We start from the raw sequence: 72,089 nt of genomic DNA, 5'->3' as shown, positions 1-72,089 counted from the left end.
TAATAGACAGAAATAAAAAACAGCCTAGATGCCGGGTGGTGGCACACGCCTTTAATCCCAGCACTCGGGAGGCAGGTGGATCTCTGTGAGTTCCAGGCCAGCCTTGTCTCCAAAGCCAGTTCCAGGAAAGGCAAAGGCGTAAAGCTACACAGAGAAATTCCATCTCGAAAAACAAAAAACAAACAAACAAACAAAAAACCAGCCTAGATGTTCATCAATGGATGAACAAATAATGAAAATGTGGTACATTGGGAAGATAAAATTATCATGTTTCCTCCTTGGCTTCATCTTGAAACATTCTTTGATCACCTGAGTCTGTAAGAAGAATTGGTTCCCATAGTTTGAAGTCCAGAAAGAAGGAATTCCTCCAGTGAGCTGCTCTAGAAAGCAGAGATGTGCCCACTACTGAATCTGTTGCACTGAATTTTCTGAACTTACAGTAGCTCTCTGTGATCAGGTCATTCCCAGTCCCATCTATTTTCACTGAGCCAAAGATGCAGCAATTTATCCATGATTCCCATTTACTTTTTAAAAAAGTTGCTAAGATGCCTGTTTTTGAAATGAAGGAATTTGAATGGAAGTACAAAACATCAAGCAAAGGATAACCAGACTGCAACCCACAGCTCCAGGGAGGCAAGTTAGTAAGGAGGACCCTAGGAAGGGAGCATGGATCGCCCAATGATGGAGAAATGGATGAGCAAACTGGGGTTGGGGTGGGAGTAATGGAGGGCAAGGGACAGGGGATGGAAGTTAAGAGGAGTGGGAGGTGTGAGCTGGAATGGGAACAGAGTTGGAGAGCAAGGAAAGAGATGCCATAATAAATGAAGAGACCATGGGAATAGAGAGAAGCAGAGTGCTAGGGAGGTCCCCAGAAATCCATAAAGATGACTCCATGATAGACTACTGGCAATAGTTGAGAGGGTACCTGAGCTGGCCTACTTTGACCAGATGGCTTAATACCCTAACTGTCATTATAGAACCCTCATCCAGTGACTAAAGGAAGCAGATGCAGAAATCCACAGCCATGTCCCAGGCAGAGCTAGTTCCAGGAGTCCGATCAATGAGAGAGAGGAGGGTTTCTATGAGCAAGAGATATCGAGAGATCATGATTGGAAAAAGTACAGAGACAACTAGCCAAACTAGTGGAAACACATGAACTGTGGACCAATAGCTGAGGAGCTCCCATGATATTGGACTAGACCCTCTGGATAAGTGAGGCCGTTGTTTAGCTTGAACTGTTTAGGGGTTCCCCAGGCAGTGGGACCGGGGCCTGTTCCAAGTGCATGACCTGGCTTTTTGGAACCTAGTGCCTATGGTGAGACACTTTGCACAGCCTTGGTGCAGGGAGGAGGGGCTTGGACCTGCCTCAGCTGAATGTACTAGGATCTGCTGACTCCCCATGGGAGACCTTGCCTTGGAGGAGGTGGGAAAGTGGCGTGGATTGGGAGGGAATGCTGGGGAGTGGGAGGAAGAAGGACAGGGGAATCTGTAGTTTGTATGTAAAATGAATAGAAAATCTCAGTTCATGAACTGGCAGTTTGGAACCTGGGGCTTATACAGGGACACTTGGCTCAGCCTGGGAAGAGGGGACTGGACCTGCCTGGACAGAATCTACCAGGTTGAACTCAGTCCTCCGGGAGTGTTTGCCCTGGAGGAGATGGGAATGAGGAGTGGGCTGGGGGGAAGGCGGGGGTGGGGGTGGGAGGGGGGAGAACAAGGGGATCTGTGGCTGATTTGTAAAATTAAATTCAATAAATAAATTTAAAAAATGAAAAAAAATTATTCTGGATATGAGGAGATAAATCTAAAAGATATAGGGACATAGTTTATGCACTTGGGTAAGTCCAGATAGACACTGAAGATGTGGCCCTAATCTGCATGATTTCCTAGATAAAGAGAAGACTGCCTGACTCATGTTCATTCTTAAAACAGTATGCTTGAGTAAACAGATCCCTACATTCTCTGCAGTCTAACAAATAATTAGAGAACACTCCATACTATTTCATTGAATTCTTATAGTATGTCATTTTGCTGGTGGGTTATCTGAAGTGGGAATAACTTTATGTTGGGGACTTTGCTTGAATATTCTCTGACTCAGGTTTAATTTATGACATTGTGATATATATATATATATATATACATATATATATATATATATATATATATATATATATATACACACTCTTAAAATTTCCACTATACACTCCCACTTGCAAATTTAAAAAATAATTCTTTGTCACTTTGAAATGTAGATCATGCTTTCTGCACAAGGTATATATTTTTATACTATTAAGCAACTTGAGGTGTCAAATGCCTTCACAGAATATTGAAATTGTGAGCTATGGGGGACAAATTGCAATCATTTCTGATGGTCAATAGGTGATTTATCAAGAGAATACAAACACCGTGACAGTATAAATGACTTCATTTCTGTATTAACTTGAATTTCCAGCTCAAAATTCCATCTCAGTTCTGACCCCCTCCTCTTTCTGTGCATATAAAAATAAAAAAGTATTCCAAGATCAAAAAAATATAGTTCTCAAAAAAAGAGGAAGTACAAAACAATCTAATTGGAATACTGGAAATACACTACGCCAAAAGTAGTTTATTTTACAGTTCTTTAAACACATCTGCAATGTGATTATCATAAAAACTGGAATAGAGATCTCTAAGAAAATAACCCTTAATACAGTAAAGTTTTATATTCTCTGGTTTTTAAAGATATTTCAGATTATGAGAAATGAAATGAGAATAACATGGCCTGCTTTTTAAATATATGCTGACTAGATATATATCTTAAAATTGTATTCAGGCCAAAAACTGGTTAGAACACAAGAGATAATGGAATCTGAAAGAAAAAACATTGCTAGTTAATAAAGTGTAACTCATTAAATATAAAATCAAATGAATCTAAAATTTTGCATTACTATAAAAAGGAGATATTTGAAAATGTTAGTTTTTCAAAAGTGTAATTTAAAATACTATAAAAGTTGATATAACTTTTCTTTCATAATTTTTTATATAAACTATAGAGAGGTGATTGTTATATACTCTGCTTTTCAGAATGGAACATGGGATGAAAGAGTTCGGAAGTATCTACGTTACAGCATGAGCAAATATAACAGCAAAGGACAAATATTGCAAACTTTGTATCTTCCTTTCAAGGGCAAGTGAAATATAGACCAATTGTGCTGATTTTCTATGAATCTGGAAAAATGAAAGGCACTCGTATTAACAAGTATAATATTTCATTTGGTTTAAAAAATTAATTTCTATACTTACATAGAATAGTATAAACTTCTGATACAATTATATCCTGTGTAGTTATCTCATTGACTTAATGAACATCTCTTTAATAATATTCTTATTTCTTGGTGATAAAAAATTTAACTTCCATTTTCATCACAGATTTAAAATACAGACATAACAACTGCAGTTATGACAAAGACAATAAACTACTAAAGTTATTCTATCTTTTAAACCCACACATTCCATCAAATGAGACTATATGGAACAGTCTAGAAAGCATTGATAAATCATGTGCAGAAAGAAATAGCACATGAGCTCACTTTATGTAGAATATATAATGCTTTTAATATAAGTGCTCTAATTGAAGAAAGACCTATTTTGCTAATGACTCTATGAAGCATATAAATAAAAGATAGTTTTATTGGTTCCTTTGACCAAGCATGCATCAAATTAAAAATATGCTGGGCTCCACTGCATAGCATTCATCTAGTCTATTCCCTCGTTGTCAGAAAAACATGACATCATTTTTCACAGAGTTAGACTTGTTGAGTATTATTTCACGGTCTCATTTGCAAACAATGGATCATCACTGAAAGATAGATCTGTTCTTGGTGATTTGACATACGATGAAAACTTGGAAAACTTAGCTGACAACATGAGATCTAGCTTCATGATATATTACTTATCAGGATTTTCTAATCAAAAGCATACAAGGAGAATATATATGACTTGTAGGTATTATTTTAACATTTTGTAAGACATACTAATTATATAATTAATTTATAATTTTTATAATATTACTCCTACTTATAACACAATATACTATAATGAAAAGTCACTGAAATTTTCTTTTGGAACTAAATAATATATTCTGAAAATTAATGCAGTTTCATTAAGCAATTCACCAATAATTTATGCCAGTAAAGACAACAAACTGAGAATCCTTTTTATGATTTTGCATTTTATAACATGTTAATCATACTTAAAAATAGTAAACCACATTTTAAAATGTTAAAATTATTTAATTCACTGTGCCCTTTGATAATCTGTTCTGTTATTATCAGTGTATTTGAAAAACATGGAAGCCCATATGACATTTTTTTTAATTTACATAGTTTTTCCTATGGTCTCAGTACCCTTATTCTTGTCATTCATTTTCACCATGCATTACATTCACTTTATACCTTACTTTTCCACACAAGGGATTCATTGAAAATTTTCTAGGGAAAAAAAAATACTTTGCGAACTGGGACTCAGAGCTGTAAGCAGGTCCAAATAGATATCTTCACTGCCCGCTGTTTCTTTGGCAAGGAATGCATTTTCCTTTTTGAAATTTAGAAGTTGCAGTTCATTATCAGAACCTGGTTGGAAATTATTTCTATCCAATTTCTTCAAACCCAATTTAATTATCTAATCATTAAATTTAGTTTTCTATGAAAGGGAAATATTTTACATATGCTTAAAACTCAATTGATAATTTAATTAAATTAATTTGTATTGATCTCACAAAAAATATTATAAGTCGGCCAGGTGAAATGATTCCTCAGGTGATCATCCTTACTGTTAAGCCTGATGAGGCCTTAGTTTAATTTCCAGGATACTCGTAATAGAAAGCAAGAATGTACTTCCACAGTTATCCTCTAATCTGCTTACATCTGCCGTGCACACTTACACTAATAGTAAATAACTATAAGAAACACATTAAGCCATATGACTCATGTTACAGCTAGTAAGTAATTGAAAACTTAAATAGCATGAAGCAAGTTGTCTCTTCAAAATTATACATCAAATTCTCAGGAATTTTTCCTCATTTCGAGTCAGATGAGACCAAAAGATTATCTGTTCATTCATTTTTGTTGGCATTTTCCGTGTTGGAATAAACTATCAGACAGAATTAGTTTAAAAGAGGGGAACTTTATTTTGAGTTCCAGTGTCTGAAGTTTCATTGCACGAATGGCTAGCTCTATTGCTTCTGAGCTCATAGTAAACCCTGGTATCAGGATAGGGACCATGCTTTTGTTGAGCAACCTGATAGGCAGAAATAGGAGGAGAGGTGTTAATAATGGTGAATGCAGGCGGGGTGGGGGGTGGGGCGGTGGGAGGGGGAGAACAGATGTAGGAAGGGAACCCTAGAATAAACTCCATCTCTTGCCGTTATCATCTGAGAGGCCACACACATGGCCTGAGGGAGCATATTTCATATTCAAGACATGCTAGTACACTTAAAAAAATCTCTAGCAACACATAATTATTTTTGTAAATTTAATGGATTGTTTATCATCACAAAACAAAAAAGAAATCTGGAAAAAATATATCAATGTGATTACTCACCTGATACAAAGTTCACAAAGTAAACAACCAAATTAAATTTTATAGAATATTTAAAGAATATTAATAAATGTTTTCAGAATCTGCTTTAGTAAATGAAATTTGCCTCTTAATTAATTGTAATATACATTTTATAAAAACTGAAAATATTTAAGGAAGTCATCCATACAAGATCAAGGTAAAGAAAGAGTTATTGTAGTTCATTATCGTAAAAACTAAAGAGAGTGTAAGAAATCACATTATTATATAGCCAGATTATGCCAACTTTCTACAGGTTTTAAATATGTTTTAATAAAATTTTAAATAAGAATGATACATACCCATTTTTCCACAATGAATATGTGATGTCTAAAATAAGCCTCCAGCAAAAATCACCCTTTCATAAAAATTTTCCCAGTCATTCTGCTGAAGGCCTGAATGCAAGAATTGCCAAAGCTATTGTCACAATATTTACTATTATCAATACAATTTCATCTAATTGCACAAACAAAATCCCAGGCAATGCACATAGTTTGACAACATATAGAAAACTGATTGTCTGTATCATATCTTATTTCTGAAGTGGTCAAAATAAGCACACTGCAAGAAATACTAAGTATAATTCAAAACTCATTAAATAAATTTAAGTACATATTATACAATTGCCGCATGTAAACAAACATGGAATCATTCCTTATACACAACTGAAGTAATGAACAAATATAAGTTGTAGAATCATAATGTATATTATGATTTATGTGCAATAAGTGGTAAGCAACATGAGGTAAAAATGAGAGATTCATTCTTTCACATGCATTAGGTTATTTTGTCTCAGGCAACTTCTATAAACAGTATGTTTCATTAACTAAAAACTGCTATTTTCTGATGTTAATATAGTAAGGAAACAACAAGTCATAATGCATTGACTTGGCATAAAAATCTAACATTTTTTATAAGACAAGGGAATTGTACACTCAATAAGGAATAATTTGTTTTCTCCCTTGATTTGTTTTTTTTTATGTCTCTTAGTTTTTTTTATATTTCCATCAAAAAAACAAAAGTTTCAAATTTCAGCATTCTTTTGTTATAATTGATATATTTTACTAAAATCCTGCAGTAAAACTTTATAGTTTTTGCATTTGTTATTATTCCATTTAATAAAAGTCTTTAGGACCAGTACTGTCTTTTTCTATCTTACTATCTTTCTTATTTCAGTCTTCTTTATTCGTAAACATATATATGTATATTTGAGAATAATTTATTTATCTCAGTATAATTTTTTAACATGTTCCATAGGCTTTTCTGTAGATGTAACCAATTGTCTTATTAAAATAAGAAACACAGAGCCAATGTAAAAGAGAAAACCGAGAGGTCAGAGCTCAGAGCTAAAATCTTACCTCCTGCAGTGCTCCTAGATTCCCCCGAGAGAGAGCTTCTCCCTGTTTGTCTGTCTTTAAATAGTCTTTCTGTTCTGCCTTCTCATTGGTTGTAAACCCAACCACATGACTGCCTCATCACTGCCTGTAAGTACCGCCCTCCAGGTCTTAAAGGCGTATGTCTCCAATACTAGCTGTATCCCTGAACACACAGAAATCTACCTAGCTCTTCTAACCACCATGCTCTTGCTATGGCTCTAATAGCTCTGACCCCAGGGCAACTTTATTTATTAACATACAATTAAAATCATATTTCAGTACAAATAAAAAATTACCATACTTTTCTACTGGTCATGTTTAAAAAATTACCAAATTCTAATTCCTCAATGAAATTATTAAAATATGTGCAGTATGTATATTTTTGGTTGTGAGCCTAGCCTTTAACAGCTGAGCCATCTCTCCAGCCCAAATATGTACAGTGTTTAGTATCTGCCAATGAAAGTATTTTCCCATTATAGCTGTGTTGTAATTACAAGAACTCTTTGGTCATGCTTTGTGTGTGCATTTGTGTGTATGTTTATAAATATTCAGTGGAAGTATGAGTGTATTTGTAAGTGGATATTTGTGTATAGGAGCTTGAAAGAGGATCAGTAGTTAAGAGCAGATACTGTTCTCATAGAAGACTTTTATTCCCAACACCCACATACGGCAGCTCACAACTATGTGTCACTTCTGGTCCAGTTCATATGATAACCTTTTTGGGACTCTAAGGGTACCTGTATTTGTGTGCACAGACTCATACAGATATGCACAAATAATTTGAAAGTAATAAAAATATAATAAAAAGAATTCAAACATATGAAAGCTCACAAATATGCCTTTGTTCACCAGTTTCATGAATTTCATATGTTCATACATGTGTACTTATGCATATCAAGTGTTTGCATTGCTTGCAGATGTGAATGAAGTTGAAATCTATGGTAGTCCAGCTAGAATGGCTTTCGTTTACCTTTTGTTCCCTCAGTCATCAACTATAGTACAGTCATCAAGTATAGTTTGCATTTTTTTTTTAATTACTTGGAGCTCTACCTAAATTGTAGTCTGGAAAAAATACCTACTTTATCAGCTGAAGTCTTTGTAATTGTTACATCATTTTTTGCTGTAATTAAGTCAAAATTACTACTGGGCACTAGCTCTGACAGCACTGCTATTTTTCTATTATGGTAGCTTTTATTGAGTCATAATCAGAAAAATTACCTTTTTGACGGTTTTCTTTTTCAATGCTATGGATTTTAAATTCCTTACTTTATTGAAGTTTTAGGACAATATCTTTTAATTTTCATAGTGCATTCTAGAAAATTTCCAGTATTTCAGCCATTTTTGTCAATCATTTTTAAATTATATTTTTTAAAATTCCTTTATATTCTGAAAGGCATTCTGAGATTGTGAAACGAGTACATATATTTCATTAGCTCAGTGTTGATATATTATAGGCTTTTCCTATTTTTCTAAGGGTTGCTGATAACTTGCTATTTTAAAAGTTCAAGATGCCCTTGAACTGAAGACACTCCTTCATTACCTTCCATAATTACAAGCATGTACCACAAAGCATGAATAAGAATTTTCTATTTGACTGAAATGAGGTTTATATTGTTGAAGACTACTGTCTTAATAAATTGTTTGTATAGCTAGAAAAAAAATATTTAAAAAAATATGAGTATTACCAAAGTACAGAAGAAGTTTTCTCATGAATACCAAATACACCTTCATGCTATGATTAAGCATTCAAAAATAAATAGCTTATCTATGTCTTACTCAGAAGGTATTTAGAATGTGCGGAAAGTTATACCACCATGTATTATCAAAGAAGGTTACTATAAAACAATTACTCTTTACATAAGAGTTGCACATAAAACTTTATTTAGTCTATTTGTTGAACAATTTGCATTTATTTATTTTTCATTATTCTAAAAGTAACACAGATCTCTGGAATATATTCATTTTCTATGAATGAAACTATATACATACTGATAGACAGTTCATCACTTCCCTTTGGTAACTACCATTTCAAGTATTTTAACTTACTATGGTACAATGATGTGACAATAGAATTAATAATAGCATTACATTTAGCTTTTGCTTCTTATACTCAACAAATCCCCCTAATTACTCTGTTGTTCATTGTCTATATCACATACTATCTTTGGGTTAATGATCAAAAAGGGTGGCTTATGTGTTTCCCTCTGTATTCATGACAAACTGGCACTCAGTCCTCTGTACAGCAACTCTGCCACTGTGGCATCCCATTATGTTCCTCATGCTAACACTAATGAAGAATTATTTTTATATCCCCTGTGACTGAGTTTCATTATCTCAGGTTCACTGACTTCCAGCACTGTTTGACAGCCCCTTCACACTTAATGTTTTTCTAATATTATCATAAATAGAGTGAACCAATAGTAATTGATCTTCAGTAGACAATATTCATTACTTTGACTTTTGATAATATATATTACATAGTTAATATTCTTTCTTTGTCTTTTATATAGTCCTTTCCTTTCAAAGTTAATGAGTAATGAATGGTGTAAAATATCCCATAGTTTATATCTTTTCCTCCTCCTCCTCCTCTTCTCCTTCTCCATCTTACTCATTTTTTTCTAGAAAAGTTTTATTATGCAGTCCTGGTTAATCTGTAACACTTTACAAAGACAAGGCTTGCTTTAATCTTAAAAAATGCACACTTAGGCTTCCTGAGAGCGGCATTGAAATCATGTGTCTCCACGTATGTCTTATATATCTTCTTTTACATTTACTGCCATTTAAAGTTCTTATACATATGTGTATATTCTCTGTTTAAATTTTATAATTCTAACTTTTACTGTATTTTGTTTCTCTGAATGATTCATAATTAAAGTACAAATTTTGTTCAATAATTAAACTTTTGTCCAGAAAAATTTCATATATTCCCTTTGGGACTCTGTTCTGTTTGAGTATATGATAAAACCTCTTATGACTGTATCACATTGTCCATCTTAAAAGCATTTATTTCCATTTTCATTTTCAGTCATTTGAGTTATTTCTATGTCTTCAATATTTTTAAGGATTCATTATTTTGAAAGTGTGTGTGTACACTCATGTAGTATGTAAATGAGAAACATCTGTCCCAGCAAAAGAATAAAAAAAAATTATTCTGGATCCAAATATGAATGACTATGGCCTGGGAACTATGATGTTTTATGTTTGTACACATACCATAATCCTTTGAATTGGGAATTTTATGAAGATTTTATAAATTCATAATAAAGAAGGTCATAAAATAAGTCTCCAATATAATTATTAGGTACATCAAGTAAGACAGTTACAGAAAATTGGGCAAAACTCTGCTCTAGATCTTACTTTAGTCTGACAGCTGTGCTAGCCCAGTGATTAGTAGAGACTGGGTGTTTCTTTATACATGTCAAAGGACTCAATTGTCAAAAAAGATGTGAAGCTATTTACAGAGTAGGCTAATACATGGCTGTAAAATGGACTATGTCAAGAAATGGTTGTAGCACTACCAAAAGAAGAGTCCCAAGACAATTTGGCTCTGGAATTGAGACAGTTCAACCTCTCCATAGCAATGATTCTAACTAGACAAGTCTATGGAGATGCAGTTTCTATCCAGGACATTTTTTTAACCAATTTATTTTAGTTTTTACTTTAAAAAAATGAATATAGACTCTTCTCACATGTAATACATCCAAACCACAGTTTCCCCTCCAATGACTCCTCATAGCTACCCACCAACAACAACCCTCTCCCCCATCTCCATCCCCCGTCTGTTTTCTCTTCAGAAAAGAACAGGTCTTCAAGAGATGACAGCCAGACAAAACAAAACAAGATTCAGCAGGACAAGAGAAAAGCCTTCATATTGAGACTGGACAAGTTAGCCAAATAGGAGAAACAAAGTCTCAAGAGCACCCGAAAGAGTCAGAGATACACCTACTCCCAATGCCAGCCATATCACAAGAACACCAAGCTAACAGCCATAACATATACATTGAGGACCCAGTGCAGACTCCTACTGGTCCTTTGCTTGCCTCCCTTAGTCTCTGTGAGCCTATGTGATCTTTGTTGATTCGATTCTTGCTTCCAGTCCATATGTACATATGTGAATGCAGATGTCAATAGATTTCAGCATATTTTATCAAGACCATGAAATGGAGCTGCCCATCAGGAGTTTGTAGAGTGAAGAGAATTCTCTGCATGACCAGGAAAGGCCCTTAATCACTGTATGATCTCTTCAGATGAGTTATCTATTAACTTTTCAGTTGCACCAGTCTGCAAACACATTCTCTAGTTATCCAGGCTGTCCTTTCACCATCTCTCTTTTGCTGTGAGGACATTTTTGTTTCAATGCAAATGTGTTTATATGTTTTTTTGGGTGAAGGGCCTACACTGCCATGTGTGTTTTGATTGGAAGTCTCAGTCATCTTACACAGGAGCAAACTGTAAGTTTTAATCAATGAGACCCATGTGGGAGCCAGCATCATTAAGTCCACAGGTATGATTCCTTTAAGTGTAATCCAATGGTAGCACTGTGAACCATTATTACTCTAATTCAGCTTATTTGGTTAGCTTTTCATTCTTTAAATTACTCTTAATTTGGGCTCTCAATACAGCAAGGTACTTTTCCTTCATAACAAATTCTTTACTGAAGTAGATGCAATTTTTGGTGACTTAAAATAACATGAAATTTAAAACAGCATCCTACATTAATTCCCAAATTCTACATTATATTGCTTTAACATGCTTTTCCCTAGAACAAAAACTACTTTTAGCACTATATAATCCATGAGAATACATTTCAACAAAATCTGTTTGTTCCAACTTAGCTATTATATTTTTATTATCATTTCCATGTTGAAAGACACAATGATTATCTTTGTTTCTTTTTTCCTAGTCTATATGACATACTCTTAAAAATATAAGTATTTTTGAAATGAGATGGAGACTACACTATCCCATGGTTATAATAAAAAATGATAAAAATGGAGAGTTACAAAGCCCAGTCCCAATAGATGCATCTGTCTACCCACTTACTTACCTATCTACCTACCTATCTATCTCTATCTACCTACCTTTCTCTATCTATCTATCTATCTATCTATCTATCTATCTATCTATCTATCTATCTATCTATCTATCTGTCTGTCTATCATCTATCCTCTCTCCCTGCTAAGGCTCAGGGAAGATAGTGGCAGTGTGGGCAGAAAGATTATAAGAGCCAGAGGATCTTGGGATTTTTCTGTAAGATCAGATCATCTAATGAGGTCAGAAGATACACCCATAAAGTCTCATGATCTGTCTGCCCAAATGTGAGTTGAAAGAATGACACCCATGAATATGGCAAAATAGACAGAAAAAGTCCACGAGGTCTCAACCCTAAATTAAGTATATTGGTAACTAGAGAAAGCTAGGAATGGGAGAGGAGGCCTTCTCTATGGCTGTTCTTTGCCAAATATTCAGTCCTGAAAACATTGTATGTGTAACATTAAATAAACTGAACAGGTTATATTTAGGAATGTGTGTGTGTGTGTGTGTGTGTGTGTGTGTGTGTGTGTGTGTGTATAAACATAGTTATATATGTAAGAAATGATATTTAATGAAAAAGAAGGCTATGAATTTGAGGTAGAGAAAGAAGAGGTATATAGGAAGGTTTAGAGGGAGGAAAGAGGTGGGATAAATATTGAAATTATACTATAATCTCAAATATAAGAATGATGCACTATTTAATTTTAATACATAAATTTAGGTATAAAATTATTTGTGAACCTTTTTTCAGGCTCTGGATCCAAATACAAGTCATATTTAAATGGCAGTTATATTTTTACTGAAAAAGAATTCCTAAAATTTATATGAAATCATACAAATCACATTTGTTGGAAGCAGAGGAAAGCTGAGTGTGTGATGACCTGAGTTAATGTTTATTGTTGGCATGTACACAGTCATGCCAAATACTCAAAAGCTCAGACCCATGGAAAATTTCAACAATCTTTCCTTATAATATACAGGCTAAAAGAAATGGAATAATCTTACATCAGTGGTCTGAGTGTGAGCAAGTGATCTGTCTTTGCAAAACTAGCAAATGTTTATACCTTTCTTCCTGGATGTTAGAGCCTGAGACTGCTGAAATAAAGATGATTCCTATCAAGATGAGCTAACTCCTATGGTTACGATGTATGTAATATACATACTGAAGTTCCAGGTGATGGCAGTCATAGGCTTTGCTTCATAAGCACACACACTCCATCTGACTGCAGCCATACATGTGACTGTATATTCGAGTTTTCTTTCCCTTTGGTTCTCTCCTAGTGGGTTCCAGGATGCAAGCTATATAGAAAGCAGTGCATATTCTAACTGAATCAATTAGTTGAAAAAGACAAACTTAGAGACCTCATACTACTTAATTATAAAAATCTACTGTAAACCTTTAATAATCACATTAATGATCTACTGGTATGGTAAATATAGTACTTGTTTGGGGGTAATATTTATTCTAATAAACATTATTGGAAACAGAACTAAATTCCAAAATTTATGGTTAAAGGATTATTAATAATGAAACCATGAAGATGAGACTGTGAAAGGACAGTCTTTTCCATAATTATTAATAAAATCAACTCTCAAAGATTAAATTCAATTATACTCTCATCATCTCACACCATATACATCTAACCCAAAGTGGGTTAAATATATAATTAAAAGGCCTGAAAAGTTAGAGAAAGCACAGTGTAAAAACCTCCAAGGTAGTTCTAAGCAATGCTTTTTAAAGACAGTAGCTAAAAGCATAGACTTAGGTTACAAAATTGAAAACATTCACATGTGTTTATCTCAACATGGAAACTCAGTCTCAACAAAGCCAGCACTTAAAAAAGTAAAGAGACACCCTATAAAATGCAGAAAAATATTTACAAAAATATGCATCAGAGTAAGACTGTTTCATTTTTTCCTTTGGAAACTTCTGTGGTTGGTGTTGGTATCAGGACAGTCAATATTCAGGGAAGAGTCACTTCGATCCATTCCAGTTCAGGAGTCTCTGGGACCTGATTCTGAAGTTGCACAGTGTCTTCAACAACAGGGCCTTATCTTTCACTTCAGAGGTAAATTATGAGCAATAGCCATAAGCTGCACCTTCTCAGAGTCTCTTGGGCAGCACTGACCAACAACTCAAAAGAGGTTTTCTCATGTTCAGGATTGAGGTTTTCGTTAGATATGTTGGGCTCTTGAAGGGAACATTGTTGGCTCAGATAAGAATATTTTATTTAAATTGTATTTATACATTTAGACTTATTTTTATATCCTATAGTTTTTAGGTGGTTAATAGGATGATTTGATTCCTTATAATTTTTAAACATCCCTATAATTATTTTACACTCATCATTCTTTTTTCTGTATTTATTTTTCCTTTCCCTTCCTAATTAGAGCCTGATTTTCCTCCCAACTCCCTAGCAGTGGTCCCATTTGACTTTCCTGTTTTTTGTAGTTATTCCAGGCTATGTACTCACATTAGAAGAACTGGAGCCTTTAGTTAGTCCTGGTGCACAGAAATTATATTGATAACTGGTACGTTTCTTTTGTGTCTTGTAATGTTGTTAAAAGTTGTTGATCTAAAGTTTCAAGGAAGGTATTAGATTTTTCTCTATATAAGATAATGGCATCTGCACAGGAAAACACATTCACATCTAATAGTCAACACGTCCTGCTGTTGATTTAGAACACAAGAAATAATCACCTTCTCTATTTTTAAATGACAGTCCTTTCTTATTTTATACTCTGACTTTTCTTGATGGACTCATATGACATGTTATTAATAGTGGCTTTATCTAACATCCAGACATCATTGTTGTCATTATCCCTTGATCTGTCAAAAGATGGGTGATTTGACTGGTGAATATTTCTAATTTTTCTGTTGTCAGCATCTGGTTTGGGCACAGAAAACCACAATAGCATATTCACAACAAGTATAAACTTGACTTTCAGAAGAACTAATGCATCTTATGTGGATATTCTGCTTTATATTCTTCCTTCTTGAGGCTGTTAGAACACTGAGATCTCCATTAGGTCATGATAGGAGGCACTACCTGCTTCTTTTTGATTGTTCCAATTCAGACTCATGATAATTTTTGAAAAGTATCAGCTTTTCGGATTAATAAAAAATAAATACAGGTAAAATTTTCTAAAAGATGAAAAATTATCCATCATTTTACCAATGCATATATAATATTAATTTATATTATAATGACATGTTATGAAAAATGCTAATTTACAGAACTCCTGTTATAAAAACAGAAGAAGTTAAAAAGATTCTGAAACACTTAGCAAATCTTCTCTCATGAGAATGAGTTTTTGTAGATATCATTAGAAAGAATACACTGATACATTAACCCTGAAATAGGCACCGGGTCTTCTTAAACATCATTAAACAGGCTTGGAGTGCATGCTTTACTTAAGCTTTCTATATTTTAAAAGTTCCCCAGAACCTTTTTCCGGAAACCGTGACTAATCTGTCCATCAACTAATAGTTTTCCTATAATTTAAACTTCTCCTTTATTTAGACAGAATGGAGATCATTAATTAAATCGTGCTTTGCATTCTTATAGGGATTTTATCATTTAATTATATATTGTTTACAAATATGATTAGCAGTAAGCCTTATAAGATTTTTTCCTGCTTTAAAACAAATGGTAAATTTTGAAATGTCATAGCAAATGTGATTATGCTATGATAAGAAGAATCACACAGCGAGACAAGAAGAATCACATAGTGAAAATCAGCATCTCTGACAGTCTTCTGCAAGCAGCCTTATTTCATCCAGATTAGGGAAGCCAAACTGCTGGTCTTCATTATCAATGACAAGGAATAGTGACATGTATGTCTTTGTAAACCAGTTTTGTAACAAAGATGCAGGGGGCAGGCAAGGAGGTTTTTTATTATTAATATTTCTCATTGGTAAACACATATTCAGGGGAACTCCCATATCAACTCTTTTTCTAAAATGGAGATTCAGAGATGGCGTCGTTCATGTAGCACATTAACACTGTCAGAATCTCATCTGTGGAGAACAAAATGAGTATGGCAACTTATCAGCAATTTGGGAATCAATCTACCTTAAGACCCAATGATAACACTCTGTGGCATATACCCGAGGGAACCTCAATCATACCATAAGGGCCCTTGCTTAACTATGGTCATAATAGCCAGAACCTGGAAACAACCTAGATACCCCTCAAATGAAGAATAGATAAAGAAATTGTGGTATATATACACAATGAATGTCAGCTGTAAAAAGCAATGACATCATGAAATTTGGAGGCAAATGGATAGAACTAGAAAATATCATCCTGAGTAAAGTAACTCAGACTCAGAAAGACAAACATGGTATGTATTCCCTCCTAAGAAGATACTATGTAAAGCAAAGGGTAATGGGATTACAACCCACAGCTCCAGAAAATCTAGGAAACAGGGATGACACTAAGAGAGATGCAGGGATCAGCTTGGGAAGGGGAAACAGATGAGATCTCCATGAGTAAACTGGGGACAAGTGGGGCAATAAAGGGCAGGGGGTAGGGGATGAGAATGTGAGGAATCAGGATGGTTGAGCTGGGAGAAGGACAGAGTGAGAGAGCAATAAAAGCTATATATTGATAGAGGGAGACAATGTGGAGTAAGGGAGAAACCTGGTGCTGAGGAAATTAACAGGAATTCACAAGAACGACCACAGATTAGACTACCAGCAATAGTGGAGAGGGTGCCTGAACTGGCCTACTGTGGTAATCACATAGGTGAATACCCTAACCTTCATCATTGAGCCTTCATCCATTAACTGATAGAAGCAGAAGCAGAGATCCACAGCCAAGCAGCAAGGTGAGCTCTGGGAGCTGCGTCAAAGAAAGGGAAGAGGGATGATATGGGCAAGGGAGGTGGTCAAGATCATTATGTGAAAATTTCCAGAGACAACTGAGCCAAGGTCATAGCAACTCACAAACATTAGATCAACAGCTGTGGAACCTGCATGGGACTAGACTAGGCCCTCTGCATACAGGAGACAGTTGTGGAGCTTGCTATGTTTGAGGGGCCCCTGGCAATGGGATCAGGATCTATCCTTGGTGCATGAACTGGCTTTCTGTAGCCCATTACCAAATGTATGGTGCCTTGCTCACCCTTGATGCAGGGGAGAGGGGCTTGGTCCTGCCTCAACTCAATGTATCAGGCTTTGGTGACTCCCCATGGGAGGCCTTACCCTTTTGGAGTAGGAGATGGGGAGTGGGTCATGGGGGGAAGCTAGGGAGAGTGGGAGGAGGGATAAGAAAGGGATCTGTGGTTGGTAGGTAAACTGAATAAAAAATTTAAATAAGGAAAAAGATATTCCTCATTCTCATAAATATTGATCTTTATATATTGTCGAGTAGTAACATCTACAATGAATAGGAATAGGATTTGGATCAATATTTTATACATACATTTTGAAATCTAGTGTAATTAAGATAATTGCAAAGGTTATAGTAGAAAGTTGTCATTTGTCATGAAAGCCAAATCAATTCTAATGGCAGCCTGGTGTCAAGATCCCTATAACAGCAACCACAGTGACAAAAATGTCTCCCTGCTGTTATTGCCAGTTGGAATGATTACATTCTGATTTGTCTTTAAAACAAATCAGAAATAGAAATGTGCTTTCAAAGGCTTTCTACTAAATGGCTTTCATTTCAAAACGTAAAGCGCTTTCTATTATTTGGAAGGGTCTAGTAGTCATTTTTTTTCTTTTAAATGTCAATAGCCAACTGTCTGACAGTTATCAAGATAACAGTGTCAGTTCTTATTCTTATTCCAACATTCTTGGTATAGAAATAGTGAATTTCAAAGGCAAGCTTTAAATAAAACTTTACCACCTTTCCTATAATTTAGAACTGAGTAGTTATTTCAAGAAATCATTCTCCTATTATACTCATAGTACATAAGCCAACTCTTCAGCTCTTTTAAATGAGAGGTCAGTCCATGAAACTCTTCTCACTTAAAACATTTAAAATGGTGTTCTGTACAAAAATAGTAAAACACTCATGATATATTTGAGGAGGATGGCCCATGGTCCTTTTTTAAAAAGGTGGGGATTCCATGTGAGAATAATGTGAACTTGCTCTGAGAAACAATTTTTACCTGAGAGATAATGATTATTCTTTAATGAGTATTTTTCAGTGACTAGAGCTTAGTGTGAAATAGGTAGGAAGAATGTTCTCTGTAGTTTGCAGTCTGAATCAATTTTTTTATATTTGAGCATAAGCTGGGTCTTGAAGATAAAACAGTTTCTAAATACATTGCTATAAATATAAGTTTATAAGGCAGTAATAACCAAATCTATTCACTCTATATGGCATAATACTGTAATTTGATGATGCAGATAAAGAAATAATTTGATGAGTTACAGTATCATAAATTGAAATATATATATATATATATATACAGACATATGTAATTGATCCAGTGCTATACATGAGAAGAAATTATAAAATTATAAACTTTTTAGTTTGCATCTCAGTTTAAATTAAAGAAGCAAAAAACATAGTTTTTAAAATTGATGAGCTTTTAAAAATACACTTTGAAAAGATATAATGATACTTCCTGAACCTTAACAAAAATGAATGCTTTAGTATTAGGTTTATAATGTAACTTATTAAATTTACAAGTAAATGGTTTGGTCATTTGTAAGTTATTAATTCGGATAACTGATGTATAGAATGAGTGATCAATGAGAGGAAGAATTGACATTTCAATTAATGGTTCATTAGTTATAAATCATTCATTACTGTTGCATTCCTACATTATAATAGCACTAGACAAAATACCATATAATATCAAGTCTCAAATAAAAAATGAAAACAATACAATGGGTTTCAAAATATCTGTGAGTTAAAACCATATTTAAATATAGTTAATAACTGTTACAAATATCATAACACCATATTATGTATTACTAAGTATAGAGGTGTTTTATTTTTCAATTTGGCTAGAGAGTTATGCATATGGAAACATTAGTAGGATGCATTCACAATACATATGAATAACACACATTCCTAAGCCAACATGTTCATTATCTAAATTATTTCATTTAATCAGATTCAGCCAGTATAACGCTGCGTAAGAATGTTGTGGTTACCTGCTGAGTTTTCAATGATATTAAATTTGGGGTAAAGTTCACCTTCCGTACATTTTATATTTGTATGTAAGGACACACTGTTTTTAATCAAGTAACACATACAGAGCTGTGACTTGAGTGCCAGCATTTAAAGGATTTTATAATAGTACCTTATATCAGGAAGCTTCTTTCAGGACAAAGACAGGAAAAGACAGAATAAAAAAATCAGTGTAATATATGCAATAAGAACCCTTCAGTAGGTGTTGACTATATTAACATACTTAATATCCAAAAGAAATTCTGAACAGAAATGGAGTTCTTTATGTTACAGTTAAAAACTTAAAAACACAGATTTTTAAGTGACCTGGCAAAGAATCCAAGTACAAGATTCTCAAATATACTCAACTCACCTGATCCAGTGTTGACAGCACAACACTTAAATTGGATGTCTCTGAATGTATATCTACATTTTATTTTTTTTGTATCTCTAATAAAGATCTCTTGAAGCTTAATCTCTTCCAAAATTCAGTGCTGTACTTACAATGGCATTTAAATATATGCCATTGAAGAGAACAGAGTCTTTTCTGACAGAGTCTTAATAATGTAGTTGATTAGTTTATCCTTGCCCTTGTGCCCTTTGAAGACAATGATAAAAGGCTCCATTCAAATGAAATACTGGATCCATGAACTTTGAACACAGAGCTTCTAGAACTGCTAAGAAATGAGTTTTTTTGTTTGTTTGTTTGTTTGTTTGTTTGAAATATAAATGAATGAGTCTCAGAACATTTGTTGTAGTACCACTAATGGTCTCAGATAGAATTGAGTTGATAAATGAGGGGGGTCACACTCAGAAATATCAGCCAAAAAATCAATGAGTAGGTAACCTACACATATTAAACACAATATAAAAATAGAATAATTGCAAATGATATCACAATAAGCTTGACATCATTATATGAGTTGCCTAGAGGAAAAGTCAAAATTGTGGCATGCTGCTGTGATATGAGGCATGAATTCAAAACTCAAGAGATTTAAACAAGAAATCAGAAACCTAAAGAAGAAAATATTTAACTCTCTCTGACTTAAAAGAATTCCAAATCTAGGCCTCTATCAATGTCAAGGGACACTTACTGACCAACGGTAAAAGAGTTTGAGTATCATTAAAGAATTAGAACTCAAAGAAATAAGGCATTTAAATATATTTCAATTCATTAGACTCTTTAGGGAAAAATAAACCAATTCATGTAGAACATCTGAAAGAAAAAGACTCATTTATCTAGCCTGCTTTGATTTATGTATTCTTACAAATTTTATTTCATTGTAACTAAATGTTTATAAGTTAAATTTCTTCATAAAAACTATTCTAAAGTATAGGTATATATGGAACCATGTGTATGTATGTTACTATTATCCCGATGAAATGGTGTTTTAATAAAATTTTCTCACTGAAATAATGTTTCAATCAAATAATCTATATCAACAAATATTGATTCAGAAATTTAGACTTTTCTTTACAGAAAAACACAAGGCAATAAAAACTTTTGCCAGTTAAATCTCAATAATAAGTCAGACTAAGTATCTTTATATTGAGAATTTCTCTGCAATATAAGAATTTATGAAGTATTAAACGTGAATGTATCATCCATTTTAAGGTATATTATAAATCAAACCAAAATTCAACAAAAACACTATGTAGAAACAGATATGAAAGGGAAAGGTAAAAGAGTTAAGAAAAAAATGTGGAAATAAATAATATATAAATCCTATAGCTATGTGGATATAAGTGTAAATTGGTTTCATACAGTAAACTAATCTTGTTTGTTAAATAATTAAAATTTTTTACCATTAAATTAGTATTTAAAATATTTTAGATAGTGATTTTTTTCAATTGGAGAGTGAACAATCATAAATTTTTCAAGTGTTAGCACTGCATGCTTAAATATCTATAGAGAAGCCACTTGCTAGAGATTTCTTGGAAACTACGCTCTGCAGGAAGACAGTAGAGCAGGACATGACAGTGGCTGATACTGCAAGCTGGTTAGCTGACTTGGAGAAACAAGTACTACATTATGGTTTTCTATATTTACATATTTTATAATAATTTAAAATGAAAGACACATCTGGGCAACTTGAAAACATCACAATTCATCTGTCTTCTGGATATTAAAGGCAGCTTGTACACAGCAACCAACTGAAAAGTAACACATTAATTTCTCAAAGAGTTTTAACAAAATAGACACCAATAAAAGTTCTGGTTATACACCAAGGACAGGTTCCAGTTCCACTGCCGTGGGGCTTCCTAAACAGTTCAAGCTAATCAACTGTCTTGCTTATCTAGAGGGCCTGGTCCAGTTCCATGGGGACTCCTCAGCTATGGACTCACAGTTCATATGTTTCCACTAGTTTGGCTATTTGTCCCTGTGCTTTTTCCAATCATGGTCTCAATATCTCTTGCTCATATAATCCCTCCTCTCACTGCATGAACTGGGTTTTTGGAACTTACGGCCTATGCTGAGACACTTTGCTCAGCCTTGGTGTAGGGAGGAGGGGACTGGACCTGCCTCAACTGAATCTACCATTCTGGGCTGACTCCCCAGGGGAGACCTTGCCTTGGAGGAGGTGGGAATTGGGGGGTGGATATGAGAGGAAGGCTATGGGGTGGGAGGAGGGAGGACAGGGGAATCTGTGGCTGATATGTAAAATTAAATTAATTATAAAATGAAAATATTTTTAAAAATTCTGGTTATATTTGTTCAGCAATTAATCCTTTTCTGACTTCATATAGGTTTACAACTCAGTTTAACATATGGTATTTGACCACCAAGGAATCTATTTAGTTTTATAAGATGGTTACTAGCACTTCACCTTGTTCATTTTGTTATTTAAAAAAAAAACCTCAAAATATGAAACTTAGGTTTCTTTTAAAATGACAATCTATAAATATATATTTTGTAATGTCTTCAAGTATGTCAATGAAGATGTCCACAATCAGATGTTTCTTAAGAAAATAGTGTGTGTCTCTAATCTGGCCAGTGGTGAACAGTGTTGCCTGTCAGGCACAGGGACAGACTCTCTAATTAATGGAAAAATACCGCCCCCCCCCAAAAGACAGGGAACTAGATCATCTTACAGTCAGGTTGCCTAGCAACAGGACATTGAGTCAGAGCCCTTGATCTTTCACCCTGTAAACATCCTACATAAACATCCTGTTAGCTTGCCCCACCCTATGCAGATAACAGCTTCCTGCTTCCCCTACCCTGCAGAAACTATATAAACCCTCCTGGAGAAAAATAAAGTTGCACCTTGATCAGAATATTGTCTTGGTGTATTTCCTTTGTATCTCCTGTCCCTATCATTCTGTCCTTAGGATGGTTGAGAACCTGTTAAAGCCCTGCTGGCCGGGGCAACTGGTGCCCAACGTGGATGAAACCACCACTTGAGGATTCGGAACATCGTCTCCTGGAGGAAAGACCAAGGCCTTTGTGAAGTTGTTGGATCCCCCTGAAATCACCTGGTTCAGGACATGATCCTGGAGGAGAGTGGAGACGACACAGGTAAGAAAGTGAAGAGCCATAGGACAGGCAACTTCTTCACAAGATTTATTCATTTCGGGCCTAAAAGAGGCCCTCAAGATACGGGGAACTAGGGTGAAGAAAAAAGATCTTAAAGCCTTTTTTGATTATATTATAGACACATGTTCTTGGTTCCCCCAAGGAGGAACCATAGATGAAAAAAGATGGGCACGCCTTGAGGACTGTTTAGATGATTGCTACAGGACTTTTGGACTAGAGAAGGTTCCTGTCACCACATTTTCTTACTGGAAGCTTATTAATGACATTCTTAGGGTCTATAAACTCTCCCCTGACATACAAGAACCTTTCACTCCCCCTCTACCTGCCCTAAGACCCCCGAGCACTTTCTCATCTGCCTTCGGTCTGTCTCTCGGATCATGACCTGCACTCTATGGAAGAGGGGACGCTCAAGACTTGTAAACCTAAGAATCCCCAGGAGTCCGCCCCTGCCCATCTTTATCTCTCTGTTAATAATTTTACCTCTAACTTCCCTCTAGACCCCACCTAGGAGGCTTCCCTAGAGAAAGGGGTGGCCTGTTACCATAATCCAGACTGACCCTCCTGCAAAAATCTCCCCTTAAAACAGGAGTCCTTGGGCCACTTTATACCACCTCAAAACTCTCTGGTGGTTCCCCCTTCCACAATGCCCCCTCCCTATGTTTCTCCATCTTCCCACTTTTGCAGTCCTTTCTTGATGAGCTGACTCCCCCTGTCCCAGATCTTGGCTCACTGCAACGGGCCCTCCAGGCTCACAGGGAACATATTGAGATTTTAAGGGAATTGGAAACTCTTGATAAAGAACTTAAAGATCTTGTCCTTGAAGTGGTGGCTCCCGGCCCACTAAAACCATCTCAAAAATCTATTAAATCAAAAATTAAGCCTCAGTCTGTCCTGGCATTTCCCATTACCCAGAGCCAGACCACTAGGGACTCATTCAAGGCAGCCTCCCAGAGCGGCCCCTCAGACAGTTTGGAAGACAAAAATGAGAAGGAGGAGGAGGAGCCATCATCAGAGGACCCTCCATCAGGACAGACTTATCACAAATTAAATTACTGCCTTATTGAAAAGCTGAAATCTGCCTGTGCTCAGTATGGTCCTATGGCTCCTTTTACCTTAGCCTTGGTGGAAAACCAGAGCAAACATTGGTTGACCCCTAATGACTGGTATTTCCTTGCCTGAGAGGCTCTTTCTGGGGGTGACTTTGTCCTCTAGAAAACAGAATTTACAGAAAATTGTCCAGAAGTTGCTCAAAATAATATTCAACAGCTGTCCTCAAAAACTTGGATGCTAAAGAAATTCCTCGGCAACTCCCCTTAAGATACAAATGCACCCTGGACATGAGTGGGAGCAATGAAGGGGGAGGGGTCGAGGGAAAGAGAGCGGGAGATCCTAGCTGGATCAAGAAAAGAGAGGGAGAACAAGGAATAGGAGACCATGGTAAATGAAGACATGAGAAAAGGAAGAAACAAAGAGCTAAAGAGGCCCACAGAAATCCACAAAGATACCCCCACAAAAGACTGCTGGCAATGGTCGAGAGACAGCCGGGACTGACCTACTCTGGGGATGGGATGGCCAAACACCCTAATAGTTGTGCCATAAACCCCATCCAAGGACTGAGGAATCTGGATGCACTCATCCACGGCTAGGCCCCTGGTGGAGTGCTGGGAGTCTAATTAGTGAGAAAGAGGAGGGTTTATATTAGTGAGAATTGTTGAAACCAAGGTTGGATAAAGCACAGGGACAAATAACCAAATGAATGGAAACACATGAACTGTGAACCAAAGGCTGAGGGGCCCCCAACTGGATCAGGCCCTCTGAATAGGTGAGACAGTCGATTGCCTTGATCTGTTTGGGAGGCATCTAGGCAGTGATACCAGGTCCTGGGCTCATTGCATGAGTTAGCTGTTTGAAACCTGGGACTTATGCAGGGACGTTTGGCTCAATCTGGGAGGAGGGGACTGGACCTGCCTGGACTGAGTCTATTAGGTCGATCCCAGTCCTCGGGGGAGACTTTGTTCTGGAGGAGGTGGGAATAGAGGGTAGGCTGGGGGGAAGGGGAGGGGGGCAGGAAGGGAGAGAACAAGGGAATCTATGGCTATTATGTAGAACTGAATAGTATTGTAAAATAAATAAATAAATAAATAAATAAATAAATAAATAAATAAATAAATAAATAAATAAAAAGATACAAATGCAGCACAGGCAAAATTCCCTCCTGGCCTCCTGGCCCAGATTCAAAACGCTGGGTTCAGGGCCTGGAAATGCCTGCCCCAAAAGGGTTCCACTACCACATCGTTGGCAAAGATTCGTCATGGCTCTGATGAGCCTTTTAGCGATTTTGTCTCTCTCTTAAATGATGCAGCCAAGAGACTGGGCTGGGCGAACACAAAAGCACCTTTGTTAAACACTTGGCCTTTGAAAATGCAAACCCTGCCTGCCAGGAAGTCCTCTGCCCTCATAAAAACAGAGCGGACCTGTCTGAATATGTCAGACTCTGTTCTGGTGTTGGAGCCACCCATGCCATGGGATTAGCAATTGGTGCCTTCCTGAGGGCTTCACAAGAGCCTGTAGCTCACACCTGTTATTTCTGTAAACAACCCGGACATTTCGCTAGGGAATGCCCCCAGAAAGGTTACAGCCTTGCACCCTTAGCCCAGCCGGCCCAGGAGGCTACCTCACCCTCACCCGGGCCTTATATGGGGATGAGGTTCGCCCTGCATTCTTGACCAGATACATTCTGCCCCCACATGGTTACCAGAATGCCTGGTTAGAGCTGTAAATATACCTGATATGCCCAGGAGAGATAGCCCCTCTCCTGAGGAAACTTCTTCTGTTTCAAATGCTGTCCCTCCAGCAAGCCCTCCAGGCTGTTGTCCTCACCCACAGCAACCCCCACCAGCCCTTTAGCTCTGTTATCACTCTGCTCAGAGTTCCTGTGGGGGGACAGTGGGAAGTTTGCAGCAAACTGTGTTTGAGACCTTTCACACAGCACATACAAGTCCCATAGTCAATCACGTTCTGGGCTGAACAGGGACACTGCTTGTCACAAATCCAGTCTGACAGCAGGGGTCATGTTTCCAAGGGCAGTGCTGAATTTTCATCCAAAGTGTCAGAAAGGCTTGTCGGACTTGCTGGCCTTGGTGTCACAGGCGGTCATAGCCGTGTTGGGCCAGCTTGACACAACCTATAGCTGGCAGGTAGCACAGCAAACAGGGTAGCACCAGAGAGAGGGCACCGTGAAGGACCAGCAGGTACAGCAGTTGGAGCGGGAGTAGGAGCAGGGATAGTCAGCGCAGGAGCCCTCATCATCCTTATTGGTACAATGGTAGAAGATGCCTTGTACTAGGCACATGCATGTTCCATAGACCCAAATCTTCTTTGCTCAGTTGATTCTAACCTTCTGCTCATAAAGATACTCTTTTAAAAAATCTGCATATCACTGGGTCAGGTTGCTGTGTTGCCACTCAGGGCACTCAGGTCCCTTCCACCTAGACTAACCTATTATTCCTCAGAACAATTCCTAGACCTCTAGAAAGAGAAGCCATGCTGAGACGACTGCCTTGACGGGAGCCTGTTACTACCATCACCTTAGCAGTCCTTTTGGGGGTTGGAGCATCGGGAACAGGCACAGGCCTCTCTGGTCCTGTCCAACCAACATTACTCTGAACTTCAACTGTCCATTGACGAGGATATTACCCAATTTGAACAAGGAATTTCTGCCCTTGAGTTATCCCTTTCCTCCCTAGCTGAGGTAGTTTTACAGAACAGGAGAGGCCTGGATCTCCTCTTTATATAACAGGGTGGCCTTTGTACTTTGCTCAAAGAGGAATGTTGCTTCTTTACAGACCACACCGGGGTAGTCAGGGACAGTATGGCTAAGGTTAGAAAAGGACTAGAAAAAGAAAAGGAGAACAAGAGCTTGGGTGGTTCTAGAATTGGTTTTCCACCTCCCCTTGGCTAACGACCCTTCTTTCCTCCCTCCTAGGACCTGTTGTAGGCCTGCTCCTGGTCCTTGCCTTTGGGCCATGGGCACTTTCCCAGTTCACTCGGTTCATCCAAAGCCAAATAACAGACCTGTGGGCCAGGCAGATCCAGGTTCATTACCATCACCTTGATATGCAGGACTCCAGTGTTGAAATTTCCTCTGATGAGAGATGCCCCACACAGACCCCTTCACTAAAGGGAGGCTGCACCTGTGTGTGGGAAAAAGGCTCACTCAAGCAAGGCATGGTTGGAGTGCAGCTGGGACTGCAAAGCCTGGCGACCATGGTACCCCAAAATCCCGAGAGCCTGGATTATATGCCCTGTTCCATAGTGGTTGTGCAATAGTAGCCTTGTGCTTACCCATTTTCGCTATCTCAAACACTGCATGCTCCATTGATTCCCGCACTATGTGGATACCTGTGGTGCTTGAGTCTGGAGAGACATTCCCTCTTGGGCCTATTTTCCTTTAAAGGGATAGGGCCTCTGTAATTCTCCATGCAAAGCCTCTTTCAGAGACCTCCTTTTAGACCATTCGAACCTGGATGATGTTGGCCCTTAGATATATTACTAAGAAGGGGGAGATGTCAAGGACAAGGACAGAATCTCTAGTTAGTAGAAAAATACAGACCCCTGATAAGACAGGGAACTAGATCATCATACAGTCAGGTTGCCTAGCAAAAGGACATTGAGTCAGAGCCCTTGATCTTTCACCCTGTAAACATCCTACATAAACATCCTGTTAGCTTGCCCCACCCTATGCAGATAACAGCTTCCTGCTCCCCCTACCCTGCAGGAACTATATAAACCCTCCTGGAGAAAAATAAAGTTGCACCTTGATCAGAATATTGTCTTGGTGTATTTCCTTGTATCTCCTGTCCCTATCATTCTGTCCTTAGGGTGGTTGAAAACCCGTTGAAGCCCTGCTGGCCGGGGCAGTTGTCTTCCCCATTAGTCTTCTCATGTTCTATTTAAAGAATGGTTAAAAATGTGGTGCTGCAATATCTCTATGTTTAAATAGCTCCTATTTTTACAGGGCAGCAGTTTATTTTCTGCATACTGCCTGATGGGTTCCAGCCTGTGAGTGCAGTTCATTCCCCTTTATCATCGCATTAATTACCTTGGACATCTGGTGTCATTCTGCAGCCTCCATCCTTGGGGGAATCTCTTCCTACCTTATTTGTCATCACTTCTCTTTATATAGCATACATAATTTCTGCTCATTTTCAGCTTCCACTTGAACTGTCAGGAGACCCCAAGAGTGGATTAATAACTTTTCTATAAGCTTCCATAATTGCTAATTCATCCTTCTTTTAATATGCAACATTTTTAGAGGGAGAATATAAATGTCATTTGTATCATGACATTGAAACTCTGTTATATAGAGGAATGCGAGGGACACACACACACACTCCAAATGCACAGGCATCTGTCTTTAAAAACATATTTTGTTGGTTACACATTTCAAAACTGCATTGTTCTCGAATTAATTACTGATACACATCAGTGACCCAAATGCCTTTTACTTGTTTAAAAGTATAGAAATAACTTCTAGTTTCAATTGTTTTATAATTTATCTTAAAAGGAAACTTTAGAAACATAAGCGTATGTGTCTAGTGAAACTGTTGCTAAGCAGCCGAGTGAGTAATATTGAGAGTGGCCGTTTCCATGTTGATTCAGGCTGCAAATCAGCAATTAAGAAATGATCAATACAACAATTCATGTTGAAATAATATGTTAACATAAATATCAACTATCATTCTGGAATGGGAAATGTATTGACCTCATGGCTCTTAAAAGATATGTAATTAATTAAAGAAAAATAGAATTTATGCAACATATAATTTCTATTCATTATATTAAGGTAAGCATTCATATTTTATACTGGGGCAAGATACTATTTTATGAATGACTTTAATGCATTTAATAAAAATATAAGAATATAGACAGTACTCAAATAACAACTGAAGAATGCACATTTAAATTTGTAAGTCGTACATTATTGTGCAATGAAAAAAAAGGAACATAGCTAGTAGAACCTAAATTACATTACCCCTATCAACAATAGACAGTTAAGTAATGCTCAGCAGGTACTTTTGTATGAATAAAGTACATTTTTTTTATTTAGAACCTAATTTGAAACTAATGCTTTCCATCAACCACTAGAGAATGCAATGGAAACACAACTTGGCCAAAAGACAACTAAGGAGAATTGCCCAACTGTAAACAGAAAAAGATTGGTTTTATACACAAGTACAAGAAGTGATAAAATATAATTTCCAGTATAATAAGATCATTACTTTACATCAGTCAAACACCAAATTAACCTGAGCTAAAGGCTTAATACAATATTCAATAAAACACTGAAAATTCAAGTTCCTGGGTCTGATTGTAAACTTGACAGTGACCATATGACATCCGTTGTTTATTATTATTATTATTATTATTATTATTATTATTATTATTATTTGTTCATTTGTTTTGGTTTGGTCCTACTGAATAAATAAATATACATTTTGGTAAGACTAAAATCAGTAGTTTTCACAAACAATGTCTCATTGATCATCCTACTTTTTAAACAGGAGTAAAGAAGGAGAGACACAATATACATTTTTAAAAAGTATGATATTCTGCTGTATTCATTGATTGATGCCTAACTCATTTGTCACCAGAGTGACTTCTTCCAGTAGCTTATGGGAGCAGATACAGAGATCCACAGCCAACCATCAAGCAGAGCTCAGGGAACTCTGTAGAAGAGGGGGAAGAAGGATTGTAGGAGCCAGAGGTGTTGAGGACACCAGGAGAACACAGCCCACAGAATCAACTAAGCCGGGTTCATAGGGGCTCACAGAGACTGAAGCAGCAACCATGGAGCCTATAATGATCTGCATGCATACTGGGGTTTTTTTAGCTTGGGGTTTTTTATTGGACTCCTAACAGTGGGAGTGGGGGTATCTCTGATTTTTTTTTTTTTGTTTGTTTGCTCATGGGACCCTTTTCTTCCTACTTGAGTAGGTTTTCTCATCCAGCCTTGATAGGAGGTTATGTGCATAGTCTTCTTGCATCCTGCTATGCCTAGCTCCACTGATACCACTTGAGGCCTGCTCTTTTCAATGAAAGAGCAGGGGATCTGAGAGAGAGGGAAGTGTCCAGGAGAAGAGGAGAAGAAGGGGAAGCTGCGGTTGGGATGTATTGTCTAAGAGAAGAATAAGTAGATGTAATAAAAAATAAAATAAAGATAGAATAAAAAAAGATACACTATACAAGATTGGAATCTGGCTCAGTATGATTCTGAAAGTACACAAAATAATAGTTTCTGTCCTTTCATGTGTCAAATATTTTCTGATAACAGAACATTATGTTACTATCATTGGAGAAAAACATAAAACATTCATTAAAATGCAAGTCAAACATTACATTTAGCTGTCATAACAGAAATAACAGATATTGCCAGCTATGAGAGGTTTTTTCTTTTTCTTTTTTTCTCTTTTGCCCAGGTGAGTAAAGGAAGCCATGCACAAACTGATATGAGTGTGTTTATTGAAACAGATTGTCAATTTTAAATTAAAGCAAGTAAACATTCTTGGAATTAGAGCTATCTTATGTTGAGAAAAGCAGTTTCTAAACAAGTCATGAAGCCACTGCAGATTGTAAAGGAATGATTATCTGGGCACTAATGTGTTCTTGAGACTTTGACTTGTGTGTTGAAAATGCCTGAAGGTTTTTGTGAATTAATCTGAAACTCTGGAAAACATAAGTGTTGCTTTTATTTAATAATTTAAATTAATCAAACTATAAAAGTTTGTAAGGTTTTGGGTTCAAGAAGGGTCAAACACTTTGAATGTTAAAGAAACTCATGAGTGGGCAACATACTCCCCACAGAGAGAATATAAGAAATCTTTAGCCTTCCACACAGTAAGATAACTTCTGTGTCACCAGGGTCTTTCACTGGATGTGTTAACATGCACCATCCTGGAGGATTTTGTTTGTTTGCTTGTTTGTTTTTAATTTCATTCATTGATTCTTCCTTCTTCCCAGAAAGAGAACAATTTGGAAGACTTGTCACTGTGAATAATCCCTTCAGTGATCCCAAACCTCCTTTGCTTGTTGCTTTTAATTAACTAACATGTCAATCAGATTTGCACAGTTTGTGTTTTCACCCATTATCACTGTTTGTATAGACTTCCAGTTTAATCTGTATGTATATTACATCCACCCACTTCTTTGATAAGCCTGGGTTTTTGTGTCGCAGTAAGGGTATTTAGAAAGCATGTATTTTCCTCATGAATTCCATTCTCAAACTTATTTCAATCTTAGGAAGACCAATACTGCCATCTAAAGGCAAATTAAATTAACTGCTTTTAAGACCTCTCTCCAGTGTTATGCATTTTAGATATGTATTTCCTGTTCCCAAGTTCTACTTAAAATTCAGCTGAAATTTTAATCCTTAAAATTCAGGATTAGATATTATTCTCCCAACTTGCTGAAAAATATCTAAGATTTCATGGTTGAATAACTTGAAATATTTATTTTATCCTACTTTAATTTCTGAATTTTAGGCCTTTTCTCAAAATGGCAATTGCCATTTGAAAGCCATGTCCATGGTATTTAGGAGTGTCCTATGACTTGATATTGAAATGATATTTGGAAATGTGTGTAGGAATTTATGCAATAGACAGTGTTCTGATGCTCAATTCAGTGCAATTGTTCTCTAATTGTTCTCTCATGTGCAGCGAAGAGTAAGTCATCATGACCTTGAAAGAAAAAACACTACTCTTGCTGAGTGCAGAGATGCCTAGTTGTATCTTAACATTTGGGAATAGTAACTAGGAGGATTATGAGTAAGGAGTAGACAGCTACATGAGAAGATTCTTGAAAGGAGAGAGTGAGGAGGGGGAGAGAAAGAGAGAGAGAGGTTGGCATAACACTAGGCAGTAACCTATAAAGGGTAGTAGAGTAGCAACAAGACAATGTTCAGTTCACAAGAGATCAGTGTATAAGGCCGTGGGTAGGGTATTGCAGTAAGGAGAGGTGGACAATTTATGACTCTGAAAGCTGCGTAGCTTAATTTATAAACCAAAACCCCATAAAATGTATCTTGCTTATCATTAATTTCAGATAATACTTTAGGCTTCATTAAAAAGTTTCACAATTGAGGACATGGAACATCTGTCACTCCATCTTCTAAAATTCTCTATGTATTGCTAGATTTCTCTTACCATTTCGAAGTTCTGTCTGTAAGGCAAACTTATATGCATGTCTTGAATTTAAATCTATCCTTTCTATTTTTCTATTCTTTAGAAAGTACTTATCCTAAAATTTCACGTTCAATTATACACAAAACCACGACTCATAATCTCTCTTTCCTGCTCACAGAACTATCATCTTTTAAAGAGATTAATTTTACTTTTTGAGATTATAAAACACACACATATATAAATATTTTTCAATTTTTGTGTGTGTGTGTGTCCCTAATTATGAGTGTAGGTCTGCATATACCATGGCACAGATGTGTATAAGCAGGAAGACAGCCTCAGTAGGACATGGCTGTCATCTTCTCCTTGTTGAGAAAGGATCTCTTGTTCAGTCACACGTTTGCGAGGCTCCATTCCAGGAATTCTTCTGTCTCTTGCTCACATCTCATAGTCAGAATTCAGGTATTATAGACAATAGCTTCCATATCCAGTCAACATGGGTTCTGGGTTTTCAAATTCAGTTCCCAATGCTTCAATATCCGGCATTTTACCCACTAAGAGATGCCCCCCAGGCCAAAATTAGATTCTTTCTCTTTTATGATTACCTGGAACATTCACCTAAAAATAGTAAAATCATTCTGTATTTCCTCATGAAACCTGCCGTACCAATTGGCAAGAGAAGGCTGATGAGCTTTTTGTTATATTTTATTGCTTGTCTATCACTAATCTACATGAATTTCATGTTTTCACTATGAGGCATGTTGACTTTTCACTGATTATTTCATGGTTTCTTTTCTCTCAATTTAATCAGAGTTAACTGCTTGCTTGACCTTAAAAAGCTTTTCCTCACCCATGTGCTTGAGGAAACCTTGTTAGTTTTTCAGAATTCATCATTTTGGTCAAATCCACTATGTAGTGTTCTGTTTTTGCAAAACCAGGAAATTTCCCTTGGAATCTATATATTGATAGTTTGCCTCTTTATATTACCATTGATAAGTATTCAGCTAATGAAATTGGCTTTGTTCTGAGATAGAGTTATTCTTACTTTTTAAAATTTTTTTCTATTTATACTTGTGTACATTTTTTTGCTATGATACTGAATGTGTATTAAAATATATTAAGTAAGCTTATTGATACACTATGCTTAAAACATGTATTTTCAGTACTTGACCAGTATTGGCTTTTTGGCTTGCTATTATTTCTGCCAAAATGTAATTTTTCTCTTTTGTAAAATTATGGAACACATTGTTTAATAGTGTAGATATATTTATTTGCATATTTACAACAGATATTTAATTGCAGTATTTTTCTCTTGAAATAAACCTACAATAGTATTTTCATAGGTCTCATAGTAAAAAAAAAGTTGGTGAACAGATTTCCTGCCCTTTATACCTTGTCTCCATCCCATACTTTTTATTTACTTTTCTGTCCCTCCTATTTGTTCTCTTTCATTTGTTTTAAATGAAAAATTCTGTATTATATTTATAACTCAAGTCTAGTACAAAACTAAGACCTAAAGCTGGGTGGTGGTGGTGCACACCTTTAGTCCCAGTACTCTGAATGCAGAGTTAGGCAGATCTCTGTGAGTTCGAGGTCAGCCTGGAATACAAAGTGAGTTCCAAGAAAGGCTTCCCTGAGAAAAGCTACACAGAGAAACCTTGTCTCAAAAAAGAAAAAAAAAAAAGCAAAAACCCAAGATCTAAACGAAAATGGCAGCACAGTAGCTTGTATTAGTAGCCAAAACACCCATCTGTGTAGGCAGAGTTAAATGAAATTGGTCAAAGAAAACAACGTATCTTAAACCTTTCTTATTTTCTTCTGTTTTCATCCTTTCATGCTGTGGGATGTTCTGCATGTTAAATGTGTTGCTCTGATTGGTTAATAAATAAAATACTGATTGGCCAGTAGCCAGGCAGGAAGTATAGGTGGGACAAGGAGAAAGGAGAATTCCAGGAAGTGAAAGGCTGAGGAAGAGAGACACTGCTAGCCGCCACCATGACCAGCAAGATGTAAGGTACCTAAAGGCCACGAGCCACGTCACAACTTATAGACTAATAAACATAGGTTAATTTAAAATAAAAAAATTAGATAACAAGAAGCCTGCCACAGCCATACAGTTTGTAAACAATATAAATCTCTGTGTGTTTACTCAGTTGAGTCTGAGGGGCTGTGGGACTGGTGGGTGATAGAGATTTGTCCTGATCGTGGGCCAGGCAGGACTGGAGAAAACCCCAGCTACAGTTTCATCATTATTTCCTTCTGCATCCTTTTTTCTTTTGTTTTCTGCTCATGACTATCTTCTTGTCCATAAAATTCAGCCAAGGATATAGCCAGTAAAACCAAATATTTAATTTTGTTTGTTTGATTCTTTGTTAGGACAGGCTTTTCCTGTCATACCTTCTTCTGTAGGATTCTCTAAGCCAGAGGGGTTAAGAACAGCACAAGAAAACTCACAGGATCAACTAACCTGGGATCACAGAGATTGAACCGACAACCAGGGAGCCTGCATGGGTCTGACCTAGGCACTCTGCATATGTGTTATAGTTGTGTCACTTGGTCCTTTTGTGGTACTCCTAACAGTGGGAACAGGGGCTGGCTGTATGACTCTTTTACTGACATTTGGGACCCTACTCCTCGTACTGGGTTGCCTTGCCCAGCCTTAGTATATGAGAGGTGCTTAGTATTACTGCAACTTTATATGCCATGTTCTGTTGATACTCATTGGACACTTGGCCATTCAAAAACAGAAATGGAGGAACTGACTGGGGGATGGGAACAGAGGTGGAAGGGATGGGAAGAACTGAGAGAAGAAGAGGAGGAATGAGGGCAAACTGCTACCAGGAAGAAAAAAAAAAGACAGGCTTTTCTACGTTTTCTCTAAACTCATAAAACAAACCAACCCCTGCCTCATTCTAATAACAATATGTTGTATAGTAATCGTTGCCTAAACTATGAGGTTTTATGAAAGCTTCAAATAACAAATATCTCGTAATCACAGGATGTAATATTTGCTTAACGAAAACTATATTGGAACATAGACATGGAGAAGCCCAGAAGAAAACAATGCTGAGAACTGCCATTTTATCAAGTTGAAAAGTGATGATAACTTAAACAAAAACAAAAATGGGAGTGGAATAAAGTACCTGTAATAATAAAGAACAGAAGTGGCACCGTGATAACACAGAGGTCTGTACACACACACACACACACACACACACACACACACACACACACACACACACACACACTACACTCACCAAGACTTTAGGATTATAAAAATAGAGAATACATAGTTGATTGTTTAGGTGGGGAGTAGGAAGAAGAATTTTGTCGATCAATCTAGAATAAAGGTAGATTGTGATACAATAGAATATTAAATGCTTCAAGGCAATTTTCCATTCAGACTGAAATTGTTATATAGATTTGGATCATAGACCTGGCAGGAAGTATAACAATATATTTTCTGCAAATAAAAATTGTAATATAATTATTTATTATTTTACCCAATTTTGCAGTCAAAGTGACTTTTCCATAAAAGAATTGATGAAATGAGATTTAAATTGCCATAATTATTTCTATATAAAGTTTTACATGCTATAGAATGTAAAATACTATTGTTTTGAATAAAAATTTAAGCATTTCGAATGATAAATTGATTGATATGTGTGCATACTTACATAGCTTCATATGATAAAAATCATGACTTTGATTCCTTTGAATCCACAATGTGTTTGAAAATATGTAGTTTTCATGTCTGATACTAAAACTGATGAAAATAGAATCTACAAAATGATTTTGAAGTGATAAAACTTAAAAAAGTTAGCTGCTTTTCTTCATGTGTATTAAACAAAGGAATCATTTGTCAAATCCTCTAGGTAATAAAGTAGGGTAACTTACCAGCCTGTTTAGATTCATGTCTTCAAAAGATAATCAGAGAGAACTATGCAATAAATAAAAAATTAATGACTGGAGCATGAAGGTGCTCTAAACCATAATAAAAGGAAATTTCTTTTGAAGCACCTCTTTGAAGGTAAGATCTATTAAGCCGAATTTTCAATGGTGAAGTTCAACAAGATCTCATCTACTGGAACATTTATAGGAATTAATATACTTATTAAAGGTAAGAAAGGTTAGGGATCTGTCTATTTATAGTGTGATTAGCTACTGTGCAGATGACCTTGTCTTTAATCCTTAAAAATGAAAATAGAAAAATAGTAAGCAAAAAACAGATATTTAATGTAGTAAGCTGATAAATTCACTTAATGTTAGTTTTTTTGATCCAAAAAATTTGAGACTGCCTAAAATTCAGGTAGAAATTTAAATATTGCTTTCTATTCACCAAGTTTAACAGTTTTTAGCATGATGTAGTTAATGCTTTAGTTGATATTTCTTGTTAATTAGATTCATTATGACACGATCACCTTTAGATTACTTGATAGTTCAAATATGAAATGCCCTCCATAGACCCACGTGTTCAAACACTTGGTTCCCAGCTTATAGTCATATTTTCAAAAGTTGGGCATCTTTGGAACATGTTTTCCAGCAAGAAGACATTGTTGACACAGGGTGGACCTTCATGGTTATAGATTATTCTGGTGCTAGCTTATACTCTCTACTTTCTGATCCATTACAATGTGAAAAAAATGTGCTCTTTGGTCTCATAGCTCAGATAGATACTCCAGCCACTGTTCCTTTTTAAAGTGAGAGTCAAGGCAGGCGTCCTTTTCCTTGATATTTTTTATTCTGTCAAGACATTCTGTCATAGACTTGAGAAAATGACAAATGTAGAATTCATAAATTCTTAATAGAATAATTAACAGAATCCTAACAGTAAGAGATTTTACATTATTTAAAATAAAAGCCAAATTCAGTATGATACTCTGACATAACATGCATTAAGAAAGTAAAATTCTTATATCACTCAGATTCACAAGGGAGCAAATATAAATGTGTCTTTAACCCAGTGCCATCTGATTTAGCATTATTTCACTTCTTTGTTAGAAAAAAAAATTAGTTCACTGGATTCATGTAAGGATAATACAACCAAACCTTAGATGCAGAAAGGTTTAAATTTCTCTTTAAGTTCTCTAAACCAAGCCTCTATTGCAAACAATTATTCTTCACAGTTTTATCACAAACATAGGGATAAAAGTAAAGTAACAGGGGTGCTGGGGGATGTGTTCAAGCTGCCGTTTTTCTCTCATAGCACTGGGATATTGTAAGACTCTCAAAGATGTATGGAAGTACTTTCTTTTTAAGACAGGATAGAGAAGATAGTAAAAAGTTCATAGTAATATGCAGTCTGAAACGAGATATTTAAGATGTATTCTCTTAGAAAGACCCATATTTGAAGGCTAATATTGATGGACCTCACAATAGCAAAAAATAATTAATTTCATAATATAGTAACAGTATTTCAGCAGAGTATTATAAATATATACTAATTTTCTCAGCCTTTTGAAATACATTCAGTGACAGTTATATAACTCTATTTTAATTCAACAGCTATAAAATTGACCTTTGAACCAAATATATTAAATACAATAAAAATAACCATGAGATCTAAGATTATTAATTTATTGTATTCTGTTAATGTTAAAGGCTTCAAAAATAAATTAGAGGATAGCTTGATCACTAAATTAAAGGTAGCATTCGCTGGAGAATAATTCCTGTCCAAAGTCATGATCCATAAAACACTTCCAGCAGTATGAATATTCTAAACAGGTTTTATAATGACTCCAGCTAGCACCTCTACAGGATAAACATCAGCCCCAAATCATTCAAAATTATATACACACTTGTAAAGTAGGCAGTGAACACAAAAGCAATATTTTGCTCTCTGTCTCTCTGATCTTTCTGGAGTCAGAACTACCAACTAGAAAATATACTTTAAAATATACCGTATAGCACACAGTGGGTGGAATGTGGTAAACATGCCAAATAATGAAAATAGTTTGACAAAATGGCACTGCCATAACTCTCCTTCCTCGCTGCCAGTCTGTCTGAATGCTGTATCACTATCTAAACAGGATTATTTTTAGTGTATTAAGTTCCTGAATTCAACTTTGAATTTCAGCTGGTTTGAGCTTATTTTTTTAAATGCATTTGGTAATTCTTGTTTCTCCTGAACATTTTGTATGCATATGCTCAAACCAATTGCCCCACTATCAGAAAAAAGAAGACAGAACCTTAGTTCTTATGTGACACTCAAGTAAGTATTCAAAATATAATGCAAGCAAATGTGGATTACTCTAAAAAAAAATCACCAATTGCTTTTGTCTTGCCTCCTGACTATTACTTAAAGACAGTATCTTACGATTATCTCGGGGTTAGCTGTAACAGATAGAGGATCTTCAGTACAGGCTGAATCTGTCCCCTCTAGATTTGGGAAGCTGTACCTGCCATATAATCTGTGACATGTTTAAGGTCACAACATAAATTTTCACTTGACACAGAATGGACTATTATTTTTATGTTAGGAAGTATTTTTTTTATTAAATTGTATATTTCTTAGGTAGAACAATATAGTAGTTCTACCTATAGTATTGGTACTAGGAGATGCTGCTTAATGGTAGAATCTTAGCACCACAATACCTCTTACTGTCCAGGACAAAGCTGGAGATTCTTTTAAAAAGAATGGTATATGCTAGACTATATGAATATGAAGGAAGTAATGCAAAATTTAGTTTCAAAGAAAACTTGTTTTCATGATGCCAATACTTAGAGGAAACATGATAATTCTGCTGGTAGGCTACCACAAAATGAAGTTCAAGAAAACACATTTAGCAACACAATTATACAGTAAAAAGAAGTCCAATTTATGTGCACAACAAACTGTAATTTTATGGTAAAATCATTTTTCTCTAGTTATACCTGTTCTTAAAGAATAGAATTTCTTAACATGATGTAGGAGTCCAGATACAACCTGTCAAAGGGTTCTTGGGAAAGGAGAGAGGAATGAGGAAGTATTAGATAGAAATATAGATATAGATGGAGAGAAAGAGACACAAGATAGCTTAACGAGTGCCCTGGGTCAATACTCAGTCATCTGGAGTTTTATTCTAAAGGACTTTTTATATAAGACCAAGGGGAGAGCAAAAAAACTCCTCCTTTCAAGATCAAAGCACAATGTACAGTCATGTGCAGACCCTTCAAAATACCTGGTTACCATGCCCTTGGCCAAATCATCCCATTATGCAGCCCTGCTGGAAAAAGCAAACTCAGACTTTCTGATCTTGAGTAAGGCCTTACTAGGGAGCCTCCGTGGTCTCCCACAATATGAGTTAATTTTAATTTCAGTGTTTTTGTGTTAGTACTAAACTTCTCAGACAAACAGCTAAAATTAATTTCCCAACACAGGGTTTTTTCATAGCATTCCTAACAGTTGGAATTTAGACACATTTTTTTCTGACCCTGTATTTTTCTCATCAGTTTTTAATTTCACCTGTATGAGTTCTTGGTAGAAATACACAGCTTGAAGGGAGTATTTCAGTCAAACTCTTTGGGGGAATATGTAACGCCATATTTTTTACTCTGGATTTTCATGTCATAAACTTATTCCTAAAAAAAAAGTTCCTTTCTTTTTAGATTATAAATATGTATTTTGACATTCTACATCAAAAACAAAATAGAATGTCTATGTTTATGATTACCATAAAATTTTTATTAACACAATTCTTTTTATTCACAGTATGAACCCCAATACCACTCAAACAGTCCTTCCACATCCAACCTCCACCCTTGTAGCCTCCCCACAAAAAAATAAAATAAAAAAGAAAGAAGGAAAAATATCTAATTTCTCCACCTTTCCTGCTTCTCCATCAAATATCCATTCATTTCATAGGCCTTAGAAGCTGCAGTGTGCCATGCCGTATACCCATTAGACAAAACAGCTTTATGTTCAAATGTTCATTGCAATGAGTTGTTGGTCTGATTCAAGGCCTCTGGCTTATGACACACCAATACTAGACCTTCACCTAAACTTCTTTCAGATATCTTACTGCTGCCCCAAGTTATGGAGACCCAGCTGCTACGGTTCCACTGGGCAGATCCCTTCATAAGCTTCAGCAGGTCACAGATGGGGTATATGTTGGAGTGGGCCAACTCGAAGCCCTGAATGTGGGTCCGGGTGGTAACTGAGTGAGTCTGTCCGGGACTCTACTGGGATTGCCTTCCTCAGGTGAGGGTCAGGGCCAGCTATCCCAATCACAAACCATCTGGATCATCTCTCTCATGTGCCCTGAGAGGGGTGGAGCCAGCTCTCCCTGTGCCAGCCAACGAGAGGGTCATTTCTCCCAGGGCCATTGAAGTTTGGGGTCAGCTCTCCTGTGCTCTAGCAATGAAGGCCAGTTCTCCCAGCAAGGGGTGAAGCTCTCCTTTGAGATGGTTTGTGAGGGGCAAGGCCAGTTCTCAGGCTCCCAGTTATGAGGGCCCTGCTCTCCCATGGCCCCCAGAGGTAACAAGGCCACAGACATCAACACAGCCCCCAGTTGCTGTAGGACCATGGACTAAGGCATGGCCTTTAGCCAAAGCTGGGTCTCGAACATCATCATTGGCTTGGGTAGCAGCCAGGACAGTCAAATTGATATGCCCCCCATGGCAATATGGCCGTTGGACATAAGCATGGTGTTAGGCTGGAGAACAGACCACAAGCATCTGCTTGGCCTTCACCGCTTAACATGGGCCGAGGACATCAATGCAGACTCCGGCTATAGTAGGAACAGAGAACCACAAATGGTCCTTGACTGCAGCTAGGACCCAGACATCAGCATGGCCCCAGGTAGCTGTGTAGGCCACACATATCAGCCTATTTCTCACAGTCTTTGTGTCTTAAGATCTGCTCCCCTTTTCCCATTTCTCCACCACACACCTGTTTATGCTACTGGCACATGCCCAAAAAAGGTCAGCGAGCTGCCATGATAATTTTTAAAGTAGTTAGGATGAAAGAATTCCAGTACTTACTTTCTGCTTGAGTGTTGAAAAATTTGAAAAGCATGACCTTTACACTACAGATAAAAATGATTATATTGCTGAAATCGTAGCATTTCCTTCAAATCAATTAACATCAATTTAGAGTTATCCTTGAAGTAGATATTTACACAAACTTGCTAGCATGGCTTTATCAAAGAATAATAGGCTCCAAGTTTCTTTCACCTCTAAGGCATAGTCTACAGCTTTTTGTAGCTCCTGTTTCTTCAGGGCATTTCACTCACTCTGTCTTGATGGAAAGAAATCTACTATTGTAGTCTCCATCTTTGAATACTTCATAAGCACTAGAGTTTTAATATATTATGTTTAGGTAAAATTTTCTATTTCACAATCTGCTTTAAGCAGCAGTCATAATTATTTAATTATTTCTTAGGCCTTAGCAATGTATCACATAACCATAAACATGTTATTTTCCCTGAAATGCCTATTAAACTTCTTAAATTTTATAAGCTAGAAAATCACACAGCAAAACACTTATTTAGATAGTTGTCAGGGGGAATTATTGAAACCACAAAGTCAAAAAAAAAAAAGAAATCTAACATTTTAGAGAACTGCAAAGATGACTGAGCAAGAAAAAAAATTGGCTGTTCCATCAGAGGACCTGGGTGAATTCCCAACATCCCATGTTGATTCACAAGTCTCTGTAAATACAATCCCAGGGTATCTTTTGGCCTTGTCTGGCCTTCTCTACCATAGTATACATGTGCAAATAGACATACCTAGAGGAAAAAAATCCACACATAGAATATAAAACTTAAGGAAATATTTTCTTTATTAAGAGATTTTTCTATTCTTTTTACATATCAACAATAGATTCCCTTGTCCTCCTTCCTCCCAACCCCCAGCTTTCTCCCACAACCCACACCTCATTCCCACCTCCTCCAAGGCAAGGTCTCCCATGGGGAGTCAGCAGATCCTGGTACATTCAGTTGAGGCAGGTCCAAGCCCCTCCTTCCTGCACCAAGGCTGTGAAAAGTGTCTCACCATAGGCACTAGGTTCCAAAAACCCAACTCATGCACTAGGGACAGGTCCCAGTCTCACTGCCTGGGGGCCTCCTAAACAGTTCAAGCTAAACAACTGTCTCACTTATCCAGAGGGCCTGATCCAGTTCCACTAGTTTGTTTAGTTGTCTCTGCATTTTTCTAGTCATGTTCTCGATATCTCTTGCTCATAGAATCCCTCCTCTCTCTCGTAGATTGAACTCCTGGAGCTCTGCCTGGAACCCGACCGTGGATCTCTACATCTGCTTCCACCAGTCACTAGATGAGGGTGCTATCATGACAGTTAAGGTATTTAGCCATCAGATCACCTGAGTAGGTCATCTCAGGCACCCTCTCGACCATTGCCAGTAGGCTATGGTGGAGTTATCTTTGCGGATTCCTGGGGACCTCCCTAGCACTCTACTTCTTCCTATTCCCATGGTGTCTTCACTTGTCATGGTATCTCTTTCATTGTTCTTCCATTCTGTTCCTGATCTAGCTCCCCTAAGCTCTCTTTCCCCCATTCCTTGCCCTCCATTACCTCTCCTCACCCCCAGTTTGCTCATGTAGATCTCATCCATTTCTCCATTGCTGGGCGATCCCTGTGTCTTTCAAACTATACCTATCCACAAATCAAAACTTAAGGAAATAATTTAAAAAATAAGAAAACCAAGCTTTGTGTCAGATTGTTAAATAATTTATGGCATTGATTTTATAATTGAGAAAGACTACAAGTCCATGATTAATTTTAAGAAAAAATATTTCTAACAAAGGAATGCTAAGTTTCAAAAAATCAAGAGCCCTGAAAATATGTGTATAGAGATGTTGATGTTTATAATCCATACTAAGCACTTGGATTTAAGGAATTATTAGGAAGCATTGCTGAATAGCTAAATGAGAGAAACAAATAGACACATATTGTATTTATTTGGGTCTGTACAAAAGGGGTATATTCTTAATTTGTTTCTCAGTTGTCAAGATTACAGCAATTACATTTTCACTCATTGCAATACATAGATATGGTAAATTGTTGCACATATAAATTTTAATTAGAATGGTATTATTAATTATTTTTATAAATATGGTTCACTTGAGAATTCCATACATATTTCCCACAACTCCTGATGGATGTGGTCTTTGAAAATAATCTTACGATTAATGTCACACATCTTAGTTTTCAGTTCAATTTCTTACAGTGTGCTGTCATTGAGAATATTTTTTTCAATAACAAAGAGATCCAAAATACAACAGAATTAACAGTAGAAGTGTAATATTGCTCTCACTACATGATGGAAAAAAAACAACAACAACAAAACCAAACAAGCCATCAACCAAAAATACCAGATTAGTCCCTTTACTTAAAAATCCTAAGTAAAACCACAAGGATAGGGAAAAATAAAATATGATAAACCTACCATTTGACACTTCTGACAAATAATAAATTTGCTTCACTCACAATTCATTGGCCAGAAACATCACATATTGAAAACTCTAACTTTCGTAGGAGCTATTAGAAGACAATTCTTTTAAAGCCATCTAAGGCAAGGCCTGAAGATGTTGGATGAATAGCACTGATGGATTTCATAACATTAACAGAAAAGCTCGAGGAATAAATTACTTAAAATGAATTGAGAATATCTCCAATTACCCAATTAATGTCTGGAGCCTTGACACTTCATGTCATTTCAATGTCACTGCCCCATTATAAAAATAAAACCGAACATCTGGGAAAAGACCCCTGACTTTTGAAACTTCTTGACATGACTCTAATCCATATTCCTAATGGCATCAATATTCTTTATATCATGTTTGGCTTTGTCTATTGCATTCATTTAAGCAATTATTACTGTATGTCTGCTATCTGACAGGCATAGTCTCTTCCCATGAGTAGCTCATGAATCAAGATTTTTTAGGAGACAAATCTGTGTAAAATATGATGCCATGTATAAGAGTTTTCTATTCCTATGATACTACAGTAGGAAAATCATTGTTTTGCAATATATTTACCACTAACATACATTCTGGGACATATAGCTATTATTTTATGGTGTATAGAAACTCTTATGAGGTATAACATACTTTAGCTTCCAAATAACTTTTAAATCAAATAATCTTTGTTTTTCTTTATATTTCAATGTAAGATAAACTTAATATTTAGGAAAATTTTCACAATATACTATTTTATGATTTTTTAATTAATTCATTACTCACAAAACTAAATCTGTTTTTCAGATAGTCTGTGTTACATATATAATGTACATTTAAGCCTTCAAACTAGACTTAAAGTAATTAGAAAAGAAAAAAAAATCACCAGAGAAGTTTTAGATGGTAAAAGACACAAAGATTTGTTTTTGCTTGATTTAAAATTTGTTTACAGTCACATCTTGATTGCAAATCAGTACATTTCAAAGAAGAAATACATTAAATTAATTGTAATAAATAAATATAAGCATACATATGAGGTATTTTAAATGTATTGCAAATTATTAAGTTATTAAAATTAAAATTTTCTAAAAGTGCCACTGGTATAAGTAAATCTTAGCCTAAATTTTTGTTGAACAAAGAGAATAATTTTGGTACTAAATTTCCTAGTTATTTTTAAAAATATGAATGCTTCATAAATTTGTGTGCCATTCTTCCACTGGGGGCATGCTAATCTTATCTGTATTGTTACAATTTTAGTATATGTGCTGCTGAAGTGACACTTTTCTAGCAGGGAAGAAGTTAATTTCAGTTTCTAAATGTTCCCTAAATTTATAATTGAAATATATTCATCACTGTAGTTCCTATACATTAATTGATGGAACAATGTTGTTGTTTTTTTTCATTTTTTAAATTTATTTATTAAACTTAATTTTACATATCAGCCACGGATTCCCTTGTTCTCCCCCCTCCCACCCACCACACACACCCCACCTCCACCTTCCCCCCAGCCCACCCCCCATTCCCATCTCCTCCAGGGCAAAGATTCCCCCGAGGATTGAGTTCTACCTGGTAGATTCAGTCTAGGCAGGTCCAGTCCCCTCCTCCCAGGCTGAGCCAAGTGTCCCTGTATAAGCTCCAGGTTCCAAACTGCCAGTTCATGCACTGAGGACAGGACCCGGTCCCACTGTCTGGATGCCTCCCAAGCAGATCAAGCTAATCAACTGTCTTATTTATCCGGAGGGCCTGATCCAGTTGGGGGCTCCTCAGCTATTGGTTCATAGTTCATGTGTTTCCTTTCGGTATATTTGTCCCTGTGCTTTTTCCAACCTTGGTCTCAACAATTCTTGCTCATACAAACCCTCCTCTTTCTCACCAATTGGACTCCTGGAGCTCCACCAGGGGCCTGACCATGGGTCTCTGAATCGGGTTCCCTCAGTCATTGGATGGGGTTTCTAGCATGACAATTGGGATGTTTGGCCAGGTGGCCTTCGAATACTTCAGAGATCTATTTAGAGGGCCTGATCCAGTTGGGGACCCCTCAGCCTTTGGTTCATAGATCATGTGTTTCCATTCGTTTGGCTATTTTTCCCTATGCTTTATCCAACCTTGGTTTCAACAATTCTCACTCATATAAACCCTCCTCTTTCTCACTAATTGGACTCCCGGAGCTCCACCCGGGGCCTAGCCATGGATCTCTGCATCCAGATTCCTCAGTTCTTGAATGGGGTTTCTGGCATGTTGTTTTTCAACCATCAAGTTTTTGTTTGCTTGGACATTCTAACTTAGAAAATTAACATAGAATGATAATGAAAAAAGTTTCATAATAAAGGCGAGATCAAAAAAATACTGAGATATAGTATGTGTGTGTAAATATATACACAATCCTTTAATTACTACAGATATATAGTACCTTAAAATATAGACATTTAAAGTCATCTTTGTCATATAAAAATATATTTTATAAGAGGTTATTAGTGTTTAATATTAATTAAATTTGGTTTATTTTCAACATATGTATGTTGAAAAACAGACATGTATTAATTCAATGCCAAAAGACATATATACAATATTAAGTCTGAATAGAATTGAGTTTTCAAATTTTAATGACATTTAATGAGAATGTTCATATTATTGTTGGATAGTTCTTATATCGTGGTATTAGTTTGATAATAAAATATGTCCAAAGCTGTAGCATAACACATAGTATTTGAGAAAATCAGTAACTTTCTGTATTTATTTTCAAAACTTTGCAGTGAATATAATAATCGTTTAAAATTCCATTCCAATCCTTTAGTTTATGAATGTAAGGGTATAAAATATTTCACAGAGTACTTCATTCTTTGCTCTTAATCAGTTGCACCAGTTCAGCTGGAGAAGTTTCATTTGAGTAAGCTTACCCCTATTGAGATTTGAAAAGTCTGTGTGACCTGTAAATGCTATCAGAAACAGTAACTCTTTTTGACAAATGGCCTAATCACTCCACTCTAGATCAACACATTTTTCTTGTTATAATAAAATGTCTTTTCTAAGAGTGCATATGGATTTAACTTACCTGAAATTCTCGGGGAAAAAAAAAAGGCTACTTTATACCCCAGCTTTGTGCTGGAACACTGAAATGTTCCACAGGGTAAATGCTCACCCTATTTTCCTGCATGCCACACAAAAGTCACTTTCAAGGTTCAGAGAATAACTATTCTTTAGTTCCTTTGTGACATTGTCAGTTTTTGAAAATGCACAAACCTTGCTTCACATTGAAAGGAAACATGGGACATTCAATACCAGAGGTCAGCTCAGCATCAGAAAGCTATTTAAAAACATGGCCATATTTCTTCTGGTAACTGTCACCGAGCCAACTTAGGAAGAAAACCATGCTGTATTAGATGTTTGAATGCCCAAATTTTCATTGAAATAAAATATAGGTTTCAGATCAATGAAAGTCTAATTTCTACAATACAAGGTAAGCTCATGTAAGCAGCATGAAATATTACAGCCTTCAGCCACAATAAGCTAATTTGGTTTTCCTGGTGACTCCACCTCTGACATTAAGAATATGGTGATTTCAAAATAAAAATTTTCTTTCTTTGTTACCTCATTGCTGAGAGCCTGGTGTTAACTCTTCCCATTCTTTTTGATAACTCTTGTAATAACTCATAGAAATTGATAACTGGTAACTGATAACTGGCATACAGTTGCATTATTGATAGTTTTCATCTGCTCACTTTTGAAATAGGTTATATAAGAGGTTATGGCCAAGACACTCTGAATATGTCCCACCATCAGAAATAAATTTTAAAACTTCAATCAAAATTTTATTTTATGAAAAATATGTGAAATTATGCATGGTCTTTTTTTAAAATAATTTTAATCTTAAGACCACACAATTTGAAAGGTATGACTACAATGATTTCTAAACTTCATTTAAACTATCGGCACATGGCAACAAATTGACTTTTTACTTTTATATGGATCTAAATCAATTGAAATATCTTACTTCAGTGTGTAAGAAGATGTGACAGAAACAGTATAAAAAAGCCTTAAACAAGTTACTGACACATATATGAGGATTTAGAACTACATTGGTGGGATAATCAAAAATAATAAATATCATAATTATTTGACTGGGTAAAAGAATATGCATTTTATGTGGTTTTAGGCTTAACATTGTAGTAACAGTTATTAATCAAAATAATGGTGTGAAGTTAGGCATCAAATACACTTGATTCAAGAAAGGCATAAGTACAACTTGGGTATTTAGGTTAATGTTGCACTCTGAAACTGCCTGCAAATGCAAAAGAATATAAAGCAAAAGGCCAACAACCTCCTTGCTGTGCATTTATCAACATTGAACTATCATTGCTGAATAGTACTGTATGATCGTCAGAACAATGGTATAGCTGTTTTTGTACATATGTGCTTTCATATCCTTGTCAGAAAGAGCACTGTGAAATCAAAGGAAATAAAAGTGTTTGTTTTAATTTTGTTTCTCCAGAACCAAAAAGAAAAAAAGCACCATCAAAATAAAACCCACCACTGATGATTAAATGAACAAATGAAGGTAAAATATCCCAACTTTCTTTGACATTGGAGGGTTTTCTAAACATAATAACATTTGGATCAAAATTATGTGACTAAAATAGGATGTACTCAAATAAATTATAAATATGCATAAATTAATACAAATAAACATAAAATTTCATGGTAATATTGGAGATGAACATTTAGGAAAACTTTAAATTACATGAAAATATCTTCTGTATATGTTGATGTTAAAATATGAAGAAATAGAGTTTCAAACTTTATCCTAATCCTGAAAGTATTGTTCATTTGGTATAATAAGTGTAACATTACTATTAATGTTACAGTAGTTACATGGCTAATGTTGTTTTCTTTATCTACTTTTGTGTAAATGAACAAGTTTAATTTTGTTCTAAGCCTCCTGCTCTTGTTTGTTGCATTTACAGGATCAAAGAGATTTAAGCTTCAGAAAATGTGATGGTTAAGTGTACCCATTGACCTTTTACAAAGTACCGGTCAGTGTAGTTTCATTAACAGAAATCAAAATATATTGTTTATATGCCTATATAATTGATTAAATCAAATAATAATTATTATACAATCACAATGATTACAACATCTTTTTCCAATGTTTTGCAATCATTATTACTTAGGAAGTTTATGTTGAGTTGTTTGTCTAAGATGTTTAAAATAATTACCAAGTTTCTTCAGATCTTAATAAACAGTTTTCCATAATACATTGTTTAATGAAGAGATAAAAATGGGCTGGAAATGCAGCCCAAAAAATACTTCCCTTGGCAGCATAAGGACCTGCATTCAAAGCAGGTTCTACATAAGTGGGTCACAGGGGAGGCATCTGGAATCTAAGAATTCTGGAGGTAAAAGCAAAAATTTCAGAAATTTAAAGTCATTTATACAGTGCATTGCATTTGAAATCACCATGGGCTACATGAAAACCCTTTTCTTTTTCTTTTTTTTGGTTTTTGAGACAGGGTTTCTCTGTGTAGCTTTGTGCTTTTCCTGGAATTCACTCTGTAGACCAGGCTGGCCTTGAACTCACAGAGATCTGCCTGGTTCTGCCTCCTGAGTGCTAGGACTAAAGGTGTGCACCACCACCACCTGACGAAACCCCTTTCAAAAGAAGAATAAAAAAAAATTGCCAGACATTACCTCACAAGCTTCCAAATGAGGGAGGCAACCAACAGACCTACCCATCTATAATGCATATTAACTTTATCAATGAGCAGCATATAATCATAACACTAATATTTCAATTTTGGCATATATACAACAGTCATGAAGATACACTCAACAGGGAACAATCATTCCTTGCTAGGAATTCAGTGTTAGCAATATTAAGGTTATTGAAGGAGAATCTACAACCACTAAGTCACTAAACTAGCATAATCCACAACAGCAAACTATAAATATCTGTCCTCATACACGTATATAATTATAGTCTTCTCTTCTCATTAAGGAATCTTCTCTTTACAAAAGATTTAAACCAGTAGAACAAAAAAGTAATCAAAATGCACAGTTGGCCCCCAGTCCTGGTTGATAAATCTATAAACTAATTCAGCACCAACAATTCATATAACACTATAGAAGAAGAGTGAAAAGATCATAGGATGTAGAGGATGTTTTCTGTAAGATTTCTGTCTCCTCGTACTGTCAGAAGCTACAACCATAAAGTCTCATCAATATAACTGCCCAAATGTGGGCTGACCAGGAAAATCATCAGACATTAAAAAGTGGACAAGAAAAGGCCTCAAGGTCTCAACCCTACACGAAGTATAAGCAACTGAGAAAATCTGAGATGGTATCTCCCTAAGGAAGAGGTCAACAGTTGGTTCCCAAGTGCCAAATATTCAGCCATGAGAGCATATATACAAGTGGCACTATATGAACCGCATAAGTAATATTTAGGAATATGTGTGTATATGTGTTTATGCATGCAATAATGATTAGTATAAAAAGAGTCCGTGAATTTTAAAGTAAGTGGGGAAGAGTATATAGGAGGTTTTGTAGGGATAAAACAAAAGGGATAAATGTAGTAATGATACTATAGTCTCAAAAAATTAAAAATCAGAATAATTTTAATTAAAATAAAATTTGAATAAAGATCATAAACTTTTAAACAGTTCAAGCCAGGCAGTGGGACCACAACCTGTTCTTGGTGCATGAGCTGCCTATTTGGAACCTAGGGCCTAGGCTGAGACACTTTGCTCAGCCTTGGTGTAAGGAGGAGGGGACTGGACCTGCCACAACTGAATCTACCAGGCGGGGCTGACTCTCCAGGGAAGACCTTGACTTGGAGGAGGTGGGAATGGGGGGTGGATAGGGAGGGGAAGGCTGGGGGGTGGAAGGAAAGAGGACAGGGGAATCCATGGCTGATATGTAAAATTAAATTAATTATAAAAAAAAATATTTATTAAAAAATCATAAACTTTGAAAACCAAAGATGATTAGAATCATTACAATGGCGGAGCTCTTCTTTGAACAATGAAATAATAAATTATTATAACATCAGAGGAAAGTGCATTTATTTATGTTGTTATTACTATCTTTCTGTGTATCCTGTAAAAAATCATTTAACTTTCCATAGCTCAAGTGTCCTTACAAAAGAGCCAAGTGCCAAAGATATCATTTCACTTAAAACTGGATAATTGTACAAAATACCTGTAATATATTTCAAAATTGGAATATGAAGCAGCAAGCTATTTTATTTATTTTTTTTATGTTTTCTTGATGGCAAGAAAAGAAACATAAACATATGATTATATAAAAGAATATTATAATTGATACAAAGAGAAATCATCTATACACTACATTGCACTTAAAACTACCATGGGCTACATGAAACCCTTTTTCAAAAAAAAGAAAAAATTAAATTTACTAGAAGTTATCTTGCAAGCTTTCAAAGTAGGCAGGCAACCAGAGAAGGAGCCAATTTCCATGGTTGTATGAAATCCCATACTCCCTTTACTGTTCTTGTGTTACAGTATTGCCCTGAATGTGTGATTTGCATTATATTTGTGTCAATTTAGGATGACTAGAACAGGGTAGAGAAGAATGACTGTCTTGTTTCTGTGAATGAAATCTTTTTTTTTCTGTTTATATAACAAGTTCCAACTTTTTGAAAATCTTGCACAAGTAACATCCAAACTGAAATGTGCTGTAAAATTTTAAAGTATTTGTGCTGTTGATACACATCCTTAGAGCTGTATTTCAGGATAATTATCAGAGAACTAATGAAGAAATGAAGCATAATGTCATCGGTACAGCTATGTGCTGAAAATTATGTATGGTTTTAGAAAATTTGTTATCCAATAGCAAATTTTAAGTCTTGAAAATTTATATAAGTAACTTTATATGGACATAGAAAGTAGTATTACTAAATTCAGGAATGTATATTTATAAAATATAACACATATAACATTAATATATGCTGATTAAATGTAATGTGAAGGATCGCTATTTCACAACAACAGAGTAGTAGAAAATGCCCAAGGTAGGAAAAGGTAGAAGACATCAATATGACTACTTTAATAACAATAACATTATCAACAATTTGTAGCAGGAATCTTAAAAGTTCTTATTAATAAAATCAAACCTGAGCCAGGTATTGGGGTGAATGCTGGAAGATCAGAGAGACAGAACAGGCTACAGTCACCTCATCTCATCAGTTCTTCAGCTGATCCTGTTTCCTCAGACTGCCTCTGAGTCCTCATCCAGAATGAATCTCAGCTGAACTGCTGCTCGAAAGCCTGAAGCTTAACCAGCCAAATGCTTCTAGTTTCTGGTCTTCATGCCTTATATATCATTCTGTTTTTGCCATCACTCCCTGGGATTAAAGGCTCACTTCTTAGGATTAAAGGCATGTGTCACCATGCCTAGCTGTTTCCAATGTGGCCTTGTACTCACAGAGATCCAGAGGGATTTCTACCTCTGGAATGCTAGGATTAAAGGTGTGAGTACCACCATTTTCTAGCCTTTGTATCTAGTGGCTGTTCTGTCTCAGACCCCAGATAAGTTTATTAGGGTGCACAATATTTTGGGGAACACAATACCACCACAACAATTTATGATTGTTAGTCTATAGGAAATATAGAGTAATATATGGGTAGCCAGGGACAAACCCTAATTTGCATTAAGGGTTATGCTCTTATCATAAGTATTTGTATATGGCAGTAGGGTCCTACAGCAAAGCTCCTAGTACAATTCTTAGTTACCATATGTGCAGCAGTGGGGAGTTTCTCGCAGGAACTCTGCCAAAGATCACATGAGAGATAAATCAGTAATCCAGGCTTAGAGACAGCTTTCAAATAAAGTGGGTCCTTTGGGCCTAGAGACATTCTTCAGATAAGGGCAGGTAGAGAACAGTAAGTATCACTGGGTAGGGAGTTCCTCATGTTGTCAAGCTTTGAAGAGAGCTGCCAGGCCGTGATAGGCCACAACTTCTGACCATGAAGGCCTCCCCCAAAATGATAAAAATAAAATAATTAATTTTTTTCCTAATTAAAGTACTATATATTTTCTTTATATTATTACTCTTTCATTGAAATAATATAGACTTTTATGAGGAAAAAATAGTAGCATTCCTGGGAGCCTTCTTCAGAACATTCATCCCTAGTCTTGATCTGGTAATGATAATGAAAGGCATTTTGCAATAGTCAACTAGTCAATATCTTCTCTCCATGGCTTCCTGATATTGAGAAAAATTATTTGAGGAATCTGTACTCCTGAAGTAAGCATAGTTATGCTACCCAAGTAATGCTAATTAGTAAAGAAGGGATAAAATCCAGAAAAATAATAAAGTATTAGATATATATTTTGGATATATATACATATTTATATATAATTTTCTTTATTCCCTCATGTGAAAAACATCAGTAGCAAATTATCATCCAAAAGTTATTCTATGTTCATTCTCTGATTTTGTAACTTTTCCTGTTAATAGGACAGCAGTAAATTAAGGGACAGATGACAAATGTAGAAAACAGAGCACTACTGTGCATTTCTGCAGTTGTATCCATCCCATGCAAAGACAAGCTATCTTGAGTAGGAGTGAGGACTATGACTGTGTATAAAAGGACACATGTCCAACTGTTGTTAGGGATTGTGTGGTTTAAGTGTCACAGTGGATACATCTGCAAAACATCTTTGTGCTTAAGGCTCAGAAAACATATCCAAGAGGGTTAAGGAGCCACATGATGGAAGAAGTCCCTGTGAGACAGTGTCTTATAGTAGTGTCTTAAGATAAAGCCATGTAATCACAACAACATGACTTCCTAAATATGGGTGGAACAAGGATGGCACAAAAAAACATGCCTAAGTTGATGGAGGTAAGCACATAGAACTCAAATCTAAAAAGAACTACAAGCTACTAAGGAAGGCTGAGTGTGGTGGTATTGTGTTTCCCCAAAATATTATGCACCCTAATAAACTTATCTGAGGTCAGAGACAGAACAGCCACTAGATACAAAGGCTAAAAAATGGTGGTACTCACACCTTTAATCCTAGCATTCCAGAGGTAGAAATCCCTCTGGATCTCTGTGAGTTCAAGGCCACATTGGAAACAGCCAGGCATGGTGACACATGCCTTTAATCTCAGAAAGCAAGCCTTTGATCCCAGGGAGTGGTGGTAGAAAGCAGAAAGCTATATAAGGCATGAGGATCAGAAACTAGAAGCATTTGGCTGGTTAAGCTTTTGGTTGGTTAAGTTTCAGGCTTTCGAGCAGCAGTTCAGCTGAGAGCCATTGGGATGAGGACACAGAAACTTCCAGTCTGAGGAAACAAGACCAGCTGAGAAGCTGGCCAGGTGAGGTTAGCTGTGGCTTGTTCTGTCTCTCTGATCTTCCAGAATTCACCCCAATACCTGGTCTGGGTTTGATCTTATTAATAAGAACTTTTTAAGATTCATGCTACAGCTGAGAATGGGAGAATAGTCTTTACCTAGCAAGAGAATATGAATTGGTTTTCCAATAGTAAATGGTCAGTCCTAGAAACATACAAATAACATTATAGAGACTGAACAGGTTATACTTATGAACATATGTATGTAAAAATTATATATGCATGAAATAGCAGTTTATGGAAAAAAAGAGGCCATGGCTATAAAAAGAGCAAGGGGAGGGTGGTACTTGGGAATGTTTAAAGGGAGTGGAGAAGTGATGTAAAAAATACAGACAAAGCTCCCGTGGTTCTTATTAAGTAAGATATCTCAGCTCTGATGAACTGAGCTACCACATTGAAATCTTTGTTCAAAATATAACTTTAACATTTAAATAGAAATTGAAATAATTACTTTTCTACCTCTAGCTGAAAATTTCCTTCCCACTGTTAAAAATAGCAGGTTAAAATGTCATCTGAATTCAGTTATTATTTTTTTTAGGATAAAATGACTGCACTTTTTCCTCTAACCCTGTCTCCCACACATTTTATTTTTATAATGGCAGTTAAAGTGCACATTCCATAACCTTTACCCAAGTAAGTTTCATTTTTCCTCTATACCACCTTCCAGTGATAAATAAACACAACCTCCATACTGGTTTAATAAGATAATTAGGTTCGGTTTCACTGGGCACTGCAGCTATTTGAACATCCATGTCAACGATGTGCACTATTAAAGATTCTGTCAGAAGAGATTAAATGTTGCATTGCTTTTCGTAATGTACAACACTGCTAGCTTAGAGGAGAAAATGGAGACCAATTCATAAAATTAGAAAAGGTCTTTTCTCCAAGACTGTACTTGGGACATTACAGATGATTTTGTTATTGTTCTACATAGTATTGATGATTGAGGGACATTGCAGATGATTTTATTATTGGTGTGGATAGTATTGATGATTGAGGGACATTAAAGATGATTTTGTTATTGCTATGGATAGTATTGATGGTTGAAGGAGAATGTCCTGTTGCTGGAGAGCTTCTCTCCAGGATCCACCAAGCCCCGCAGTCCCACAATCCACTTATAAAATAATCACTCAGACGCTTATATCACTTATAAACTGTATGGCCGTGGCAGGCTTCTTGCTAACTGTTCTTATATCTTAAATTAATCCATTTTTATAAATCTATACCTTGCCACGTGGCTGGTGGCTTACCAGAGTCTTCACATGCTGCTTCTCCTGGCGGTGGCTGCAGTGTCACCCCTCAGCCTTCTGCTTCCCAGCATTCTCCTCTCTCCTTGTTCCACCTACTTCCTGCCTGGCAAACTACTTTCTGCCTGGTCACTGGCCGTCAGTGTTTTATTTATATAGAGCAATATCCACAGCACTTCCCCTTTTTTTCTTTTTTTTAAAAAGGAAGGTTTTAACTTTAACATGGTAAAATTACATACAACAAAACAATTACCGAGCAAGAATTATAGTTACAATATTAAAGAAGATGTCCTATCTATCTTATATTTGTGAGTTAAAGGTTTTATATCTAACTTATCTTTTATCATAACTGAGGAAATTACAACTATCTAGTTTTCAACCACATCAAAGACCTGAGAAGGAACATAATGGTACCTGAGAAATGGTAGATGGATGCAAGCAACTTTCGGGAATCTTGCAAGAGTAGACCAAGACAGCTGGCAGCCTGGACAGTCACCTAATGTTTCTTAGCATTGTTGGTGCATTTAAATTGGCTACAGGCCTAGAGTATCTGACAGACCATTTTCAGAAGCAGGATTTCTGAGAGACCATCTTACCCTGTCTTGGCAGAATACAGTGGTCACTTTTCTTGTGTCCCGCTTGTCCAGAAAGGACAGCATTATATTTGTACTGTCAGCCGTCAAGGCAAGGGCAGTTCTTTGCCCAGTAGGCCATTTTGTGCCAAAAAGACAAACTTCCAAATGGAAATGTCTTAGACGCCCAACATTCTCTCGGGATCAGTTGGTGCAGCCAGGAGCAATTGTGTCTCACGTCAACAGAATTTTAAGTTATTTAAATGCCATATTCTCTAGGTCTATGAAGTGTTTGAAGATTACCTATCTATCTGAAATATATCTATGTATACCTAAAAGACTTAACTAACATAGCTACAGATATGATTATCATAGATGACTAATTATTAATCTATTTTTTAATTATCCATTACAATTTTAAATCAGTTACATAAACATAATACCTCAAACAAGAATATATATATATATATATATATATATATATATATATATATATATATACAGTATAACAAAATTAACTTCAAGTTTGTATCAATAAACTAAAATTTATACCAATGTAAAACATTTTAAACATAAACTAAAATCTATACCAATGTAAAACATTTTAAACAAGTTGTTCTTTAAAAGTAGGTTCATTAATCTACCCTTTTATCTTATCATCTCCATATCCTCCTATATATCTATATCAATGTCCATTTGTCTTTCTCTTCTCAAAAGGGCTTTATTGCTATTAGGATGGAGTCTACCCAGTTGCTTTGAACTGTTTTTTGACTATAGCTGTTTAAATGTGTGATATTTACCACAACTGCTGATATTAGAAACTTATATAAATGCTGAAAATAAAACCTAAGCCCCTTACCATATACTCCAATATACAAATGCAGCATGATTTTAAACAATAGAACAAAAGGGAACATAATATAGTTTTGATTGATAGAAAAACTCTGAAACAATTACATCACTCATCAAAATCTAATATTTATTTTATATCATTTTATTACTAAACTCAAAATAGTATAAAATAAGTATAATAAGATAAAACAAAAACTATCACATCAGAATTAGACAGAGCAAATGAATAGATGGAAAAGAGTCCAAGAGAAGACACAAGAATCAGAGACCTACAAATCCCCACAATCAGGAATACCCAAAAACACTAATCTGAAAGTGAAAAATATACATGGAAGACCCGGTTTCAACTTGTGTACACCCTGTGCACACTGTCTCTATGAGTTCAAATGTGCTTTGATCTCATTGATTTATCCTGCCATTTTTTCATGTTGCCCTCCATCCCCTCTGACTCTTACACACTTTCTGCTTCTTTTTCTGATCCCTGAAAAAAAAAAAAAAAAAGATCTGATGAAGACATCCTGTAGCATGAATTTTAAAAGGTCTTATTAATGAAAACAAACCTGGAGCAAGGTGTTGTGGTGAACACTGAAAGATCAGAGAAACAGAACAGGTCACAGCTAACCTCACCTCGCCAACTTTTCAGCCAATCCTTTTTCCTTAAACTGGAAGCCTCTGAGTCTTCATCCAAATGGATCTCAGCTGACTGTTACAAGGTCGCTTACTCTCTGTGTAGTGTGTGACTGTGGGTCTCTATATTTCTACCCATCTGCTGCAGGAGGAAGCATCTCTGATGATGACTGAGCAAGAACTGATCTATGAGCACGAGAAAATGTCATTATGAGTCACGTTATGCTATTTTTGTTATAGATTTTCCTTCTTTCTTTTTCTTTTTGATCATTAATATCAGTTTTACATTAAGTCTTTGGGCTTCCCATTCTCTGGTTCTTGGTCACCCAAGCAATCCATACCATTGAGTGGGTCTTCACTCAAATCAGTTATTGATTATAACTCCCACATATTTTGTGCCATTATTACAAAGTCATATCATGCATGAAGGATAGTACTGCAGAGCAATGGGGTTTTGGGTGATTTGCTTTTGGTTTCTCCTTTGATAGCGTACAAAGCACATTTCTGTACAAAACACATTATACTATAAAAGCATAGGTTTTATGTAGGCACCAGATCACTTCATGTTTAATGAGTTGTGTAAGTATTGTCTTCAGCAATGGGAGGAGTCTTGCCATCAGATGGTGAATTTGACAAGAACCTGAGTTGATTAGGGATTCACATGGTACCCATTTGTGAACAACCCAATCCCTTTATTGGAAGCTTCATTTGGTGACAAGAGATCTCTAGTTGGGACTTTGTCCCCCACATTATTTGGTGATTTCCTCTAGATTTTAGATACACACACACACACACACACACACACACACACACACACACGTATTTCTTCCCCACTTGATCATTCTGATCCACCCCCAGCACCATCCATCCATAAATATCTATTCTATTTCACTTTATTGAGATTTTTCTATCTATTGCAGTCCCTTACTTGAAACCTAACTGTAGGCAGATTTTCTGTCCCATCTGCCAGCTCCCAAGAAACAAGTGGAGACTTCTTTTTAATTTTGTAAGCTCAGCCAGTAGCTTAGGCTTGCTCCTAAATTAAATGTACTATAAATCAATAATGTATAGCTAAATTTAAATTAAATTAAATATAAATTAACCCATACTTTCATTAATCTGTGTTCTATCACATGGGTTTTGCCTCTGTTGAGAATTCTCTGTTTAGTTCAATAGCCCATTTCTTAATTGGACTGTTGTGCATTTTGATGTCTAATATCTTGAGTTCTTTATATATTCTGGATATAAGTCCTCTGTCAGATGTGGGGTTGGTGAAGACATTTTCCCAATCTGTAGGCTGTTGCTTTTCCTTGTTGACCATATCCTTTGCTCTACAAAAGCTTCTCAGTTTCAAGAGGTCCCACTGATTGATTGTTTCTCTCAGTGTCTATGCTACTGGTGTTATATTTAGGAAGTGATCTCTTAAGCCAATGCATTCAAGACTACTTCGTACTTTCTCTTCTGTCAGGTTCAGAGTAACTGGATTAATGTTGAGGTCTTTGATTCACTTAGACTTAAGTTTTGTGCACAGTGACAAATATGGATCTATTTGCAGCTTTCTACATGTTGATATCCAGTTATGCCAGCACCATTTGTTGAAGATGCTTTCTTTTTTCCATTGTACAGTTTTGGCTTCTTTGTCAAAAATTATATATAAAGAACTCAAGAAATTAGACATCAAAACACCCAACAGTCCAATTAAGAAATGGGTATAGAACTAAACAGAGAATTCTTGTAGTGGGTAGCCATTCGAGCTTTGGTCTGGAAGTTTCAACCCCCATTGAGGCTTCGGTAACTATCAAACCTACAAGGCAGGGGGAAGGGAGGGCCGTGAAGACATGAGATTCATATGTGCTGCACTCTCTTCCTGCTTGGACCGTGGACTCTAGAGGTGGACTAAGGAGATTTCTCCAGAGAACACTGCTGGACTGTGCTGCATCTTTCCCAGAACCCTCAACCTACCTATCCCTTCATTTGTAATCTATGCCATTAAATAAATCTCCCTTTTAACGTGGAGTGGCCTTAATAATTTCACCAATAAATTCTCAACAGAGGAAGCTCAGATGGCTGAAGGACATTTAAGGAATTGCTCAACATCCCTAATCACCAGGGAAATGCAAATAAAAACAATTCTGAGATACCACCTTATACCTGTCAGAATGGCTAAGATCAAAAACACTGAAGACAGCTTATGCTGGAGAGGATGTGGAGCTAGGGGAACTGTCCTTCACTGCTGGTGGAAATGCAAGCTTATACAACCACTTTGGAAATCAATATGGTACTTTCTCAGAAAATTGGAAATCAATCTCCCCCAAGATCCAGCTATACCACTCTTGGGCATATACCCAAGGAATGCTCAATCATACCACAAAAGCACTTGCTCAGCTATGTTCATATCAGCATTGTTTTTAATAGCCAAAACCTGAAAACCAGGTAGATGCCTTTCAACTGAAGAATGGACAAATAAAATGTCGTACATATACACAATGGAATACTACTCAGCAGAGAGAAACAATGACATCATGAGGTTTACAGGCAAGTGGATGGATCTAGAAAAAATCATCCTGAGTGAGGTAAGCCAGACTCAGAAAGACAAACATGGTATGTACTCACTCATAGGAGGATACTAGATGTGGAACAAGGATGACTGGACTCCTACTCACATCACCAGGGAGGCTACGTGGAAAACAGGACCCCAAGAAAGACACAGGGATCACCCAATGACGAAGAAATGGATGAGATCTACATGAACAGCCTGGACATGAGTGGGGGTAATGAAGGGCGAGGGTTGAGGGAAAGAGAACTTGGGGGAACGGGAGATCCCAGCTGGATCAAGAACAGAGAGGGATTATAAGAAATACGAGGCCATGATAAATGAAGACCACATGAGAATAGGAAGAAGCAAAGTGCTAGAGAGGTCCACAGAAATCTACAAAGATCCCTCCACAATAGACTACTGGCAATGGAATAGAGAAAGCCCTAACTGACCTACCTGGTGATAGGATGGCCAAACACCCCAATTGTCATGCTAGAAACCTCATCCAATGACTGAGGGAACTGGATGTAGAGATCTATCGCCAGGCCCCAGGTGGAGCTCCAGGAGTCCAGTTGGCGAGAAAGAGGAGGTTTTGTATGAGCAAAAATTGCTGAGCCCAAGTTTGGAAAAAAACACAGGGACAAATAGCCAAACTAATGGAAACACATAAACTATGAACCAATAGCTGAGGGGCCCCAAACTGGATCAGGCCCTCTGGATAAGTGAGACACTTGATTAGCTTGAACTGTTTGGGAGGCAGCCAGGTAGTGGAACTGAGACCTGTCCTCAATGCATGAGCTGGCTGTTTGGGACCTGGGGCTTACACAGGGACACTTGGCTCAGCCTGGGAGGAGGGGACTGGACCTGCCTGGACTGAATCTACCAGGTTGAGCTGAATCCCCAGGGGAGTCTTGGCTATGGAGGATATGGGAATGGGGGTTGGGCTGGGGGAAAGGAGGGGGGAAGAGAGGGGAGGACAAGGGAATCTGTGGCTGATATGTAAAATTAAATTAAATTATAAAATAAAATTCAAAAAAATGTTTGAGTTTCCACTTTTGAAAAATCTGTTTAGATCGATACCCCATGTATTAACTGGTCTATTTGTTTTCTTCATATCAACTTTTTTGAGTTCTTTTCACATTTTGGATTTTAGCCCTCTATCTAGTGATAAACTGGAAGAAAAAAAAAAAAAAACTCCCATTCTGTAATCTGCTTATTTGTCCCAATGTTGGTGTCTTTTGATAAGAAGTTTTTCAGTTTTATGAGGTCCCATTTATGTTGATCTTAGTGCCTGTGCTGATAGTGTTGTGTTGGAAAATTTTTCTCTTGCTCTAATGAATTTAAGCCTCTTTCTCACTTTTTATTCTGTGACATTCACCTTATTTGTCTTATGTTGGGGTCTTTGATACATTTGTAGGTGAGTTTTTTACAGGAATCTATTTGGATTTTTCCACATTTATTCATCCAATTTGACCAGCCACATTAGTTGAAGGTGCTGTCTTTTTTTCTTCAATGTGTATTTCTGATTTCCTTATCAAAATCAGGTATCCAAGGTTTTACAGCTATAGTTGGTGGTATGAACCTGGGAGATTAAAGCCTAAAATGAGGCTGACTAAAGTCTCATGTAGTAGGCAACAATTCCAGGACATCAGGAATTAATCTGAGGGTTAAGCATAGTCATGAGCAAAGTTTTCATGTATTTAGGCACCATACACTCACAAGGACAACTGGTGCTTAGAAATATTTTTGAATTATAGATTAAGATGAAGAGTAATTTGAAGAAAAACCCACTCCTATTTACTATACCTGGGAGCAGCACAAAAGCACATCCCAGAAGAACCCATGGTATGTTGGGCCAGAGGAGACAAAATTCAGTTTTTTTCTTTTTTTTAATTTTTTTTATTTTGAGTTTTCTCACGGTTTCTCAGAAATGTCCTCACACAGCTTCATTCATGGACCATGTTTTGACACACAGATATCTTGCATTTTGTCTGGGTATTCCATTCAATTTCAAAGATCAACATTCAGTTTTTGTACAATTATCATGCTGTTTTAATTACTATAACTCTGTAGTACAATGTTAAATCTGAGTGAATGATGTCTTTTGCTATTCATTTGTTATTCACTGTTGTTTTAGCTATCTTGGAATTTTTTTGTGTTTCATATGAAGTTGAGAATTCTCATTTTCAGATCTGTTAGAAATTTTGTTACAATCTTGAAGGGGATCGAAATGAGTCTGTATATTGCTTTTAATAGGATGGACATTTTTACTATGTTAGTCCTACTGATCCATAAGCATAAGAGATATATGTATTTTCTGATGTCTTCTGCATTTACTTGAAGTTTTTATCATACAAGCCGTTCTCTTGCTTGGTTAGAGTTACCTCAAGATATTTTATATTATTTGAGGATATTTTGAACAGTGTGACTTCCCTGATATCTTTCTCAGTGCATTTATCATTCATATATAGGAGAGCTACTGGGCTTTGTGGGTTGCGTCACTTTTTTATCTAGGTACTTTTCAGAGGGTTTATCCACTATAGAAGTTTTCTGGTGGAAATTTTTGGGTCATTTATGTATACTATCATACTATCTTCAAGTAAAGGTACTTTGACTTCTTCCTTTCCAATTTGTATCCCTTGGCTCTCCTTCAGTTGTCTTATTGCTCTAGCTAAGAGTTGAAGTACTATAATGAATACATACTGAGAGAGTGGGCAGCCTTGTCTTGTTTCTGATTTTAGTGGAATTTCTTTGGGGTCTCTTCATTTAAGTTGATATTGGCTATGGGTTTGCTATGAACAATTTTTATTATGTGGAGGAATGCACCTTGAATACATAATCTCTTCAGGACTTTCATCATGAAGGTGTGTTGGATTTTATCAAAGGACTTTTCTAAATCTAATCAGATGACCATGTTTTAATTTGTCTTTCAGTTTGTTTATGTGGTGGATTATGTTTACAGACTTACACATTTTGATGCATCTTTTCACCTCTCAGATGAAGACTCCTCAAACATGTCTGATGATCTTTTTGACTTATTCTTGGATTCAGTAGTAAATATTTTATTGAGATTGTGGCATCTATGTTCATAAAAGAAATTTCTCTATAATTCTCTTTCTTTGTTGGGTCTTCATGTTGTTTGGTTATCAAGATAACTGTGCCCTCCCAAAAGCAATTAGGCACTGTTGCTTTAGTTTCTATTGTGTGAATAAACTGAGGTGTATTGGCACTAACTCTTCTTTGAAAGTCTGGTAGAATTCTGCAATAACCCCATCTGGCCTCTAGCTTTTTTTGGTTTTTAGAGTTTTAATGACTACTTCTATTTTACTGTTTTTTTTTTTTCATTTTTTTTTCTTTTTGGCCTGGATACATTGCTTATCTCATCTTGACTGACTTTGGTAAATGCTATGTATGAAAAAAATTAATAATTTCTTTAGATTTTTCTAGTTTGGTAGACTACAGGTTTTTAAAATTATGTCCTTATTATGTTGTTATGGTCCACTCTTTGTTTCTAATTTTGTTAATTTGAATATTCCTTTTATGCCTTTTAGTTAATTTAGGTAAGAGTTTGTCAATATTTTTAACCTTCTCAAAGAACCAAGTCTTTGTTCCATTGATTTTTTTATTGTATTTTTGTTGTTATTTCTATATATTTTTCAACCTTGAATAAGATTATTTCCTGATGCCTTCTCTTTTGGGTATGATCCTTTTTGGTGCCATGGAGTTTCAAATGTGCTGTGGAGTTACTGCTGTGATACTGCTCTGTTTCTGTTGGTTTGTTGCTTGTTTTTTAATGTGGACCATTAGTGCCATGAACTTGCCTTTTAAGACCCCCTTCATTGTTTACCATGTTTTGCATGTATGTTCTGTCTTTATTTTCATCCAATTCAAGAAAGTCTTTAAATTCTTTCTTCACCCAGTTTTCATTCAGTGCCTTTGACCTGGGTTTAATCTCATTACTCTATTTTTCTTAATGGTAGATTATTCTTTCTAGTGGTTAGATTTCTTAGATGTTTTGTGCCAGCATTTTTTTTATATTTATTTTTTGACAGAGACATCTATTTCTTCTATTGTGTCTCCTGTGCCTGAGATTCTTTCTTTCATCATTTGTAATATGTTGGTGAAACTTGCGTTTGTATTTCCAATTTGAATTTATAATTTTTTTTTATTTCCAAATTTTCCTCATTTTGAATTTTCTTTATTGATTCTATTTCTATTTTCAGGTCTTGAACAGTTTTATTCATTGCCTCTCACTGTTTGTTTGAGTTTTCTTTAAAGTATTTATTCTTGCTGTTTAAAGATCTCTATCAGATTTATAAGTGCTACTTTAAGGTCTTTGACTTGTGCTTCAGCTTTATTGGAATACTAAGGGCCTTCTGTAGTAAGATGGCTGCTCTGGTGGAAACTTATAGTACTGGCTATAATTAATTGTTATTTTATACTGTCGTCCAAAAATCTGGTTTTGGGAAACTTGTAATTCTAGATGCTGATATCTTGTCTTGTCATTGTTGTGTGAGTGTTGCCTTTGCTTTCTGTTGTACTTTCTGGCACAGAGTGTAGTGACTGTGTGTTGCCTGGGAAGAAATTTTTCTGGGATTCTGATAATTGTGGCCACTGGGGGTTCCAGGTAAATTTTGCTTCTAGGTATTGTGAATTGAGACTTAGGGTTGGGGAAGAAATAGTTATAAAAGCTTCAACAGCAGGATGTGTTCTACTAGTATCTACTTAGCTCACTGGGGTAGGGGGAGGAGAGTGAGGAGAGGACATAGCAGAATGTCTGCTACAGAGCTACAAATGAGACTGAAAGATCCCAGCATACTAGGTTAGCCTAACGCCATTTCAAGTAAGGTCTGAAAAGCGCGGGGTGTCTACGGCCGGCCTCCTGACCCCAGAAAAGGGTACTAAAGGTCAGAAAAACAGCTTGGAGCCAGACAGCAGGCGTGTCAAGCTCGGGGAAAAACCACGAGCTGCCCTGAGTTTGAACCCGGCCTCATTTGAATCGTCCAATCAGAACCCTGTAAACCATGGGCTGCCCTGAGTTTGAACCCGCCCTCCTCGTGCTCCTGCTGCCCGACCCTATAAAAACCCTCCGCTCCAGCCTGTGGGCACGCCAGTCTCTTGAGCTTCTTGAGGGACTGTGTTGCCCCGGGTACCCGTGTTCCTGAATAAAGCCTCTTGCTGTTTGCATCTGACTTGTGGTCTCGTGTGATCTCTGGGCGAGGGTCTCTCCAGAGGGAAGACTGCCTTCGGGGGTCTTTCAAGACTATGGGGTTTGACTTGGAGGAATGGAGACTTCTAGGTACGGAGAGAGAGAGATGTGTGAAGATCTGCAGTAAGCCTTCTGTTACCCTGGCTGGAGAATCCTGTAGGCTCTTATGAAGTGGGTCCTGAGTTTGGAGGCTAGGGTAGAGAAATATGTGGGGAGTGAAGTGTGGAGGGAGAGATCTGTGATCACTGGAAATGGGGCAGTGAGACAAAGGGATCTAGTGATGGCTGGGCATTGGATATTTAAGAGAGGAGGTGTAGGTGAACATCTGCAGCTAGCTTACCTGCTTCTCTGTGAGTCAAATCTACTAATCCTTAAAAAAAATCCCATGAAATTATAGTAAAGATTTCCCAATTATTAACTTTGTTCCATAAGTTACTATAATAGACACTGATGAACTATGTATGGGTCTAGAAAAGTTACAGTGTTTTGTTTTTTCTTCCAAGTAGTTAATGTACTATTATTAAACAGATGTCAGGATGTTTTCAGGAAGGAGTTACCTCTTTTATTGAATCTCAACCAGCACATTTAATGTATAGAATGTATCATTTATATGAAAATGAAGCTCTGTTTTTATTTCATGTCATGCTAGTTACCATTGCTAAAAGGGTGTATTTTCATAATGTTTAATTTTTTATTAATTTTAGATTTTTAAATATATTAAGGAAAAATGGCTCATGATTTTTGATATATAATGGAATCATAATTCTGAAAATTATTATGGCCTAAACATGACCTCAAAATTGATTATCAACTATAATAGGTAACTTCATGACAAAGTAAACAAATAAACAATGTCCATTCAAAAGTTCCTTAATGGCACCTCAAATTTATCTGTATGAAACTTGTCTATTATATAGTTGAGCGTATAACATTTGTGACCAGCCCTGTATTTCAAACAATGGTCTATTCCTTCACCCAAGAATCTTTTCTCTGTGGGTCTTTGAACTGGAGACTGTTGTCTGCTGAATCAGAAGCTCTACCTTTGTACATCACTGTAATTCAACATCACCTTACAATCATTTTCTAGCTTGTTTCAAGAATGTGTGATTGAAATTTGATGAGAGCCGGGCGGTGGTGGCGCACGCCTTTAATCCCAGCACTCGGGAGGCAGAGCCAGGCGGATCTTTGTGAGTTCGAGGCCAGCCTGGGCTACCAAGTGAGTTCCAGGAAAGGCGCAAAGCTACACAGAGAAACCCTGTCTCGAAAAATCCAAAAAAAAAAAAAAAAAAAAAAAAAAAAAAGAAATTTGATGAGTATAATTCTTTAAACAATTATGTCCATATTTGTAATGCTGACAGGAGTTCTATAAAAGAAACAAGGGTGGGCTTTTGTCATTCTTAAGTTTTTCATTTAATAGCGGAAGATAAAATAATGTTTAGAAAGTCAGCAAACAAAGCATCAAACACGAGTTGCTATGTGAGCATCATCAATAGTGACATAGATGGTGGATGAAAGAGCAAAGTGAACTATTATGATTGGGAAGAATGTGCTGGATATTGTCACATTGACCTAAAATATAAATGATAAATGGGATTTTTGTGGGTTAGGGTTACAAAAGAGAAGTAGCATTCGATTCAGAGATAGCAACAAAATTCCTTTGACTTAAATTATTGATAACTTAGCAAGTTAGCAGTTAAACCTCAAAAAAGGATTCCACAGCAGAAAAAAATGAATCTGTGCCATCAAAAGGAAGAGATGGTATTCTAGATGTGTCTTCTAACCTTATTGTCAAGCAAGTTGAAAGCTACAAGGGAGTTAGTGAACTATGGAGGGCCTTCTCTTACAGGATGGGGCAGGATCTTCAAATTAAAAGCCCCCTAGCCACATTTCAGTACAAATTTAGGTTTATAACCTATTGGGTTAAGAATTAGTTCATGTGAAACCACTTATCCTTCCTTCATAATTCTCAGTGTATTCTCAAAAGGCCCTTCATTGCGTACAAGTCAAAATAAACAGCAATAAGTGAAAAAATAGAACTGCTTCACCCGATAAGCAATGTTGTATAGAAAGCAATACTCTAGCAAGGCAGCTCTAGAATTCAACTGACTGGAGACAAATGTATCTTCACATGGTCTGCAGGAAGTAAATGAACTTAGAGAAACATGCAAAATGAAAATTAGAAACAAACAATAAGCATCATCATATACAGAAGCAAGTATTTACATATTATTATGAGCAATATGCTGCTTATTTAATTCACATTGAATTTCTGAAAGGTTCCCTTTGCATCTGAAGAAATAAGTGTAGAAAATCAACTTGTACAACCATGTTTACTGTTGCTCTATATGCTGTAGATAAAGGTCATCTTATCTTAGATAAAAATCAACAGATGAATGATATGTGTGCATTTATGTGTGTGTGTGTGTGTGTGTGTGTGTGTGTGAGAGAGAGAGAGAGAGAGAGAGAGAGAGAGAGAGAGAGAGAGAGAGAGAGAGAAACAGACACAGACACAGACAGAGAGACAGAGGGGAGAGAGGGAGGGAGGGAGGGAGAGAGGAGAGAGAGAGAGAGAGAGAGAGAGAGAGAGAGAGAGAGAGAGAGAGAGAGAGAGAGAGAGAGAGAGAGAATAATTTATGGTTGTTCTTACATATAAGGATTTAGTACCGACCACTTGGGATTGTATATGTTCACCCACATCAGAAAAGATTTATATTCTCTCACTCAGCAACCATTGATTGCCTGTAGCTCCTTCTTTGGATTTAGGCTGACTTGTAAAACTACCCTTATCTGTTTTGACACATTGGCTGGTGCTCTTGTTAAGACTACCATATTTGTGAGAATTAATTTTTGCAGATTCCCTTGAAGAAGATGTTCTGATACTCTGGCTTTTAATAAAAAATAACTAAATAAAAACTTTTTAGCTACCTCTTCAACAAGGTTTCCACCCTTGGGTTTAAGGGTTGAATTGTTGAATTGTATTTGTATAACTTGTGGTTTAATAACCTACGATTACTTATTCTCTGCATTTTCTTAGTTGTAGATATCTGTATAGCTTGTGCTGCAAACAGAAGCTCGTTTGAAAAGGGGAACGAGCTAAACATTTTTGTTGGCATAAGGATAAGTGTTTCAAATATAGTCAGAAATTATATTCTCTTAGGAAAATGACAGTAGTAGATTTCCCTCTTGGGTCAATGACTTCTCTAGCCAGATGTGCTTGGTTAGTCTCAACTTCCATGAGAACATAGTAAAATAAATTTCAGTTTTTATAATTCATTCTACTTGCAACATACTTTGTGTATATTGAATTTCACAGTTTTTGAGAAAATATGGATCAGTGCCATGATAATAAATGCATATTTTCAATGGCATAAGACTAATGATGAACTAATCCTATTTTTAAAGAAAATTAGAGATAATAAAATTCCACAGATAAATAAGAATTTATTTTAGTACTTTCTACTTCTTTGGGTTATTATCTAATAAATGTTTTAATTTAATTTGAAAGTTTTCAGTTATTTTATTAATAATTTTTTATTCATATTTTCTTGTTGGACAGCAGGTTAGCATGGGAAAGACTACCTGATGTAGAATTTGCAGGTGTTCAGTATTAAACTAACTTTAATTATGATCTGACTTAGAGTGTACTATGAAATATAATTGTATTTATTTAATTTTCGAATACACTCTTATTTACTTGATATTCTGATAGCATATCTGATTTATAACCTCCTATTCTTGTAAAACATCACTGTAAAATATCCACAGCATCCCAGTGTTCTGCCAGTCTATTCCCTAAAACTTGTAATTTTAACAGATGAGAATAATATCAGATATAATCCTACTGATATATAAAACACTGAAAATACTGTACATCAGAGATATTGTGCAATTCTAGATGAATCAGAAATTCTGAGAATTGATGATATGAATGTATAATTACACATTTGAGCTATAGTGCATATAAGTCAATAAATATAAACACACTCTCATTCCCAGGATGATATGGGTTAAATATTAAACCTATGTAGTTGATATGTCTAGTTAGTTTTATTTCTTCTAGTCTCAGTAATTCTATTTCATAGTTTTTTTTAACTCTTTTGTTTGTATTTTCCTGTTTTAAAAAGAGGGTGTGAAATCATGTCTTTGAACATTCTTTGTGGGTGATCTGACCCTGAGTTATACTCCCAGGCTAGTTAATGCTAGTTTTATATTTTTATATTTATCCAGAAATTAATTTTAAGGAAGGTGATGATGTACAAGAGCATATGAATACAAGTTAGGTAGCACACTAGTTGTAGTATGTTGCTTTTATTCTTACAATTTTAACAAAGAATCCAACAAGGAGAGTGTGAGGACAAGTGTGAAAATGATCACAGTTGGACATTCTTATTTGTAATTCTAGCATTAAGAGCACTACCACTGAGAAGTGAGTGCTAATAAAGAAGGGCAGATAAAGTTGGGAGGGAGATGTTAAGGAGAAGGTAGTGATGGAATTGGAGTGGAAGAAAAGGGGGTGGATGGAGTGAAAATTTGTTTTGTGCAAGTATTAAATTTAAAAATGCACATTACTAAGTTAGAAATTAGTAATTAAGAAAATAAAAGCATACTAGACAACTACTTGGATTCTTCCAACAAATGGTTTCAAATTTAGTATATTTTGTTAAAGGACAGGATAAATTAAATATGTATTGAGAAATTCAACAGCAAACTGAACAAAAATATATATTCTTAGACAAATTTATTTTATGTTATTTTATTTTTAAAATTTGCTTATTTATTTATTTTGTATCCCAGCTGCAGTTTCTCCTCCCTGCTCTCCTCTGAGTCCCTCCCCTCCTCCTCTTTGTTCCCCCCCCCCAGTTTACTCCCCCTTTCTTTCTGTTCAGGAAAGGGCAAGTCTCCCATAAGTATCAACATGTCAAGTTACAGTAAAACTGAGCTACTCCCCATGCACTAAAATTGGGCAATGTGACTCAATATTAGGAGTAGGTACCAAAAGCCAGTAAAAGTGTCAGAGATAGCCACTGATCCCACTATTAGGAGTCACATAATAAGATTGAGCTACACAACTGTAACCTATATGCAGAATGCCTATGTCAGTCCCATGCAGGCTCCCTGGTTGTTGGTTCAGTCTCTATGATCCCCTATGAGCCCAGGTTAGTTGATTCTGTGAGTTTTCTTGTGGTGTCAGTGACTCCTCTGATTCCTACAATCCTTTGTCTTCTCTTCTGCTTGGTTGCCTGAACCCCTCCTAATGTTTGACTGTAGGCCTACATCTGTTTCCATCAGTTGCTAGATGAAACCTCTCTGATCACAATTGGGCTAGGCACCAATCTGTTCACAGGGGATGGCCAGTTCAGGCTATGTATCCAATATTCCTAGGAGTCTCAGATGGGGTCCTTCTTGGAGATTCCTGGGAGATTCCCTTGTGCCATGTTTTTACATGACTCCAAAATGCCTCCCTTTCCAGTAGTCTCTTCAGTACTCTCTCCTCTGTCCTTATCAACATGATCACTCATGTTCCCATCCCTTCCTGTTCTCAGTTCCCTCACAGATTCTCTTCTATTTCCCCATCCCAGGAAGAACCATGTGTTCCTCTGTGAACCCTCCTTGTTACCTAGTTATTTTTGTCTATGAGTTGTATAATAGTTATCCTTTATTTTGCAGCTAATATTCACTTATGAGTGAGTACATACCATGTTTGTCTTTCTCAGTCTGGGTTACCTCACTCAGGATGATTTTTGTTAGTTCCGTCCAAGTGCCTTCAAATTTCCTGGTATCCTTCATTTAACAGTTGAGTAATGGTCTATTATGCAAATGTACTACATTTTATCTATGCCTTAGTTGAGAGACATCTAGGATGTTTTCAGGTTCTAGCTATTACAAATAAAGCTGTTATGAATATAGTTGAGCAAATGACATCATTTCAAAAGTGATGGAAGGTGACTGATGCTGTAGTTCTACAATTACATGAAATGTAAAAATAAATATGACATAAAGTACTTTTAAGCAATAAAAGTACAATATTTATACTTAAAAGCTGTCTTATTTGGGCTTTCTATTACTGTTAGGGAGAAAAGGGTTTATTTTATTTACAAATCCATAGAACAGTTTATCTTCAAATACAGTGAGGGAAGATACTCAAGCAGAGCAGGAAAATAGAGGCAGGATCTAATGCAGAGAGAATGGAAGAGTCCCGTTTCCTGCCCAGTTCCTTATGGCTGCTCAGCCAGCCTTCTTAAAGAACCCAGAGCCCAAGAATAGCACAAGGAATACCCCTCCCCCAAATCATTAATTAATAAAATGTCCTGTGATAGTGTTGAGATAAGAGTTTCTTCTATCTGTTGTGTGGAAAATCAAGGATCACATTTTGCTCAGATGCTAATAATGCATTTTGGGGTCTAACAAAAACATTTGGGGAACAGAGCAATCTCCTTCTGTTGTTGACATGAAAGAGAGAGGATGGCAGTGTTCAAATGCAAAACAGATTGTTTTTTAAGATCATTTATGTACTCTATATAAGCAGTGGCTTGCTCACATGTCATCTATGATGATTACAAGCAAAATTAAATATTTATTATATGTTGTAGAATTGAGAAATTATCCAGGATGCAACAAAAGTTCCAAATAAATATTTATTTATAATGGCATAAATTAAAATAGAGGAAATATTCACTAATAAAGATTTTAAATATATTTTTAAAACAGACACAGCATCATAATTTTCTCTGCAATATGGAAACTAGGACAGTTTATTTTATGTTCACAAGAAATACTTTTTAAGTATTGATCTAATATTTATAACAAAGGAATCTAGAAGTAATATACAGTATCACTATCTCATAAACTGCATAGAAATAAATAAAGTTATATTCATGAGCAAAATAAGTACTTGGTAAAGCAATTATATACTAATAGAGGTACTAGAGTAAATTTTTTTTAAATTATTGTAAAAAAGTCAAAAGTTACCAATTAATAATAATAATGTCCAAAATTATTAAAAAGATGTAGATTGAAAGTAAAGTATTATACTTAAATATTTTATCCAGTCAATATATCTTTCAAAGTACCATTATCATATCCACTGCATATAAGGATGATATTTTTCTATGTTATATACAAAGTTGGATATGTTGTTGGTTACTGGCAATGTTCTAATATCTAATTAATATTTTTAAAAATTAACACTAATCAAGTGACATATATTAATTTTACTGTCAAGTCTTAGGAAATAAGAGAAATATATAAATAGTAAAACCTGATACTCAAATCCAGCTGTGGTTTGATTCAGAAGTATAAGAACAGTTTTTATACTTCTTACAATATAACTATCAATTAATGTATATATAGGATGAGCATGTAGAGAATAAAAAGGTAACACTGTTTAAATTTAAAGCAATGATGAAAGACAGTGTTGGCAGTTTTCAAATAA

General features: G+C 36.1%; 1 non-coding gene across 1 annotated transcript; it reads right to left on the bottom strand.

Moving 5' to 3' along the window:
* Positions 1 to 44,417: 44,417 nt before the first annotated feature.
* On the bottom strand, positions 44,418 to 44,523 carry LOC121832510 (U6 spliceosomal RNA). Its single transcript, XR_006076153.1, has one exon. It is a non-coding gene; the product is annotated as a U6 spliceosomal RNA (small nuclear RNA).
* Positions 44,524 to 72,089: the final 27,566 nt, after the last annotated feature.

This window comes from Peromyscus maniculatus, chromosome 9 (assembly GCF_049852395.1).
Source record: "Peromyscus maniculatus bairdii isolate BWxNUB_F1_BW_parent chromosome 9, HU_Pman_BW_mat_3.1, whole genome shotgun sequence".
NCBI classification, from domain to species: Eukaryota; Metazoa; Chordata; class Mammalia; order Rodentia; family Cricetidae; genus Peromyscus; species Peromyscus maniculatus.
Note: the sequence above shows the minus strand (reverse complement) of the source record. Positions and strands in the feature narration are given on the sequence as shown.